Here is a 72,089-nt window from a genome sequence, read left to right as displayed (position 1 = left end):
AAATAATTTTATGAGGAAATACATAAATCCAGTAAAAAAATAATTTTAAAAAAAAGAAGGAATACAAATGTAACTCTTATCTGAGTCCAATCAGCTGAGAAAAGCATGATGATACAATAAGATTTAGCAGAAGCACAAATTGAAAACGGCGAATAATACTTTTTTAGAAGGGGCCTTCAGGAATAAGTAGGTCTCGGAGGTATTTGATTTGGAATATGTAATCTTCTCCTTTGAGGATATTTGTGAAAGTTATTCCTGAATGTTCAGAGTTTTCTCTGCTTTTCATTATCTTCCTCTTTTTTTTCCTAACAAGGGCCAGAACTGTATGCATGATTTTCTGTGATATATTCACATGGGAGGTATTCTTGAACTGGCCAAGGACACATCGTTTACAAGAAGGTCCTGTCAAGCATCCAAATGTCTTTGCCGAAGCTTCCATTTTAGATGACCCCACAGAATGTGAGAAAGATTTCTTTTAGGGGAATGGCATCTTCTGGCCAGAGTTATGTCCAGAAAGTCTGTGTGCTTAACCCGTCACTGAAATGCCCAGTGCAAATGAATTTAAGGGTGGAGGTAGGAATGACGTATTCGTGTTTTCTCAAGAAAGATGCCAGGAGAGGACTCAAGCCCTTGCTCTGATTTTTTCCGACACGCAGAACTACCTCTCTGGTAAATACGATTTCTGAGGAGGTCAGTTGGATGTTTGAGCCCTGCAAGCTGGAGAAAACAGAAGAATTTGGGTCATCTTCCTCTCTTAGCTTAAAAAATATCTCCTTTGGAAAGTGTATCTCTTCCAATGCAGTCTTCCAGTTGTGAAAGGGGCAAAGTTTATAATTTTGGGTGGAAACCGTGTGAAAGTTAGCTGTTTCATCAGGGGCTTGTTTTGACTTTTTTGGATTTGTTCAAACCCAAAAGTCAAAGTGAAACTCGGGGGATGTGAACCCGCTTGAATCAAAACCAAAAAAGCAACGTGCCAGATATCCCATGAACCAAAAACCTCTGGGTTCTCACAGTCCTCATCCAAACAAAAATGCACTAATATAAATCAAACACTGAACCAAATATCCTCTTTTGCTCCTTGTAGCTTTCATGGAAACAACGCAGAATATTAAAAAGATCTGCTCAGTTTTGCAGCAGCAACTACCAAAATATCCTGTGATCATTTGATAGCTGGCAGTTAATATCCTGATCTATTCTCTTTAGTCACTAATCCAATCCTTTCCAACTAACACTCTATGTTGGCATGCACAGCATAACCCCTTAACATCTTCCTCGGTTGTACAATTTCACAGAGAAGACTCTGTGTGCAATTCACAGCCCTTTACATTCTTGCTCGAAGAGCCAAGGAGGGAGATGGAGTTGCAATTATCTGAAAACTGCAAGCAGCGTGATCAGTACAAAGACAGGATGCTTAGCCAGTATATGACAGGCTGGAGTACTGAGAAAATATTTAATGATATTTTTCCCTGTGGTTTACCTTGTTTGAGAACATACCATGGCTCAGAAATGAGAGAAGGGTGGAAAAAAAGGGAAAAAAAAAAAAAAAAAGAAAATAAATGTTTTGCAGTACCATCACTCATCATGTACCAAACAGTTTCTAAAGCCATAAAAAAGTGCTAGTCATGGAAGAACAGCAAAGGTTTCATTTGTAACTAAGACACACTTGTTTGTAATAACATGTGTGCTTTCAAATGTTGCCAAGTTGCTGAGGCTATCTCTATTATATACAAGCTCTAAGTATGTAAGTGTTAAAAAAAACAAGGTAATGTTAAAGAAATGTTAAAAAAAGAAGAAAGTTTGATCAGATGGTTAAAATCCAGTTAAACCAAAGACAACCTGTTTATGACCTTTTTATGCTAAAAGCTAAAAATGTCATTTTTTTTCCACAAGATTAATTACCGTCACTCTGGGAGTAGTGAGCTGGACATTATTATATGATGTCAATTAATGATTAAAAAAAAGGTGGTTTGCAAATGTAGCACCATAGTCCCTGGTGCATTACATCATTTCTGAAAGATCTTAACACGTGATAAGCAAAGAACATTTTAACCTAAAAGTCTGAGTGTTACAACCTCCTTTTTGTCGTAACACCCTACGCACAACCTTTTGGCCTAGAAGTCACTTGCAATAAAATTGAGAAGTCAAAAAGAGAAGGAAAAATAACCTCTAAGAATGAGAAGACACCCTCCCGTTCTGCTGTCTTACTGTTAATGCAACAAAATGAGTCACTATATATGTCGGTAAACTTGGTGTTGATCTGAGCGTGTGCACCGTTCTCAGCAAGATCCATCATAAAAATCTCGTGCTTGGAGTCGTAAGGGTGCTGTGATTCAGGTATTATAAACTGTATAATGCAGTTATCTCTGTAAGAGTGCCTTGAAAATTTCATATGCTGAAGGAAATTACGACTGCACTTGCCCAGGCTCTGCTTTCCCAGATGGGGTGACAATGATCATTTATGTGCCTTACTGAATTCACTGAAATATTTAGAAGGGGTTTAACCTATATTTTTACATCTCCTTCTGTTATAACCATTTTTTTTTCATCAAGTTTGATTTCTTTGTCAATAACATATATGACCCGACGCGTTTTGCTAGGAGCTCTTCTCCACTTTTAATATCAAAACACTGAAGAGATTCCTTTGTAGATGAACGATACGCATTTAAAATACCTTTGTAATAATAAATACCACATGAACATATGTATCAAGCAAAGGATTTCAATTCCGATGACACTTGCTTCTCAAGAACAGACATTCTGGAAGAAAAAAACGTTGCCAGCCCCAAATTGATTGACATTTGTTTACTTAACTCTCTCTTCTTGAAAGTCTGCACACCTATTTCAACCTTGAACAGTTTCCAACTGTGGTATACTGGAACATTTTTTCATTTATTAAGTTCAGTGTTGCCAACCCAAACAAAGAGTAATCAGTGATGATCCAAGCAGACCAAGCTGTCTAGCACCATACAATGTATCTGCATGCTAATTTTCAAATTCCCTCACATTTCCAGAGAACTAATGTGATCATTTTCATTCTGTTACAGCAACTCAACAGTTACCAAATCACCATCTGTGTTTTCGTTAACCTGAATCAGATATGAATTCTGTTATTGCAAGGTAGAGCAGCTTGTTTAATGATTCTTAATCTTTTCTTTAATTAAATCATGCAGCCAACCTGAAAAATCTATCTTAATGCAAATTAGGAGCTTTTTTGGCATTCGCTTACAGTAATGCACTAATAAGGTTAATTTATGAAGGTTCTCTTCCAGTCTGTACAGATGATATTTGTTCACTGCATATTTTTAGCATATTGTCCCTTTTTGTAATATTTAAAAAAATAATAGTAAAAAAATGGTTATTTCCACTCGCACAAAAGATGGAGGCTGTGATCGGCTTATTGTTTATTAGAAATTAGAGCACAGAAAATGAAAATAAGTCTCTCCTTCCTGCAAGTATCAGGCTATGAGGATGCAAAGGCACAATTCAAGGGCCTATCAAATTAAAGGACCTCAGACGAACACCCTCCTGACTTTGGCTGCTGGAGAAAATCAGGCCTCTGTTCAGATAATCATCTTGATGATATCAGGGGAGATAGAGAGTTTTTATCAACTCTTTTTTTTTTTTTTTTTTTCTCATAGGTGTGAATTAATAGTTTAAAGAATAAATAATTCTTGTGAAATAAGCCTGAATACATTTCTCAGTTGCACAATTGCTTCAGCTCTGGGCTCTGATGATCTCAGTCAAGAAAATCTCTGTCTTTGTGAGCATTCCTCACAACTACAAAATGAGTTGAAATCCATTCAAGTTGCTGAGTAAAGAGCAAACTTTTTTTTTTTAGGTTATTTTTCAACACCCACAAGTAAATGGGGATGGAGACTGAATTTCGACACATGGTCTTTGCTATTTAATTAAAATCACAGAGACTGGCTGGAAGGTTTTCAGCAAAGCAATTTTTTTTTTTGCATTGGGAGACTGCAGATTCCTGAAATCAGGAGTTCTTTCTTTTCATAGAAATCAGCTTGTTCGGATCAGGAATGATTATTTTCGGTTCTAGGAAAGGACTCCTCCTCTTAGCTAGAAACTGCAAACCACCTTTCCTCTTTTGCAAGAGGATTGCCCAACCGCAGGAGCAGCAAGGCTGGGCTTGAGGGAAGGGGAGACCCAGCTCAGCCCTTTCCTTACCCAATCTTGGTGCCGGCCATGCCTTGCCCTACCTCTTTCTTTTCCCTTTCTGCCTTTCCAGTTGGCCTTGCTCCATGGCTGACTCTATTAACGATTTGCACGGCCCAAGACAGAAGTTTTTGCCCAAGGAACTTACCCGAGCTGTGAATCTCTGTGTTTAATTAAAGCGAATAGCGGGATGGAACGGCTTGGGGACGGATGATCGAGAGAATCTTTCATTCGAGTTCCCTGTAGCTGGGGACTGGAAACAATATCTCACACTATTTGTGCAATGATTCCTGGCTTGTTAAGCATTATGGAGTAGCTGTTTTTCTCTGGCTTTAGGAATTTTGCTTTGCCCACTTTCACATGGGTTTTTGCATCCATAGAAATGGCAATATGGGAGTTTTTCATCTTCCATTTTCACCCTTCAGTTTAGAAAACTGTTTTCCAGCCATTGGTAGTCCTTTCTGTGCAATATTAACACAGCGAGAATGAAAAGTAATTGTTTTCCTTCCCGTTTAATTGTACCTATGTGTTCTTAAGTATATTACATGCTTCGCTTCATGCTTCACCCACTCTTAAAATACACAGATAAATGAGTACCAGCATAAGACTATTTTAATTCGAACCTATTATCCTATACACAATCTTCTCTACTACTGATATAAAATTCTGGACATTTTCCTGGGGAAAAAAATGTAGACAGATCACTTTTTTCTTCTCCCTTCAGCAACACTTAAAGATACCTGATACACTCCTTGGTTCCTTTTGGCAGTGAAGGAGAATGAATATTTGACAGTTTCATCCTAGAAAACAATATTGGGGCAATCTTCGGTGTCTTTTTGTTGTCTGTTTTGTCTTCATTTTCGTTGTTTTGCCTCTATTTCACGGAAGGGTGACCGGTCTCTAGGGGATAGGGCAATACTTGACATTGACAGTGTTTCAGTTACATCACATTACTGCATTTTCTCAGGTATTAGAGCAGCACTGTGCTCAAGCAACAGGACTTACCAAACTACCTCTTAATGAAGGTGCTCCATAAGTAGCCTCAAGATTGGAAACTGAGCTTCTGATTCATGAAGACCTTTTCTATAAGGCCACTATGAGGAAAAAAAGGGATGAAAACTGTACTATCCAGTGGAGGCTTGTCCACCACAGGGGAGGAAATGGAAAGAATATGATCACATTTGACACTAAAAATCTTGCTGGGTTAATTACGACCCACAAAGCAGAGAAATTAAGGCAGGGAGGGCATTCTCATGATGACAACCTTTACCCAGCAGCAAGCTTTGCATTTTCCCAAGGCTGAAGACAATTTAGCCTTGACAAATCCAATCAGTGATATGCAGGCATAACCTCTGGAGATAAGCTCAATTTTTTTAGGATACACAGGGCAAAAGATGGACTGCAGTAGGTCACTGTTAAAATATTCACAATATAGCTTGGCCAGTGCTGAAATGGCACAGTTGGCCTCAAGTCGCATCAAGGTCTCCTGGCATTTGCGTGTTTCCCCAACGGCGTTGTGCAGTAAAGTGTTGAGTTCTCCTGAGCATTTTATGTATTTAAGGCAGTAACTTTAAAATAAAGAACTGCAACCTTAGAGGAAAGCTGCTATTTTGAGAATTTTAAAACATTATTGACTCCTGTCAGATCAGTTTCTAGACTTATTGACTCAATAAGTAAATATAGACTGAGAGAAACCGAGGTCAAGTCAATATTTATCTTGCAGATCAATACATTTTGATACTAACCAAAAATTAAGCTCAATAAATGCATATATTATATGCAGTAAGGTTAGGAGAGATCCATTCAGAAAATTTGTCAATTTGAAATTTCCCCATGGAATCCAGCCTTTCAGATTCAATTTCCATTAGAAGGTCTGTCCCTTTAAGGATGTTTAGGTGACAGCAATCACGATCGCCCATCACTCAACTGGGTTTTCATCCAGTGGCTGAGGACCAACGAAAGAAAAAGGGAAGAAAAGTGAAGTGAGAAGTTATGGAGGCTGTACGGGGACTAAAGCAAATACGTAATGTGATATACTTAATGTAATATTGTAATGCAAATCTGAAGAAAGGATGGAAGAATGTGGGGGTTGACTTGCAGGAAGATATGGTACCAACTTCTACTAATAAAAAGAGGTCTTGGGAGTTTTTGAATGTAACAAATGGGATGCAGCAGCAGTGCATGCTATCACACTTTGGTTCTCAAATACTGCAGCAGATGTTCTGGTGCTTGGTGGCCCCATGGCTGGGTTGGCCCATGCTGAGTGCATCATCTGGCCCTGTTGGGACAGCACAGCTCATCTTCATGGGCTTAGGCCAGTTTTGAAGATCTAGTATCAGAGAATAAATGAGGACAGAGAAGAGGCAATCATCTCTATAGGAGACCTAGGATGACCCTCCTTTGTCCCCCTTGTCCCAGGGCAGGGAGGGTGGCAGGGGAGCACGCTCTGTGCTACACATTGATCTATTCACCTGCCCAGAACCAGCTGCAATCTGTCCCTGCTCCATCCTTCCAACACACATTTTCCTGAAGATCTTTTAAGCTCTGAAACTACCCTTTGGAGACTACACATGCTCTAGTGAAATATGTGTCAGGATATATGTGAAATATTTTCAAGAGACCTTTTTTCTTCTTTTTTTTTTTTTTATTTTTTTTATTTTTTATCTTCTTGTTTTTATTTTTTTTTTTTCCTCCTTAGGCTTCTGAGCACGACACTGAATGCATTTGCACCCCAGATAACAGCGCTGACCTTACGTTTACATGGCACCTCTCACCCCAAAGGATCTCCCAACGCTTTGCAAATTTAGCACGAGCCTCTCTCCCCGCTTGGAATTCACTTCACCTTCCCCTGGAGTCCAGCACCTGATTGACACCACGCACAACCCTACACGGCGACCTGGGGAAAGGGAGAGAAGAATATCTTCTCCAGATGAAACTCCAGGAAGAGTTTTGGCTGAAAGTAATTACCCGAACTGGAATTTGGCCAGAGCACTGCAGGTACGGTGGATATTTTCCCTGGAAAAGCTGGGAGCGCGTGATCAGGAGGAAAAGGCATAAAAGTGATTGAGTGTTTCTTGCCTTTTCAGAAAACACTGTTCTTGTCTTGTTGCTCATCTGGAAAAAATACGTTGGTTTAAAAAAAAACCAACAACAACCTAGGCGGCTATGCAAAAGCCTTCCTTGCGGATAATTTTAAAGTGAATGAAGATGATAAAATGGTGTACTAATTGGTAAAATATTATTTCATTTGAAATAAAGTGGAGAATCTCACCAAATTTAGCTCCACAAATGTAGCAAAGTATATTTCTCATCCAGCATAAAAAGGTGCCATTTGTTTGATATCAGTTTGATGAATTATTAATTTTATCACAGCTAAGATGACAGCTAATATTAGAACATTGAATTATTAATTTTCAAATGTGGCAATAAAAAAGCAGAACAAACACAACTTGAGACACATTTTAGGTGTGAGTTGACTTGCTTACATAATCCGCTTGAGAAAACAAAGTGGTACAGACGGAGATTTAAATCCTGCCAAGCAACTGCTTTTACCTTCAAACCTCAGGTATGATTTTTAGCCTTACTTTAGAAATAGTATTCCTTGAGTGTTCTACTGAACTATGGTTATTGGATATTATACACCTCCTGCGCTTGTCAGCCAAAACAGGGTCTCTGTGTAATTTTCTTGGCTGTGGATATAATTTTTAGGGTACTCAGGCTAAGGAATAATAAGAAAGGATGTGTAACTTAGGTAAAGCAGTCAGCTTTTTTTTGGGGGGATGAGGGGATTATGGGGATGAGCAGGTTGAAAAATAGAAGTTATTTGTAGGGAATAATATTTGGTTTAGTCTTTTGCTCCTCTTCTTTCCTGCTGTTTTTTTTCACCACTGCTTGTCATGTGGCTGAGGGTAAATAAGCACTTCAGGGCTGGTTTCCTTAAAACTGTTTCTATGAGGTTTCAGCCTTAAGAGCCAGCACAGGATTTATCTGGCTCCGCTACTGCCCTACAGGCTAATACTGATTTTCCTGTCAAATGTCTCCTTTGCAAATATTCTTCCTTCCCAACTCTCCAAATGAAGATGGGAGTTTCAAAGTCTTATTCCATGGCAAAATAGTCAACAAAAGCTTTCCAAATGTCATACCTTTTCTACTTCTTTTTTTTTCTTTCCTTTTTTCCTTCTTGTTTGAGCAGCAGACACTAGTGCAACGCTGCCCCGAGTGCGAACAAGAGCTCAAAAATGAGCACAACTTGTGTATGTCAGGGATGCTGACTGGTAATAGGTGGATTTTTGAGGGCAATATTCCCAAGCAAAAGAAGAGAAACAGCTGTCTGTCCCCAAGGCTCATTGGGAATTAATCCAGCTCAAAGCTGGATTAACTTCTTTTTTAAAAAAAAAAAAATAAAAAAAAAAATAAAGAAATATAAAGGCTACAAACTTGTATTCCACTGCCACATATGGCGATTATTTAGACTACAAATATCAGGCAGGGCTAGCTGGTTGGGTACTAGAGAGAGACTCATTTAAATCACTTATTTTTATCCTGCTGACAAAATGGGATGGGGGAGAAAAAGCATCTGTCACCCATCTGAGTTTGGAGTGAGACCGTGTTACACTGAGAAGTGCAGGAGGGTGCAGGGAAGTTGCTAATGAGTTACACCCTTGTGCTGAGCCACTGGTTATTGCTGCAACTGGTTAAAGTGGGAGGTCAGGACTCCAAGCTGGATCACAGGTAACCCTAAAGCACAGCTTGAACAGGAGCAAAATGCCTAAAATAAGCCTCACTCGCACTGAGGGAACCCGTTCTGCACTTGGATGAATGTTGATTTACTGTGAGTTCATCTGCAAGTTGTTGCAGGGACGGGTACATTGTAAATATTCAGATGTTTTGCAGGTACAGTTATTACCTACGGTACGGGCGCGATGTGAGTTAAAGATAACGGCTGCTACAGATGTGTGAACACGCATGGTGAAATCCAAATCACTGGATGAAGCTTTTTCTGTAAGTACAGACTTGGATCAGGAGAGCAGTGTGGGGGAAAGGGGGTCCTGGGGACAGCAGGGTGACCATGAGCCAGCACTGTGCCCTTGTGGCCAATGGTACCTGGGGTGGATTAGAAGGGGGTGGTCAGTAGGTCAGAGAGGTTCTCCTGCCCCTCTGCTCTGCCCTGGGGAGACCACACCTGGAATATTGTGTCCAGTTCTGGGCCCCTCAGTTCCAGCAGGACAGGGAACTGCTGCAGAGAGTCCAGCGCAGCCACCAAGATGCTGAAGGGAGTGGAGCATCTCCCGTGTGAGGAAAGGCTGAGGGAGCTGGGGCTCTGGAGCTGGACAAGAGGAGACTGAGGGGTGACCTCATTCATGTTTACAGATATATAAAGGGTGAGTGTCAGGAGGATGGAGCCAGGCTCTTCTCGGTGACAACCAATGATAGGACAAAGGGTAATGGGTGCAAACTGGAACACAAAAGGTTCCTCTTAAATATGAGAAGAAACTTGTTCCTGGTGAGGGTGGCAGAGCCTGGCCCAGGCTGCCCAGGGGGGTTGTGGAGTGTCCTTCTCTGCAGACATTCAAACCTGCCTGGACACCTTCCTGTGTAACCTCATCTGGGTGTTCCTGCTCCATGGGGGGATTGCACTGGATGAGCTTTCCAGGTCCCTTCCAACCCCTCACATTCTGGGATTCTGTGAGGAGGAGAAGGAAGTTTTATTAATGCTCTCCCAAGGAACAGGGTGTATTTTCCAACATCCCTCCTTCATGGAGGTGGTAGAGATGCTCCTTTCTGGGGTTCACTTTTCCATCCATCTCTACTTCATTCTGTTAACTGTGGAAGAAAAAAAAATGCATGTTTCCTTTTCTTTTTTCTTTTCCCCTTTCAGCGGGGCATTCGGTGGTGATGTATTTGCCATAGGAAGAGAAGTCACGGTGGTGTTTCATTCATTCTTGGTTTACATGTTCACACACCGGAAATCCATTTCTTTTCCCCCATGCAAAATCAGTAGAGTGCGTAATAAGTAAAAAACATCCAGAACACAGTTGGTCATATCAGACTAATTTTCAAGCTCTACCTGCCTGTGCTCAGCCGAAACCCCAGGCAGCTCCGCTATGGGTTCGTACACTTTGGTGGGCATTATTTTTACTCAAAATACCAATATCTGCCATAGAGCAACTGTTTCCCTAATAGACCCCAGAATCTTTCTGAGGATTCTCCTCTTGCTGACCCATCCTAATAGAAAGAGCCAGAAAGAATTAAAAGATACCCCACTCTCGCCACCTTTTAAAGGTGATTCTTAGTATGCGGTTTTGAATTTCTCTGGTTTCACACATTGCTGGTTATGTTGCCTATTATAAAGGATTCAGTAAGACACACTTTCTCCCAGTGGTATTTTATTTTGACACATCTCAAATGAAAATACAGCTCATTATTTTATACAGAATTCAAATATGTTGTCACCTGGTTTTCATGCATTAAAATACGATTCATTTTTACTATAGGTATATGAAAAAGCAGAATGAGACTGTAATGAGTAATTTATTTATGTATTTTGGGTCATCCAAAAATGGGGCGAATGTCAGGCCTTGCCTATTTTTAAAATGTCTTTGTGTTTAGAATGCAAGTGCTCTCTTGTCTGGTCCTGTTGTAATCTTTATCTTCATGGTTTGGTTCTCAAGAGGCGTATTTAAATTGTCATAAATGTAGTAAAACTTTACAGGGAAAAACACTGAGAGACCTTGTTTATTTGAGTTTTTAAAATATTATTTATCATATCCTGTAAAATATCCTGTACCAACCCTCTAGGGACAGGCCAGCCTTTTCAAATCAGTTATAAGCTAAAACCTTGTACAGGATGCAAATTAGGAGCTTGATTAAAAGGGAACTAGTGTTAAGACTGTTTATGGTGAAGTTTCTGTAGGCATAGCAGCAATTAATGTGGGGCCAGCTAAGCAAATCTGTTGTGAACATTTTCGTCGTTTTACTTTCTGCAATACATACACATAAAGCAAGAAATGTGGGCCCAGGTGGGTGTGCCAGTCTGTTGACATTACCTGATTCAGAAGGTGTTTTAAATTATGGAAACCTCAAGCCATCAATACTTCTCAAAATGTCTCTGGCACATTGAAAAGATTTTTTTTTCCAAAGAATATATATTTTTTGCGAGGTTTCAACAGTATCCAATCCACATCTGAAAAGGAGTCCGTTTAAGCTTTTGATTAACCAGGACCAACACTGGAGAGGTGGCCTCTGATCTGCAAGCTTAAATTTCAGTCTTGGAACAGGCTGCAGAGGCTGGATTTAAAGTTCGATTTTTGTTTCATTTGCAGTAGAACGGAAGAGCTGGCAAGCTTAGACACTGCCAGTGCTTTGTGGAAGCCGACATATGAATTTGTTCTACAAATGTGCCAAGGACACACTGATCCAACAGTTAGATCACTTCCAGAAGACACAGAGTTAGATCTCTGAGCTTACTTCCAATTCTTTCTCACTACTACCCATTAAAGGAAAAATTCTGCATAAAGCAAACCAGGTTATTAATTACAGCACTGAGTGATATTCCAAGAAGAGCTCCCATATTCAAATGTATAAAAATAAATAAACAAATAGACTAAAATATCCCAATCCTTCAAACAAAGAAGGTCACACTCTTCTTTGGGGACTTGAAGTTGCAGATGGATTATGGGTTTGCAAATGAAGGTGGGACAGAAGTAACCGAGATGAAGTTTGGTTGCAGGAAAGCAGAGAAGGAGTGTCCGTGGGAAGGATGGAAGGGACAACCAGGGGACAGAGCTAAGTGAGCACCTTAACTTCATCTGAGAATAGGTGAGGTAGAAAACCTCTTGAGCATTGTGGTGGGTAACTCACGCAGATTTATTGCATGGAAGAACCATTTTAGCTCTTTTGTCTTGTTTGTATCTCTAAAAAAAAAAAGGCTTAATGCTTATGTACCACAACACTCAGTTCCTTTTCTGCACTTTTACTGAAGACACCAACTTTACGGTCTGGTTTCTTAACTCTGATTCTATTCCTGAATCTAACCTGTTGATAGCGAAATATGTTGGAAAAAAGAGATCCCGAGGAAAAACACCATAATAAAGGAAATCTATCAATAGTAATGAAATATACCAGTAACAGTGATGTGATATCGTTTGTTCTTTATTTCTGAATGGATCAGAGGATGCCTGCCTGTCACTGCAAAAGGAAAAGGGTATGAGAATGAACACTGCCAGAAAAAAATACATTGAAAAATTTCTCCTTCTCTGGGATGAATACAGCGGAGTAAAGTGTTCCTGCAAAAAATGAATGATGTGATGATTTTAAATACAGTGTGAGAATGAAAGAAATACGAGCTGTGGAGAGAAACAAAGAGGAAAGCTACAATGCGCTCAGCTGGGACGGTGCTTCACATGGCAACAGTTAGAGAGGTGGAGGAAAAGAGACCTGCTGTGTTCCAAGCCATTAACATCAGCCATGTCGTAAGTTTTCCTAAAGTGCCATTCATGTCCTGTCCTGTGAGGAACTGAATGAAAAGTATCCTTTAGACATGAAGGGATAACACTCTTGTCTTCATTCATCAGCTCCTTCCTTTTCCTGGTAATGCTTTTCCAGCCCAGTCCCTGTTGTATTTTTCCCTTCCTTCTTTATCATCCACATGACACTGCAAATTGTTGTAGTCTTCTTATTACGGATTGTTCTGTTGCACAATATAGACTTTTCATCAAATCCTATGGTGTTCCTCAAACCTACAATGATACATTCTTTGCTTTCACTCTTTTTGCCTCATACCATGGCAGGTCCAGCTTGCATTTGACATAGCCAGTCTGTGCAATCCTTGTTGCTGGAGAAAAGCTTTGAATTTATTGACTTGTAGTCCCTTGGTGTTTCGTAGCTAATTACACTTTCTTCTGGTTCCTGGTTACTCATAATGCGGTGGACATCCCACTTTGCATTGTCCCCCACAAACTGGAAAGCCATCTCTTCATGAATGACCAAAGTTTTAATATCACCATAACTAGAGAATAAATTTCCTTTCACTTAAGCACTTGTGGAGCAGGATGCTATGAGTTTTCAATTTCAACGTAAGGACAAATCCATGATAGGTTGAATAATGCCAATACCTACTGTTAAGCATTATTTTGCACTGTATGTCTTATTTGGATGTATAAGCAACATCTAAACTTATGTGGGTTTACGTCATCATTGTAAAATGGGTCTAGGAGTTCTTGGGTTCAGGATCCAGCGGATTAAAGGGGCCTGATGCCACCATAGCACCTACTGCATCCTTAGCCTATAGGGGATCCTATAGGGTCCTTCCTGGCCACCTCTGCGTAAGCTTTTGGGGTCATGTTTGCAGGATGGGGTGTTGGTTTTGTGAATAAATTGTTAAGTAGATGAGCTAGGCTCTGCTGAGCACCAGCTGAGTGAATTTTCTCCTATCTCATCTTTTTTTCAAGTAGGCATGGAGAAAGAATGGCTGGAAGCTGGCCTGCTGCTGGGAGCTCAGGGGACAAGGTAACCATTTTCTTACCATCACCTTATAGCCTCTCTTTCCAAGGACAACAGAAAGCAACAGAAGTGGTAGAGAAGATGAACAATTTTCCCTTTCCTTCATGTAAATTCATTCTCTTCCCCCCCCCCCCCCCCCCCCCTTTTTTTTACATTTGCAAATGTTTTGAAAATTCATCATCTTCCCAGGTTGATGGCAAGACCCTTGTGACCCAGCTGTGAGTCATGATTCCCAGCTGGGTGCCTCTGGAGAGAGACAAGAAGCTCGGATGTGCCCCTGATCTCCCAGCAGCACGGGCCAGGAACATCTGTCTGCTCCTTCTTTTTCTGCAGATGGTCCCAAGGAGGAGGGAAGCAGGCAAGTAGGAATATGAAAGGCAAAGAATCAACTGGCCGGGTTATAGTAGCCAACTTAAATAATTCTTCTTGGCTAATCCTTCTTGGCTGTGGAAACAGCCTTCCCATCCAACTTTGCTTTTTTTTTTTTTACTTTCGTTTATATATATATATCTCTATATATATATAAAAATTTTCTTTTCCCCCAAACAGGAAAAGTTTATTTCCATTTTTGTTTTGGGCAGATTCCTTGGCCAAGGGCCAGTTCTCCCCATTGCCTCTCACGTGCCACTTCCCAGCGCCCCACAACTGACCTTACAAAGTGCTTTAGGGGACCCAACTTTCCTAAATAACAAAATCATAATATGCAAATCAAGCTCGGCTTATTACATATATAATCATGAAAACATTATTCTTCCACTGTCTTCCTGTGCCCAGCTTCCTGCCCTACTGCTCTGAGTGCCTCAGCGCTGTCTATAGCTGTTGAGCTGAAGCACCTGAGGATGCTCTGAAGCAGGAATTGAATCTGCAGGATGGTTTTTCCAGACACTTTCTTTCTCGCCATCCACAAGATAGTTGATATTCTTCCGGATTTCACTGTTATTATTTGGGTTGCTCTACTTGAGAGCAAAGGGTAGATGAATACCTCCTTCAGCCTCTTCAGTCCACTCTAGTTCTATTTTAGGTTGAGAAGCCTGTGCTGCTTCGATGGATGGATGCAGTTCATGCCAACAGCTCTTTTTTTTGTAAAGTTAGAAATCTCAGGCTGAAAAAATAAATAGAAGTTAAAGCTGCATGATGGGGAGCTGAGTCCTGCAGTCAGGTTCAGGTGATAAAAAGTGGATATCTTGATGGGAACTTTCATTCAGAGGAGAAGTGATGAGGTTTACGTAAGCAAAGTAATAAAAAAAAGGATGCATAATGAGTCAGGAAATCCCACCCACTTTAACAGTTAAACAGACATTCAAAGTCTGAAGCCTGAACTCTGCAAAGCCAGTAAGGAAAAGTATGGGATCTTGTTAATGGGTGTGGGGGAACACTTTTTATTCTGATATAAAATTCATTTTTATTTATTTTTAATGCTCCATACAGTATTTTGAGACATACACAATTAGCAAAAATCTGAATTCTGTTATTCAGGACAAACCAATATTTTCCATAAAAAAGTTTCCATTTTAAATCTGTAAAGTAGAAAATACTCTGAACTCCAACAAATTTTGCAATTAATGTAATTTTGCACAATTTTTTACATAGCCTTGATGACTGACTGCAAGTCTTCCGTCCAAACCCATATAAACGTATTCGCTGCGCCATCCTGTTGCTGTGGAGCAAGTCAAGGGGAAGTGTAATCTACAAGATACGAACAATGAAGGGAGCACCTTGCCACAAAGTCAACTACCCATTTGGAGCGGTCATCGTACATGCTTAGGAGACAGATGTTGGATTTGTGATGTTGCGATAATCTAAGGGGAAGCTTGAAATTTAGTTATTTATTTGTTTGTTTGTTTGTTTATTCTTATTATCTTTTCATTGTTGTTGTTGGCTTTCTAAGGATTAAGTAGGGTATTTTCAATGTAGTTGAAAGAAGAGAGCTACATCCCCAAAATCCGAATGTTCCTGTTTCCTGTTTGGTTCAAACTCAACCATTTTACTGAGGATGAAACATGAAACAGAAAGCCCACTGCGAACTTCAGAATACTCGATTTCAGGTAAAGTACCACTTCAGCTGATCTATCACAAAATAGACATGCACCTTTTCATCTGTTTCAGCCATGAAGCCTATGATGTCTACTTTTTCTTGGCGTAGTAATAATTCAGTAATTCGATAAGTAAAAATCAGACAACCGCAGCGTAGAAAACGCATTATAGATTCTTTTTTAATATCTTATATCACATGTCTAAACCTGGTTCTGATGTCCAATGACCAAAACTCCTGCTGACTTCTCACTGGTCTATGTAGATTGAACATGCTCCTCCTGGTGTGTGTCCTTCTCCCCAGTGCCAAAACAAACCCTTCCCCTCTGTATTTTCCTGGTAGTGCAGAGGCCAAGGACTGACAGCCTTTCTGTCAACCCTAAAATCCTCTGTTCTGGTAGGGGAAAATGAAAATAATTGAGAAAACTTCTCATTCGGTTGGGTTGCCAAGCTGGCATCCCAGCAGCCCAAATTCTCTGGGTAAACATGGGCTGAAATGGAGGACAGGAAGAGCTTTGCAAAATTAGTATTATTACAGAATATCTTTATAATACATGTGTTTTACTTGAAGTAATATTTTATAACTGTATCAGCCACTGTACTCACCCAGCAACGTTTGTTATTTATCTGGTTAGACATACTAATTTACTTTTATCATAATACTTGAGAAGTAATTGTCTTACCTCTCTCAGGACATGCTACAGGGTTTATTCTCCCCTTGCTATCTCAGTAGTTTTACTCATAAATCCTCATGCATTGAGAGCAGAATAGACTTTATATGCCTAGCTATTTCTTATGGTTTCTAAGCTATTATCCCCAAATCCTAATTAACCATTATTAAAAATAATGTGGTCTTTCTAGAGTGTGAGATATAGCAACATGATAAGATACGATGTGAAAGTACCAAGAATCATATAATGTAATTTTGCAGCTTTACTTTTTCTCTTTTATTAGAGATTTCTAACATAATGCTGCATTTTCATTCAAAGTGACAAGATTCAGTGGTATATGTTTTACAAACTGCCAGAACAGAGTCATTGGATTTAGTTTTCTAATAATCAAACCACTATATAACATGCCTGTACATGTCAGAAACTGAAGAAAGCAAATTTATACACAACAACGTGTATTTTGTGGATAGTGATAACCCACCCAAATCTAATTTAATCAAATATTTAAAGAGGTAATAATTAATTTTTAAAGAATTGAAGTGAACCGTAACTAGGAAGAAATGTTATTGTTTATTTTTAATGCCAGAACAGTATTCCTGATGCATTTTTAATATTTCATTAAGGCAGGAACTTTCATACTGTGTTTTCTGAAGTTTTTCTCTCTCACTGCTACTTTTTTTGCTCCTGAACAAAGGTGAAGTATAGTAGGAAAACGTAAAGCTTGAGCTGAGACATTCTTTGAGGATCTTTTATCATAACTAATTAAACACAACCAGAAGTATTTTTAAACAAGCTAAGACTCAGCACCTGGTTGGGAGCTAAGCAAGTGCTTCTTTAAGTCTGTGAATGTGTCCTTCGCATCAAATACTACTTTCCATCCTCTCTTTTGAGCTATTATTCATCATTCCTACTTTTTTTTAAGGTGAGGTATTTGCAAGAAAGGGTTTTAAAGCCCACCGCTCCCTGTGCCTTTCAAACCTGCCTACCGCTCTGTCTTGGTCTTTTGTTTTTTTGATGAAGTGTCTCTCACATTTTGAGCCTTTTTATACTCCAAACTGTGGAAGGCTGTTTATTGCACTCTGGCTCCAGCCCTAGTTAAAGGTGTGAACTACCAAAGTGGAAGGGGGCACATGCACATTAACACCGCTGCGGAAAACATCGCTTGACAGATGGATGCATGTTAAATGGATGTTTGAAGAAAGGTGTTTGCAATAAGAAAAAAAATATCTCGGGTATGGCATCAGAGGAAGACCACACACAATTTTCCAGCTTTATTTTTGTAATATACAAGGGTCAAGCTTGTTATAGTCCCTGTGCTTTTTATTGTCATGTAGTTCTCTCTGTTACTTTAAACTTTGAAGTATCAGGGTTCAAACGCCGTCTATAAATAGGTTTATACGAATGCATGCATACACACGTACCTACTTGATATTTCATGTTAATATTTAATATATTGAGATTTGCAATTGACTGTTGCCAGGGGTTTACACTGGAGTGTGAGGATCTCAGAAACGGTGGTATATACTGTCAGTTCATTCAGTGAATGGATATCAACACGGTCCAAGGAGAAGTTGAGTTTCTCCAGTTCCAGTTGGCAGTTCTGGACCTTGAGGGGGATAACAGACGTGCTCTGAACATCACCCACCTAGACAGCTGGGAACTTGATGTGCAGATCTTCCTTTGCTCGTGAAAAATCTGCCTCTGCACAACTTTAGGTGCTGAAGTGTTTAAATCTGGGTTGAGAATACGTGTCCAAGATTAGGTACAGCCAAGTTCAATGGAAATAACCATCTGGGGTTTCCTTGGCACTCTGTCGCTTTTTTCATTTATTTCTGATTTTGTTTTTTGTTGTAAAACACTTGCTACCTGTAGATTTTTCTTTCCCATTTCTAGACTTCACCTAGTCCAGCGTGCAAGGAGCCAAATGGGGTGTGTGGTGTGGCAGGGAAGGAATCTCTCCTTATTTGATAGAACACATAGCTGTTCCCTGGAGAGATAATAGACCTTCCCAGGCAGAACATTGTCTTGTCCATATTTTTGAACTTTTCCCAAAATATTTCTGGCTCAACCATGTCTAGCCTAGGCAGGGAAATAGTGCATCCCCTGCCTTAGCTGAAATGTTCTTTATGTGTTTTTGTTTGTTTGTGGGGTTTTGTTGTTCTTGAGCTCATAATTGCTATTTCTATTTGCTTCTTTGCATTTTCAGATATCTGGTCCAGAAATCCTTCTACCTGAGATTATCAAGAGAAAAAAAAAAAAGAAATACATGAATAAGAGCTATGTACGGTTTACAATTTATAGATTCAAATTTGTTTATAGGAATTTGCAGATTTAAAAGGATATGTGAGAAGACCTTGGAGGCAAAGAATGCACCGAAACTGTCAGGTAATTTATACGCTGTAACTTGTTTGCTCAGCTTTATGGAGACCTCCTTAAAAGTGGTTCTTGTGGTAGACAATAGGTTGTTTATAGCTTCTTAAAATGTCCTGACTCGATGGAAAAGAGGGCAAATTCCTCCTTCACAAATAACATTTGACTTTGAAAGGAGTATTTAGAGCCACAAAACTGGAGTATGAACATTCACACCCACTGTACAAATGGTTTAAAAATCCCGTCTTCTCCCTCAGGCCCAGCTCCAGTAAGCACTTACACACATGCTTAACTTTATGCACACGAGTAATCCCATTGATTTAATGGGATTATTCCCATATGTGTAGTTACACACACATAAGTGTTTGCAGGATTGGGGTCTATTTCTCTCGCAATGATTTGAAACCTATGGAAGAAAATACTGTATGCAAGTTAGATATTATTTAATGGCCACACATTAAGCCTGAATATTTCTGCTGAAATCAATGGGGCTGTGCCAGTTAGTACTGGCTGAGAAACTGTCCTCTTTTGCGTAGAGTGTGCATTCTCCAGACGCAACGCATTTGAGGATATAACAGCGTAAAAAAGGGAATGGAGAGATAATTAGTAGTAAAAATATCAAGAAAGAAAATTTGCCATGTCTAGAGGATGCTGTATTCCAAATCTTAATTTATGACTTGACTTGCATGTAGAAATTATTCAGCTATGTTCAAGATATGCTCCTCAGTATCATAATCTGTAGCTATTTCAGTGATGTAGAAAATGTTTACCTTTTAAATGTGTGAATACAGAAATCTATCTATGCAAATATATAGGAGAAAACTATTTCCAAGCATCAGAAAACTAATAATATATAAAAATATGGATGCTTGCATGCATGCAAACTTGCATGCACAGGATGAGCACTCATATAAAATCCAATACTTTGGTAAAAATAACTGAACTTAGAGTTGCCTCTGACTTGGATAGTTTTAATTTGCAATTCTGCAGCCAAGATATTTTTTAAAAATTTAAGGCAAGTAACCATCTGCCATAAATGATAGAAATGGCATATAAATAAAATAGTACTTGTAGTATTCTGACGGAAATTTCATGCCAAATGTATCCACAGCCATGGAAGCAGGAACGCTTTCAGATGTCAGGAACAAAAGCAGACAAAAGGAGTTGGTTTGGCCAGGATGTGTTTTGCTGTGTATGGTGTATCTTGTTGGCTGCCCTGAATAACAACATTATTAAGCAATTTGGGCTGGAACATCATTAGGCCCCATGAAGAATTTAAGGAAGATCTTGACTTGAGCGTGTTGCAAGAGGAGTCATGCTGTGCCATTTGGTACAAAACTATCATCATTCTTATGCCACTGGCACACTCGAACACCAAGTGGGATATGCTGGGCATCAATGTTCAAGTTTTTATATAAGGTAACAGCTGCTTTGGTCAGGCAGTTAATTAAATGTGTTAATTTTCCATATAACCAGCAGTAGTGACAAGAGATCAGAGTGGGATTTTTTTATGACATTTCAGGGTTCCCTTATGTGATCACGACAGTTGAGTGCTCCCCACATCATCTTTCACATCCCTTCGCTGAGTGATGCTGCCTTTCCCCTTTGGAAACGGCTTCAGGTTTTGATTCTACAAACAGCGCAATGGTTAATGCTTCGGTACCATGTACCGGATGTTGCCAGTTGACCCAACTCCAGTCTTGGAAAGCTGTTTGGAAAGCATCCTGCACTGATGTTGGTTTAGTCAGAAGATGCAGCAATTAATTTACAAGGTAAAAGTATTCCTTATTTTCTCTCTCCTATCTTATATTCCTTACTAGAAATGTTTAACGAGCAGATCTGTAGAGTGGAAACAGAATTGGATGATAATTTTTAATAGATAACGGATTCTTCAGATAAAGAATTACAGAAAATTATTTCCTTGTTCTTGATAGTTTGGTTTGTTGTACAACATTGCATGATGACAAATTCAGCCTTTTCTGTACATTGTCACTTTCATAACATGAAAATAACTCAAATGCGTCCAGAAAGAGAAGGTAAATGGGGAAGATTCATGAAAAGGACTAGAAGAACATATTTAGAAATAATGGACTGATGAATGTGCTGATTGAATAATAGAAATGAACTAGTTTTCTCCCCACCAAAAGGATAATACAGTGTGAAGAAATGTGGAAGAAATGTAAAACGCCAAGTTAGGCATGTACGAGCTGACCAAAAATGAGTCACACTCCCACACATTTGGCTCACAATTTGGAATATCTGGTTTTAGTTGATTGGGTAGCCATTAAAAGTATATGGTAAGCTTTGTCTGAATTTGATCTGTCACTTTTTTTTGATGGTTGACAATGATTTTATGACATATGTCACATTGTGTCACATCATTCAAAACACATTAAGTCGTGCTCCATCCCATCATATCTGAAGGCAACAATGCTATTCAACATGACGTGACATGACGAGATATAACACAACTCAACAGCTGAAAAAAAATACAAGAAAAGTTTTGTAGGTGTGACACAGAACCTGGAAATTACATTGTAATGAATATTAGGAAGATCCCAAGAGCAAAGTTTCCAAAACGAGTCAGTTGACTTACTTAGGTCTTCATGAAGATAGGCTCTGAGTTACTCAGTGTAGAGAGGCAGTCAGTAAATACTGTAATAGTGATAGCGATAGTAGTCTGTCATTAGGCTTGGTGACAAAAGTGAGTTCTTCAAGAGAAACTTGCTGGAACAATGAGTCTTATGCCTGAAACGACAAGACTGGAACTGTCTCTGACCTTATGTGTCTTAGAGTATTTAAGATTTCTGAAACCTCAGGAGATGTCTCAAGCAGAAACCATTGTGTGTGGTCTTCTAACACATTTAAAGATGACTGCAATCCTTATGAGCTCTGCTTTTATTTATTCTTATCCATTGCAGTGAAGCCATGCCTATTCGTACTCACAAAGGAACTTCCACTAGATTGTCGATGGGATTATCTATATTTAAACGCAGCACCTAAGCACAAAACTGTGAAGTCCCTGGAGCAGCTGAAGCTTTCACTGGAAGATCCCAAATTCCTTCACCATCAGGACAGCACCATACATGTTTTTCAGGTAAATTAAAGTTCTCTAGTCAGATGCTTAATCAAATACCATGTGCTTGCTAATGATGATACTGAAATCCTTCCTTACCTGCCTGACCAATAGAACTGATGTGAATTTAAGTCTCCCACCTGAACTGAAGGCACCACCTTTTAGCTGTGTTTCTAACCGCTGGACATTGGGGCCACCAGAATGACATTCTTTTATTAGCAAGTCCTGATACGATGTTCAAAAGACTGCTTGTAACTCTGAAGCCAGACAGATGAAATAAGTTTTCTGAACTTACGCACCACCTTCTTTTCAGAATTTCCTTTTAATTAGCTTATTTGCTGTTATTCTTAAGGCCCAATTTTCTCTGTTAATTGTCTTGGAAGACATTCTTGATATCTGGAGTTTCCATTATATGCTAGGGCAGCTGAGAAATGAGCTGAGTAACACCCACCCACCCCACTTTCATTGGGGCCATTTTCCCACCAAAAAAAACCCACAACCAAAAAACCCACTGCAGTTCTCTTTCTTTTCCAAAACATCATTAGGTAATTTACAGACTGACTATCTTGAGATTCTTCCACCTTTCCTGCATAAACTGAAGAGAAACTTTTGTAAATTCTCATTTTATTGCCACACCTGTTAGAAATCACTGTTACAACTTAAGGTGTGAAAAATGTGGCTGCACTACACCTAGTAAGAAATATATACGTACCAACTTCAATGTAAGTGCATCACCACTGCTATAAAACAGACACAACTACTTTGGTGACATTCACTCTTACTGTACGTTGACAAGTTCCCATTTAATTTACTACATATGGTTCTACGTCTCCATAGCTACTCTTGTGAATTCATTATTCATTAAATAAGTGATGAATTTACTCAAATATTGCAGCCACATGGCCGACACAAATGCATTCTAATATTATTAACACGTTGCCAACTTGCAACTCTTCGAAGTCTGAGTAAATGTTTTGACAAGAAGAGGCAGCAAGAACAAATAAGTAGTAGCAGCCTAGATGAAGTTCAGCCATAGTTCTAACAGCTTTAAAGTCTTAACAGTGTTTTCACTGGGGCAGTACCAGATAAATTGCTCTTATGTGTGCATACAAGAGACTAAAATTCCTTTGGAAGTTTATAATTTCTCATGGGAAAACACAACATAAAAGTTACTTTTACTCATAGAAAAACAACACCATATTTTCCTGTCAACCTTTGCTGTTGGGAATTTCAAACTTTTTGCATTTTTTCCCTGTGATTCTTTGGCGACCCAAGGGACAGGCGTTTACAACATAATTTACTTTTGGCGTGTCTCTGTAAATCATTGTAATACTTTCTAGGGCTAGTGAAAGAAAAAGCGGCACTCTCAAGCTGGACTGACAAACCACTTCTCCAAGCCTTCAATAGTGAAGCAAAAAATGCCCCGTTTCAGAAGGGCAACACTGACACGGAAAGATACGCAAAAGAAATGTATTTTACATCGGCTTAAATAGAATGTTTGTATTTAGAGGTCGTAAGATTTATTGGAAAATATTTCTTGAACTGTATTTATTTACTTGCAGTAAAATATGCAGAACATGTGGAGCTTAAAGCGTGTCTTGGTGTCAGGCGTATGGGTGCAAAGTGAAAACCACTGACATTTCATTTTTGGAGAAGGCAGTATTTTCTTTCTTACTGTTTTTAAGGCCTGTTGTTTTCACTGTTGTTGTAAGGCTTAACGGTGTTGTCTTGGATTAGGTTCTTTAAGCCTAGCCTGCCATAAAAAGGCTGGAAACCTGTAGAGTCTTTCAGCCTCACTTTTTGAGACTGCTGCTAATATCAAGGCTCATTCAGTTTTACATTAGAACTTGATGACTTGCACATTGGTTGAACCTTCACCTTTTACAACCTTAATGGGGATTTATTAGCTATTTCACAGTGTGTAAATTTGAATCTAGGTCAGATGAGGAAGAAAAATAGGGCAAATCTGGGACTTAAGTATAACCTGCATATAATATATCAGGACAAAAAAAAAAGGTGCAAAATTAAACAGATGATTAAAAGTGTCTAGAGCAGTCAGAGTCTGAAAAAAGAGCTTGATAAATTAGGGGTGCATGTAGAATTTTTTTTGAGTTCATTCTCAGGTGACCGGTGAAAGTCTGGTTTCCACACAAATTCAGCAGATTAAGGAGTTAAAATAGCTTGTTAACCTGTTTCTGCTAACTGCTCGCGAGAGGAAATGTAACACAGGTGTGTTTGATATTCACAAGATTAAAGCTTTTGTCTACCATCAAATGTTCACCACATTAAAGCTGTTTTAATGAGGTATTGGAAGATAATGAATGTAAGCCTCTAATTCACTGCAGAAGAGACAGCCTGACCCTGTGGTGACCCTGCTGCAGCCAGGTATCTAAACCAACATATTAGTCACACTTGGACCATAAGACGTGTGTGTAATGAAATAGCCACTACCTGCTGCCGCCCTCATCCGCTAAAAATATATCTGGTTCAGGTGTCTGAACTTTTTTCGCTCAGTACTCTGGAAGTTTGATGTCAGATATTCCCTGGGTGATCGAACCCAACCCTTCCCAACTCTTTCAGAGGGTCAAGAAACCCAACTGCCATGAGAGGGAAGGATTTTTACGGTGTGTGTGCATAGGGAATGGGTAGCAGGAAAAAAAAAAAGGGTACAAATTAATGTTACAGCTCGGTTATCATTCATCCTGATACTCAGCGATGTTCAGAAAGTCAATAGCTGGAGTGAATAAAGGTTGGAAAGGTCGTTCTGGTTCATCTAGTTTTGTAGCTGCTTTTCCATAGATCCACCCTCCCCCCTAAGATAAGGTACACTGCCTGTTTAGTTATTCTTAATAGAATAAGCTCCAAATAAAAATAAAATAAAGATCTTGAAAGGTTCTCCAAACCAGATTTATTTTGGCATGCATATGCAGGAAACTATGTACTGTAGCAAGTTTTAAATACTGTATTTGGACACTAATTCTCAACTGCCGTCATCAGTTTGCTGACAGCCATCTGCTTGGACCCTGCTCCTTCCTCCCGTTCAGCACCGTTAAAGTAAAATATTGACAGAAACAACTTCTGCAGCAAAAGTGGAAAAGTTAATAACATAACTGAAGTCATACAGGATTTTTCTCTAATGTTCTGGCGCTCTCCTACAATTTTGTTTTACTCACGCCTTAATTTAGAAGTGTCCCACCCGGCTTAAAAATAGGAGGTTGTGTAGCCGGCTATCTTTAAATGACACAGGTTACGGAGGAGAAATCTATAGCCGTAAGCACCTACCGGATAGCTCATCAGACTTAGCACTAATGAGCAGCACGTGTGCTCCTGGAGAAGCTGACACATCAAGGTGTGTTGTCAGTCAGAGCTGGGAGAAGAAGCCAGCACAGTTAGGCTGTCACTGTGGCAGAGTGATGTAATTCAGATTTACCTGCAGAAACATTTTGGACAGTGAAACAGCCCGTGCAACCCCTCGCTCAGTGCTCTCAGGGCTGCCTTGGCACTTCCAGAAAGCCCCTGAGCTTTCAGTACATGGCTTGTGATGTTCCCCACCTTAATGAGTCTGAGCTGCTCCGGTTCAGCACAGAGCAAGCGCTACCTTCAGCTCTTTGCATGGAATGTCATTAAAGCTCTTGCACAGGTCACAGGGCAATGCACAATAGAAGACCTTCCCACTAATTATTTCAAAAAGAAAAGCGAAGTTGTGCTCATGTACACACACACAACCAGATATACATTAATATAAATAATTTATTTATCATACCCATTTATAATACATGAATCTTTTCTATTTTATGGTGATATCATTGCTGTTGGTAGATTTACATCTCTTATTAAATTCCCCACACAACAAAACACAATACTACGGAAATATATAGCCCTGCAAACTGATTCAAGACTTCTAATCCAAGTGGTCTTACTGTCTGCAATATTCTTTTCTAAATTGTGCCATTACGTCCCACAAATTGACTTGCAATGAAAGGTAATTTCTTTTTATTCTCTCACAGCTTTGTGGGAGAAAGGAAGAAAGAATGTATCCCATAAAGAACAACACAACAGTTTTCAGGCTGAACTCTCTAACATACACATCAAACCTGCAGTCAGCCCTGTGAGAAGATGGGTATGTTTACTAGGTTGAAGAGATCAGCCGTGGATTTAGTGCAGAAAGCAAAGCCTTTGGGCAAATGAAAAAAAATTCTAAAAATTCTAATTTCCAAGCAGAAAATTTCACTAGCCATGCAGAGAGCACAGCAGAGGCTAAAAACTGCGTGCGAAGACAACGCCTCATTGTCAAACCCAACGATTGAAAATAGGCACATCATGACAATTCTTTTTTTGAGAAATTATTTCAATATTTTACCTCTTTTCTTTTCTTCCCAAATCAATCCGTTCTGTCACTCTGAGAGAGTACACTAACTCCCACATGTCACCCCGTGCACAGGTGCGAGTGGGGGTGCGGGAGGTGAGCACTGAGCACCCTCCGTTTGTCCCCATGTGCTGAAGTCTCCAAGTCCCCACTCTGCACTGCCTTAAGCACAAAACAATTGTTTTCTTCCTTGAGTCGTTCTTGGACTCAAAGCTACGGGTTCACCGAAGTAACAAAACGTATTTTAAACCTCCTGCCGCACGTGTGGTGAGGATGGCTTACCAGTCTACCTTGCAGGTTCTCTTTTATGGGCTGCAGCTGGCGGGGTTGAGGCACCCTCAGAAAGCCACAGGCAGAAACCACATAAAGAGATTAAAGATGCGATGGAGAGAGGCAGGAGGAAGCGCTCCTGTTCATTTTCTCACCCATGTTCCTCTGGAGGTACATCCAGCAGCATCTCCTGTGCAGTTCCATGAGTTTCCAGAAGGATCTTTAGAAGTTCATGGGTATTTTTCAAAAGCCAAAAAAAAAAAACACACCAGCAAACCCAAAGCCTGGAAAAAAAAAAGAAACAAAATCAAGTGTGACACAAAAACTATGCAAAAAGTCATTGCCTACTCTTCATTTATAAGGGAGGAGTACAAGAGATGCAACACAGCTTTGCTGCCTCTTTGCATTCTGGTGGAAGACCAAAGTCTTTTCTCAATTAAAATCCTTGCTAAATGTTGTAACATTTAGCTCCACATATTAAAGATGTTACTTTCTTCTCTAGCTATCGTTCTCGCCAGCTTTGCCTGTTCCAGTTCCATGTGACTACGGAGCCAAGAGACAATTTTTTTCAAAGAAGTCCAGCGATTTAGAACATTTAGACATTTTAGAAACCACAAAGACTTTTGAGACACTTTGGAATGGAGATGGCATTTTTCGGTTCGAATTAAACACTCTATTTGAACTTACAAAGAAAAGTATAAACAGGATTATAGTGATCAAATAGTCACAGGAGGGATGAATGCCACACTGCAAATTATTTTGCTTTTGCAACACCTTTTAATGCAAATAATGAACTATAAGGCTCCCTAATTCTTGACCTAAGAGAATGTCTTCACTAAAGTATTTAATAGGACATAAACAGGGTTTCAGAATGGGCTTAGAAGCCTGATTTAAGTACTGTGAGTAAATAATACAACAGAGAAATAAAATTTCATACATTTTGGATATTAAAAGAAGAAAATCTGTTGAGCATCTTATAAGAAAGTCCAACTATGGAAAACTTTGTTGCGTGTTGTTGAGATGTGGTGACACCAGAGAGGTTTGGACACATCTCCATCATGGAGAGCCAGTCATATATTTTCCCAGCAAACCAACTTCTCCCTGACAAGCAGGTGATGTAAAGGTATTCTGCTCTGCAGAACTGTAGCTAATTGTAAGGCCACACCTTTCTTTAATGAGTTTTCTAAAAGTTTATAGCAAGTTTCCTTAGCGACACAGGTAGGGTTTCATTCACCTCCAGCCGAGGCTGTCATTATGAGAGGATGGGGTTCCAATTTCTGATTAATGAAATAGATAATTATGTACAGATAACGGCGAGAGAGATGTTTCCATGTTACTTTAAACAAAGAAGAGTTAAGGCCTTATCTTAACTATGCGTTGGCACCGCAATGCGAAATGGTCATGCAAAATTAATTTTTAATGTGTTCAATTTATATTAAAAATTTCTGCAAGTGTGTGAATTTTTTTTCTAAGGCTGGAGTGCTACTTCATTTACAATATTCCCTCAAGGTTTTCTTTTTTTTTTTAAAGAGACTCTTAAACTGAAGCCATTTTAAGGGTTTTATGAGACATTATGTGAGCTTTCATATGCAAGTTAGTTGTTAAGTACCAGATATTATATTCTGTAATATGTTTAAGTGATATTAGAGGCTGTATATAGCCTGCAGTAATGGCTATTGCTGCTTTTTTAATTTATCAAGAAAATGTTGCTTAAATAAGGAGCAAATCAGTGCTTGGGTGTAGAAAAAATAAATGTAAAGGAAGTAACAATATTGTTGCGACTTACTTTACACTTTTTACAATGGGGAGCAAAACCAGGGTCTACTTCTTCTTCCTCCTATTGACACACACGGTAAGTCCCGTATTTGAGATGCGGAGATCTGTAAAAAGAGAAATTTCACTGAGTCTCACCCAACAGTTTATGGTCATTGCTCCTCAGGACTTCAAGAGAATTAATATTATGTTCCTGGTAAGTGGATTATTTCGTATGATTCCTGGCATTCAAATGAAGTAGCAGCTAACATTTGGACTTAAATGAGTGAAGTCTTTGAATATTCAGCCTACAAAGGGAAATGTTTTTATTCAGCTGGATGTACTGGTCAAGCTATAAAAAGGATAGAAAAATCAAATAAATAAAAAAATGAAACAACAACAAAAAACCCAAACCAAACACATCAAAACAACAAAAAATAAACCATGACCAAACCAACCTTCATATGGTGAACAAACTTGATGTTTTTTTTCTCATCCCACCCTTCAGAGTCAGAGGAAATAATGATAATAATAATGATAATAATATTAATAATAAAGAAACCTTTAACCTGACAAGCTTGTAGAAACGTAAAAGTCACTTGACTTTCCTTTCAAATGTGCCACTGGCTCCAAGTCCTGACCCAGAAATGAAGCACTTGTGTAGCTGAGCTGCAGAGAAGCGGGACCCAGGCGTGTTTCACGCTGACAGCCCTGAGCAATGACACTGTATTTTAGCCACAGGGTCCCCCCACCTGCCCTCACCTCTTTGTGGAGCCCCAGCTGAGGGCACAGCTCGTTTTGGGTAAAACCTTCCTCCTCTAACCAGGGACCACTCTGCTGTGCCCAGCTGCAAAGTCCCACTTCCCTGCAGAGTTATGACTGAAGAAACGTTTTTTGAATGGAAAATAATCTTTTCCATTTTCTTTCCCTCTCCCAGCTGCCGATTCCCACTCTGATTCCCGTTCTGGAGCTGTGATTAATTTTTTTAAATCACATCATCTTTCTCTTCCCATCCCTGCCTCTCCTCCCCCTCCTCTTCCCCGTCCTCCTCACAGCTGTGGATCCTCACTCCTCCTTCCATCGCTGTCATCCCCGCTCTCCTCCCTCCCCTCAACTCACTTAAATATTGCAGAGAAAAATAATCCAGCTTCATCCAGGCTTTGTGTTATTGCCTCTCCTCTTGTCTGCACTTATCCTCACTTTCTGCCTTTGGCAGGAATGATGCTCGGCACTCTGGAACCCCCCTCTTTAATAACCTGCTTGCAAAAGAGCACAAAATTAGGCACCAAATCGGCAATACGGACCTCAGCAAGCCCTAGCAGAGGGATCTGAGGACGCTCCGTTGAAGAGCAATTTTGCAGGGACCACATGGGCTCCACCAAAGCGACGAAGCGAAAGGCCCGAGATAAACATCTCCAGGCTCCCTCCGCCTGGTCTCGGCCTGCTCCATGACCTCACGCAAAGCGCCTGAAATCTGGTGAATGCAAAAAAATAATCAGTGGCCCAGAGGGACCTTCCTGGCAAGGAGGAGTTGGCCAGTGAGCAGCAGGTCTGTGCTCCAGGGGAGAGGAGGTCAGGACAGGGTTAGCTGCTTTCTCTTACAGGATAAAGCCTCCCTTGGCCTTTTTTATTTTTTCCACAGTTTATGACTATTATGAATTCTCTTCATGGACCAGGAAACTTGGCCCCAGCCTCCCAAGTCTCCAGTAGCTACCAGGAGAACTATATCTTCACCAGATGACAAAATATTCCTCCTTTCATCACAAAATTCTCACTGATGGTTCCCAAGTCTATGGATGACAAAAAGGCAGTAGTCTCCGAGGGAAATATGGCAGTTTTTTGGTGTCTACACCCCATGCATGGTGACTTCTTGTGGTCAGAGGACATCTGCTGCTGTGATCTGCCCATCACTCCTTCACTGTGCTTTTGCATTCCCACCTGTCCGACCCAACAAGTCACAGTGCTGCTGGGTCTATCCAATTCAACCCTTTCTGTGGCAAATTTGCAGGGAGCTTGCACTGAAGACTAGCCAAGAAAATGAAAAAAAAAAAAAAAAAAAAAAAAATACAAAGCAGTAATAAATATAATAAATCTATCAACACCTGAATGACCTCCTGTCCCCCTTCTGTGCCTCGGTCCCTCCTTGTGGTGACCCCCAAGCATCATCCCAACCTTCTGCAGCTCTTCTCCAGCCACGCCTGGGCTCCAGTCTCGGGAGCCAACTTTTATCCACTTTAAAGCTCTTTCACATGGTCTGAACCATTTTTACCTTTTCTCCAAGGACGTCCGTGGAAGTCTCCGTATGGGGGTTTCCTGTAAGTGTCCATGTGGTCAAAGGGCAATTAGGCTTTTCCACGGTCACCAGCTCCAGTCCTGCGATTTAGAGCTTGAGTTGGCTCAATCCTTGATAGGCAACACAGCATCTGCTTCTCTTCACATGCACACACAAAGCCTCACTATATTAATAAAATACTTTCCCACTCTTCACCTGATTAGTCTGTGTGTATGTGCCTTGGAGTCTATTTTATACGTACTACCTATGTGCGTGTACGTATGTACGTGCATAAGTGCTGTTCGTGTGTGCAAATGCACCCTCCCCTGATTATATACAAACAGATGTTTACATATAGAATGCGTATTACAAATTTAAATTGATACAGGAACATAAATCTGAATAAATCACAGCTAAGCTGCAGCTTAAAATAAACATTCTGGAAAAAATAAGCAAATAAATGTGGTTTTTTTTCTTTTTTTTTGGCAGAATGTTTATTTATTTAACAACAGCGATGCAGTTGCTTACACTTTCTACAAATGTTTTATCTCTTCTTCCTCCGCACCTGTCCCTGAGTGAATAGAGCCACATCTGTCTCATCTTGGCATAACAAGTACACATCTACATCTGTGAAAGATGATTCCATTTTTGAAGGAAACACTGTCTACTTTTACACTCCTGCAGTCTGCTAGAAATTATTACACAATGGATTTTGTGTCTTGCAGGAAGGCTGCTAAATAGTGAATAGCGAGTTTGGAAATGATACAACAAAAGTAATGCCCTACTTTAACAAACAGATAGCTAGACAGAGTTATAAATATATGTTTTGTCTAAACTTTACAGATAAGATAGATTCACTGATTACTGCTATCTTCAATTTACTGTTTCTAGCATAGGAGATTCTCACTTGAAAAGCTGAGGAAATGGGAATTGTAGGGTACGGGGATAGTAATGGGATGTAGATGTTTTCACCCACAGCTGCTGAGTCAAAGCCTAGAATGAAGTTGGTAGTGACTGAAAAAATACCTGATGGTTGTTTAGTAGCATATATGAAATAATCATTCCTGGCCTCCCATGGTGTCACCATGGCCAGTGAGCTCTTGGCTTTGGGTCCACTATTGACAGAGGGTTCTTGGTTGAGAGCAGCCACACGCTCATTAATAAACTATGAGGTGAGCTTTGGCTGATATAGTTAAGGGTTTAATGACGTAAAATAGCAAAATGGTCAAAAGCCCCTTGCTAACTGCATCACCGGTGACACCAAACTGGTGAGCAGCAGTTGTTCTGCACTTCTTTTATGGGCTCAGCTATCAAAGCTGAAGTAAAAATAAAGGAAATGTGAAGTGTCCTGAAGTTCCTCTTTCACTGTCATGTTTTCCTCACCATTGCTTCATTAACAGCTCTTGTATTAATGTTATGAAAGCTGTAGAAGAAGCACAGGAGGGGGATTCACCCAGGTGAGGATACTCAGCTTCTCACCTGGAGGGATCAGCCCAGGGAGAGCATTAACCCAGCACACCTGTGGGTGTATTGTCAATCCCTATTGGCAGAAATTTCACAGAAAAATGAGGTCTGGCCAAGAAATAGAAACTTAATCTATGGAAAAAAAAAACCCTGCTGGTAGTAAAATTTCCACTCACCACTTTCCATTGATTCCTGGCCTTTTTTGAATCCTTTGCCAGCCTGGAGATCTGTGCAAAGCATGAGAAGTCTTCCTTGCTTCTCCACCACTGAGAGCTTTCAAACTTAAAAAAAACCCCTAAATACAGAAGAGACAGCATTGCTTTCAAAGATTAATGTCATTTCTCAGACTTTGTGGCTTGTCCTTCGCTATGTTGCAGGGCAGAGTGAGAGCAAGACATTCATTCCTCTGTGATTTCTAAACAGTCCAAAGCACGTTAAAATCAAAAAGAAATCAATTAGTGTTCATGAATCTGATTTCAGAATTGGATTATTTTACAAGGGAAAAGAATCCAAATCAGAATGCATTATCAATTATAATTAATGCAATGCTTTAAAACATATGTGAACATTTAATGAAAAATCATTCTGGTCTCTGTATCATTCTAAGACTCTTTGCCTTGTAGAAAAGGTTGGTTCTTAATACTTGAACAAATAGAAAGGAAGGTTTTCTTTTAAGGCAAGTATGGAGGAGACAGCACAATCTGTACTCAGCTGAGCAGCTTTTCCATATAGGATATTGAAGTATTGATACCCAGGTTTCAGAGGCCATGATGCCAACCCTCTTTCCTCTTTTTTTTTTTCATCATGTCATGTACTATCTTTAGGCTTACTCAAGATTAACTGCTTGATTTACCCATCCTTCCTGGGAATCTATGATTCATATCTTCCCTTTCCCCCCCCTCTCTTCTGCCAGACCTTTCCAACTCCCAACTGCTGTTCTGTCTTCTATATTAAGCACCCCAGGCTCTGATGTACTTGACAATGCCCCTGTACGTTAAACACACACACACATATTAGTGATCTGAGATATTTTCTACAATGTGACACGCATACACCAACTTCAAATTCCAGACCTTTCATAATCGTAATAAATACCTAACATTCAATTTTTATCTGGTTTGTCTATATTATTTTTTAAAAGGAATGAAAAAAAAAAAATCATTGACAGTTATATAATGTGTATTATTTACTTAATAGCTGTTCTGGTCTATTGGGTAAATATATAGTCAGGCAGTTTTTAAAAACACGTATTACGTACCCAAGAGACCAGAGAGACTCTGAAGGAGCTGTTCCAGTCTATTGGAGAAATATGTATTTAGGCAATTTTTCAAAATATGTTAAAACTCCTTCAGTGCCATTCTGGTCAATTGGTTAAATATGTATTTAGGCTTCTTTTTTAAATGCCTTTTATGTAGCCGATAGACTGAAGAAACTGTAACTGCTGAATACGTTTTCATAATCTTTACCTTTGGGTATTGCTTATAGTTTCTTCCTATATTTCAGCTCTGTCCCCTGCTGTTGCATCTATCGCATCGCCAAAGAAGAGATACGTGTGTCACAAGCATCGTCACTGAGAGCAGTGACACAAGTGAGGGCTTATACAAATAGTTTTATATGCGAACAACGTTATGAATGACATTAGTCCTTCTGATCATCATCCTCGCTCACGGAAAGTGATGCTCTACATACATTTTCCCTGCGTTTGGCTCGCTGTCAGTGGACTGACATACTTTGCATTGTGCTGTACTGGTAAGACTGATGGATATTTTTAAACCAGCCACATTTTTCAATATTCAGAGGCACAAAATGGCATTCTGAAGCCCTGCTGTCAGTTCTGGGGTTGTTTATATGAGTGAAGTTTAGCACATGCTTGAAAGTATGAGCTAGATCAGGGCTCAACCAACAGCACTTATATCACTTTAAATCTAAATACATCATTTTCTTTTACATATATATACAGGCCTCCAAAATCTTTTTAGGTGTTCAAGGTGATAGGAAAATCAAATCTGATGGCTGAGCTGTAACACGAGTTTCTGAAAATCATAATGTAAAGTAGCTGTGACAGATGTTAGCATGCTGGGGTTTGTACAACTTCTGCTGTATTTCAGCTCAAGATATATATTTACATCTAGTTCTTTCTGAGTGAGCTCTGGTGAGAGTTTTATACAGCGGTAGAAGCAAGGGCTGGGTTTAACACAGCAGCTCAAGGAAGGCAGATGAGGAAACTTGTTTGTATTAATCCACACTTTTCAAGACAATTATATTTGCCCCACGGTTCCCTCTTTGCTTTCCCCCCCTTTATGGATCAGGTACCTCCACTGAACTACTGTTGTAAATTACTCCAATTTTTTTTGTTGTATAAACAGGACTAAACAAATATTTCCTCCTTTTATCCCCACTGCATGAACTAAATTCCTTCTCAGTTTATTCCTTAATGATAAATTATTAACTCCCCACACATAGAATCGATCCTGTTCAGCCTGCCACAGTCTGTTCGTCCCCACACTATCTTCATTTGCCTGCGCTGATAATTATTTCACAGAGGAAAAGTCTTTACCTGCCTTTTTCAGGTGGGTCCTCAGCTTTCCTTGCAGTCTCAGTTGCTATTGCTGGGGGGTGGCTGGTTCTGATCCACGACTGAGCAAATCTGGTGTTTGAAAACCAATCACTCACCCATCCAAGCGTCAGAGAGCTTGTTCTACCTTGATTTTTTTTTCCCTTCTGCAGAAATTTTGAGATAGGTCACTACAATCCTTAATAATTTTCATTCTCCTCGAATCACACTCTTTTTCATCTGTGGAGGTGGAAAAGACAAAGAGGCCAAAATGAGCATGGAAAAATGAGGATTACACAGGTATGCTCACACCAAGGACAGGTAAAAGTACATGTGCGGATGGACATAAAAAATGTGATGGCCTATACATACTTTAAACAGGCACATGCTAAGCTAGAAATATTCCTGTTGAAGTCAGTGGGGACTCTTCCATTCAAGCAAAGTGTAAACCTTTACAGATTGGAGTAAAATTATGTCACCATTTCAAATAAATCAACTACTTCGTTTTGCATTAAGGCGAGTGTAATAAAAACTTAAGTCAGAGGATTTTTTTAAAGACAAACAAATGTGGAAAAATATTGATAAGAATTCTGACAAGGAATATTAAAAAATGAAAATGTTGATAAGAATTCTGGATAAATTTGATGAGTTACTGCCAAAATAAGTAACTTTATTATCCAAATTATTAGACCAGCTGTAATGCTAGTATAAAAATAACAGTGCATTTCAAGTGATGCTATGTCACTCACATAATTTCATAAACAATGATCAAATCCCATCAGAATAAGAAACATCTTGTCTGTCAAACATTACGAGACGCTTTCCAGATCCACCGGTATACCCAGGCCTTTCCATTAATCAGCACTATGTAGGCTTTTGTTTTCTCTTTTTGACTCATTGAGCTGGATGCTGGGAGATGCTCTCGACAGGAACTGTTGCTGTGTAACATACTCAAGCCTGAAATGTGATTTCTATTTTTATAATACAAGGATCCCTGCTGGCTTAGGGGAGTGCTGGTAGGTGCTGTGTCCAGATCTGGATGTTGAGCTTATTCTGTACAAAGGGTAAAATTCCATTTTTATTAATATTCCAGTTTGTTTGGGTTGGCAGGGGCAAGGAGATAGATATATATATATTTATCTTTTTCACCAGCTTACTTCATAAGTTATTGGGGAGGTTTTCCTTTTCAAAGGATACTCACACGTCACCAGGCGAAATGCGGGTAAAGTGTAACCGGAGCTTCTGAAACAGCTCTGCCAAACTGCCTCACTTCTGCCTGTTTAACCGTGTTCAGGGTCCTCTCCTGGATGAAAAATGAACTTATCAATTTTTGTACCAAAAACATTACTGCACCAAAGTGCTTTAGAGGATTAAATTGCATTAAAAAAAAAAAAAAAAAAAAAAAAAAAAGGAAGAAAAAAGATTAAACTCTTGTATGTATATTAACCATCTTTAAAATACACAAAATTATATATAAAGGAGAAATTGTCACTGCTGCTCCACAACCAGGAGGTTTCTCTGCTTGTATATGGCAGTAACTGTAATAGAGAGCAGGATCCTGGCTTAATGTACCATCAACATAATTTAAATTGGCAATTTCAGTGATCCTAAGAATATTTTTATTGTATCAAAATGTGTGACAGCCTTGTGATGAGCACAAATGGGGGATGAGATCAGACCCAGTTGCATTTGATTAAATGGAAATGTGATGTTTTCAACAGTCAAAAAACGCTGGAGACACCATCAAAGTTATCAGTGCCCATCTCTTCACAATCTCTACTATGATCATTATGTTCCTGTACCATTGATCTACTACAAACCAAAAATTAATTTAAAGGAGGAAAGATCTTCAAATATTTATATCTGAATATATGTGTGGGCAAAATGCAGACTGGGAGCCAACAGCTTATTACAATAACCCAGATGAACACTAAGGCTAAATCTCAGAAGAAGGACTGATATTAAGATTTAGCCCAGATTTTGAGTCCTCCTTCCAGATCTGTGCCTGCACACGTTTTCTTCTTGTTAATTTCTTTTTCCTGTTGTAAAACTTGTTGCTTCTATCACCAGAAAAGATTCCACGTGCAGCCATTTGATTTGTGAGTGTGTGCCCTCTGGTCAAAGCACCTGGAGTCAAGAAGTGAAAAATGCCCATTGATGCGGAGGTGCATCCATCAGTGACTCCATCAGCTTAGCAGTAACTCAGCCTTTTCTAACAGGAATTTCCATTTTTCATGAGATACTAAGTAAACTCAATATCATAAAAATGATAAAATAATTATCTATTAAAGCTCTATTGAAGCTGGCTGGGCTCAGGCCACTTCTATACTCCGTCATCCCCTGCAAGAGAAAATAAAGTTGCTACAAAATACCCGAGTCTACTAGTCCTGACATCCTGATTTTTCCCCTGAAGAGCAAATATCACCGTATCCAAGGTTTCCTTTGACTTTGAAATATGAATCTTTGTTTTGTTTTGTTTTTCCTTAAACTGCTCTGGACACCACTCACAAACAGAAATGTATATTCTCCGTTACCATCAAATTGCAGAGTTTTAATGTTTCTTCTCTGAACTTTGCAATGCAGCAGTGAAAGCAGAGAACCCACCTGATTTCTCTCCCTAAGAAAAAAAATTATCTTAGTCATGAATAAGTATGGATGTGCACACCATCAGTGCTTCTGGGAAGACCAAGAGAAGACGACTTGTCCCCTGGATACGGAGATGGGTTTTAAGTTATGAGCAGATCCTGGTGAAAATCATGCAGATCCACCATAGCCAGTGGGAGCAATTCCAAAGGGGATTGAAAGAGGAAATAAAAGCCCTCCTGGTGTCAGAACCTCCTCTCACCCTCCTATCTGTGAAACACATGGATGGATGGAGCTCCAGCACATCTTGAGCTCAAGGCTTCTGCCTTCAGGAGCCCAGGACTGGGGTAACAACTCAGCACGTCCCCATCAGGGAGCAGAGAAATAATCTGGATTTATTACATGCTCTTATGCATATCTGAGAATGCAGATGTGGGGTTTTTTGCAGGATTTTTCTTTTTCTTATTTTAGTAAAATATTTAGAAAAGGGAGGTACTTCCTTACAGTACATCATGCGTTATAAACTAGTAAGAGGTAAACATAAACCCTGTGTTTTTTTTTTTCATCTTACACCATATTATTCTGAAATCAGCTTAATAAGCAATGAGAATGATACCTTATGATATCAAACTTGAAAAAAAAAAAAACCAACAAACAGCTTGTAAAATTGTTAATGAGAATCCATTTATGGGAACCAGGTGATCAAAGTCATCATGTTGATTGGCCTAAAACTAAGTGACATTGTTATAAAATATATTCAAGGTCCTTCATTTTTTTTTTTAGCTACAGTCGCAGCACCTGAAAAGCCTATGATAGGCATATTTGTATGATATATAAAAACTTAAGTATTTATCTCTCTAAAAGGCGAGACTCCTTGCTTGTCAGAAATTTTCTTACTGGGAAGGTTTCCAAAACCCCTCTCCTGTAGCTTCATGGAATTTTCTCAGCTCTTGTGTTTTTGCTCCTTCTCCACACCTCTTCCCCAGTGCAGGGAGGCACATCTGTCTGTTTTCTGCCTTATCAAGCAGACATCTACATCTGTGAGGAAAACTCTACTTCCTTAGCAAAAAAACCTGTATCTGATTGTGGTAATAAAGCACGACTTCCTCAGTTCAAAACATACATCAGACAGGACCAATTACTTCAAATGACTCATAGCAACAGGCAAAGCAATAGTCGTCTTTTCAAAGCCTTTGAACTTCTACCGCTTCAAAGGTGTACTAAAAAGTGGTTATGAGGCGATTGTCTAAAATTGCCAAATTACCAATTTCCAAGCTTTTGACGTTTGTTATTTCGAGCAATGAAATAAAGGAAAGCGGTTTGCTCACTCGCTGAGAAACAGAGAGCAAAACAAAAAGACATTTCCTAGGTGAAGAGAGCTCTTAATGTGATACATTCTTGAATGCAAAACAGAAAAATACTTACCCTTTAATCAAATAACATAATTAGATTACCAAACAATACACAATAATAATGCAAAATGCAAACAATATGATCCAAAGCTACTGAGTGAACTTAACAGGCTTTTAATCACATCCTGGAGGTCAGACAGGCTCCAAGTGTTATTAATGGGAATCAAAGCTCTTCACTTTTAGGTCACCAAGTTGGATGTGGCACCAGTTGGTTCTGACTGAATGTCATAACCATCTGTGAATTACCGGCGAGGCTGACATGGGCTCGCGGTCTCAGCAGACCCGAAGGACAGGTGTTTGCAGAATACAGAATTAAATACACTTACGAAGTTACTGTCTACAACTGCCAAATGAATTGTTTCAGACATACCAGCTTCCACTTTTCTTATGGTGGACGGAGCATTGTCCTTTGTGGTGGTGGCTTTCTCCTGACAAGAACCACACACACTGACCAAGAGATGCAATAGAACTTTTCTTAATCTAGTTGGTTAAGAGCTATTCTTTGGTTGGACTGATCTGCTCTCTGTAACTGTCATCATCATGAAATGAACTTTAAAAAATTGAGAAGAATCCTATATACTAAACATCATAAAGCATACTATTGCTACCTACTGTGTCAGAGACCTTTTGGTCTTCATGATGCGACTGTTATTTTAGTTTTATCAGGAATCTTCCAGTATTAAGACTACATTTAAATAAATATAGCTCTAGTTCAATTACGTGCTTCTGATTGCTTCACTGTCTTATTGAAACACTGAGTTTTGGCTCGTCATTTATTTTATTGACTTTTTACCAGTTTTCTTAAGGATGAAGGTGACCAAGCATGTGTTTAAACAGCACTTAATACAACTTACCATGCTCCATGTCGAGTGACAAGGAAGCTCTGGCTCATTGACACTGTGGTACCACTACAAGAAGACCAGGAAACAGGAAAGCCGAATTTATCCATGCAGGTGGATACTTTTCACAAGCCCCTAAAAAAACAAGGGAGAGTTTCCACCCTCATGTGTTTATGTCAGAAAGTATGGTAATATATCCTCCAAACTTCTTTTGTAGAGCTCTAAATCTCTGCAGATTTATGTTCAACTTCCATCACAGCACTTTCTAGCTCCACTAGGTCACATTTATTAATACATATCATTGAGCACTGGTCCTCAATATCAGAAGAGCCATAACATTTTTGTTCAGGAGAATGTGGATCTCCTCTGAGCCCATTAGGAAAAAACACTAGAGAAAAGGACTCAAACATTCCTAATTTTTTTTCCTAGAAGTCTGGGTAGGAAGAGTATGGGCAAATGCAGGTGAATAACTGCTGAATAAATTATTGTCCTTTTCATTGGACCAGGCATATTTATTCATTATTTCACTTTTAATAAATAATTGGGGTTTGTTCTCAAGAGAGTTTCTTGTCACAAATCAACACTAAGACTGAAGTTACCTCACTCCGATGTTACTGAACAGGGCAAACACGATGCGGTGCCATTCCCTAACTGGTGTAACTGTTCAAATCTGTCTTTTCATGCAAATAGTTATCTATATGGAATCAAGGAAATTAAGGTTCCATTATCTATATATATATATATCTATATATCTATAATATCTATATTAAAACTATTTTTTCTCTACAAATCTTGCCAGAAATATGTTCACACAACTATTCAAATAGAGAAATCCAACAAAAGAGAGGTAGAGAAAATTCATTTAAAAATCCCAGTAGTCACAGTGGAGATCTGTTCAGGGCTAGAAGTCACTTCTGGCTTTGGTAGGAAGAAAGCCTACAGGCACTTCTTTTTATGAGTAAGTTACATCTGTTCAGGCACTGTACTTTCCTAACACCATACTTTTGTTTTTTAGACTGAAGATCCTTCAAGTCTAGCAGCTCAGATGCTTGCATCCGTCTGCACCCTTTTGGGTAAATACCTGTCACTTTAGGCTGTATTCTTTGATTATCTCCTCCACAGTGTGATTCCAATCACCCCACTATCACACCGCTTCTCTCCTCCAGCACATGGTCAAGTGCCACCAACCCAAGACCTCGGGCTTCACTCCAGTTAAGGAAATAACAGTTTGCGTCCAACAGTTTCTGCCTTCTCTTGCCAATAACACTCAAAGCATCTCCGAGATTGATTGATGGAGCAAAGGAACATGGACTACCCAGTCGGTGTCTAATCAACTCGTTTCTTTGCCTGTCTCTTTGCTGGGAAGGAGTCAAACAGCAGGTACTTTTGTACGAAGCCACAGCTTCAGCTTAGCCTTGTGTCAACAGAAATACACCGATCTCTCCAGGGAAAGGAATTTTAGAAAGCATATTTTCTTCAGCAGCTATTGGTCACTAATCTGGAAGGACTAAGGAAACCTAGTCTTGGTCTGTGCCAGAGGTTTTGAATTGTCACTGAAATCTAAACCAATACCAAGAAATTTCTCCCATGCACCATTTTCTGTATCAGGGTCCAGTCTGTATTTTCCCATTCTCCCACAGCACACTCACCCATGCCCATAGAGACTTCACCGGCGACACCCTCGTTGCTCCCGAAACATGTTCTAATGCCGCTTTCCTAGAAAAATAAGGTATTATCACTGTTCTTAAGCATTGGTAGAATCTCTGAAAAAGGATCATCAGCCCGGAAAAGACAAGAAGCACCATCAGAGAGCATAAATTGCCCATTAATTTCCTTTCATCACAGGACGATAAATGCAAAGAACCAGAGTATAAACATTTGGAGGAACTACTTATGGTCCCTACACTTTGGTACAACTCCAAATGATGTTTTCTGTCATCCACTGAGGATCTGAATTATGAGCACATCAGCATGTACATTTAAACTGAGGATGCCCAGATGGGGAAACCTTCTCACCAGAGTTACGAAATACCCATCTGCCGCATATTAATACTCTTCAAGGGATTATTGTTTCACGCTGCCTGGCTGTTGCGGTTGGCGTTTGGAGACTGGGATGTAGGAGAGCAAACCAGTGTGGTTCTGGAGTGAGGATTAGGTTGAGCCACCATGGGACACCATCAAATCAGGGACAGTCTTTAAAGCTCTGACATGGCCCATTCTGAGCAGAAAGGGTTTTGGTAAGCAGAGCATCGCCTTACGGTATCAATTTGGTCAAATAATATGTTTATGGCACTATTATGAGATCAAGAGAAACGGTTAACTGAAACATGACATGTAACTGTTAAAGATTATACACTATCAAACACCAGCCAGGGACATCGAAAGGAAGAGTTGGTGCTTATAAATAAAAAATGATGTGGAAATTAAACAAACAACCCATGGAGACTATTTCAGGTTTTTTCTTTCCCCCCATTTCTTACATTAAACCACACAATAAATGTTCTTTGAGTTGGAGAGGTTTAATCTATGTGCAGAAAGGGAATTGGAGGCCGATTCAGGGTTTTTTTTTTCCTTTCCTTTCCTAGAGGCCTCGTTTTTATTTTCTTTTCAGGTATTGATTGTGAAAGTGATATCACACCAGAAGGTGCATTGATATGGTGTTGAGTAACAGAAAACTGCAAAGACTCCTTACAGTATAATCAAAGCTTCTGTCCAAGCCCCACACTCTGATGAAATCCAATCAATAGGGACGATTAAATGACACATACAGAGCCATCAATATTAAATACAGCCCATTTCCTGTACAAGAGCAGGGCAATGTAAAGTGGACAAGATAAAACTTGAATAGGCAGGTTATTTACAATGCCTGTACAGCATTTAAGCAGTGATGAAAGTTGGAAGCATGGATCATTTACATATTAATCAAAAAAGCAAATAAGCTTTTGAATGCACATAAAATATAGTTTGTTGGGTTTGCCATGTTTCCAAACAATAAATGGTTTTAAGTCATAGTTTGGAGGAGCAAAGTCAGAAGGGAACTGATTCCAAACTGAAAAATCGTTGATTCTGCAATCTGTAATTTTAACAAGTCATTTGGTTCTTACAGGGCTTATTTAGAAGTCCATATCATCTCCCTTTTGCCTGTGCAGTGAAAGATAGGATTTATGATTATTCACAGAATGGTTTGAGTTGAAGGGCCCTTCCCATCTCCCCCAGTGCCCCCCCTGCCATGAGCAGGGACATCTTCACCAGATCAGGTTGCTCAGAGCCCCGTCCAGCCTGGCCTGGGATGTCTCCAGGGATGGTTCATCCACCACCTCTCTGGCCAACCTGGGAGGCTGTCCATTTCAACTTCAGTCTACGTTCTGCCTCTAGAGTTGGCCAAGAGCCTTCCAGGTAGTGCTGCAATTTTCCACCACAAGCAAACGTGCAATATTTGGATGGTTTTGTTCAGAAACGTGCTCAGGCACATCCACACTGAAAAGTGGGACAATCTAGCCAAGAGCCAGTGCAGCACTGTGCCATGCAGGATTGGCGGCTTGGGTCCAAATGTGGGACAGTTACGTTGGGTTGGCACTGCCCTTGGCAGGACCTCATCAGTCCCAGCCCCAGGCTGCCATAGCCTCAGCTGGACCTGAACAAGCACTTCTAAGCTGAGGGATGTGGTGGCAGAGCAAACCCCGCATGATTTGAGTATACCAGTTCACAGCCACTGACATCCAACCAGTTCTATTTTTATGCTGAGCGAAGAAAATGTTCACCTTCTGCAGTGATTCCAGAGAAGGGAATGGAGCTGGGGAAGGAGCTGGAGCACAAGTGTGATGGGAACAGTTGAAGGACTTGGGGAGTTCAGCTGGAGAAGAAGGAGCTGAGGGGAGACAGGGACACAAAGAAACAGCCTCAAGCTGCACCAGGGGTGGTTGAGGTTGGATCTTAGGAACAGTTTCTTCCCCAAAGGGTTGTGGCGCATTGGAACAGGCTGTCCAGGGCAGTGCTGGAGTCACCATCCCTGGAGGGGTTTAAAAGACATGAAGATGAGGTTCTCAGGGACAGGAGGTAGTGCCAGGGTTGGGTTAATGGTTGGACTCGACAATCTTAAAGGTCTTTTCCAGCCAAAATGATTCTGTGCTGTTCCTGACATTACCTTTTCTGTCAGAAAACTGATCTGAGGAAGATAGAAATGCAAAGGTAACTATAGATATGAAACAAAGATCTCAGAGAAAAAACCAACTTCCAACAGTCACTCCCAAAGAGGACAGTGGGTGGTCCAAGCAGAGGCCAAGCACACATGACATTTGCCATTTTCATATCTCTCAGTGGTTGTCAGGGTTACCAGAGGGTCCATCAAAGGAAGGTTTTCCTTCACTGAATTCCCTCATGAGCATGTCTTCAGAGACGCACTGTGGTGCTCTCCTTGGGCTACGGAGAGTCCATCACCCAAACCCATCAGTTGACATCAATGTTTTTTGATAAATTCTCTCTATTTCTCTCCTGTGCCACTCAAACTGCTTTCACCAGTTCATAGAGGGTCCTTGTATTGCAACCACTGAAAAACACATCTAATGAGCTGGTTTCCTTCTGACATTTTTCTTCACACCATGACTTCATGACGTGCAGATGGGACACCAAGAGAAAATCAGAGATCTACTAGCGAAACCAAAAAACTGATAGATGCAGAGAAATAGGTTAAAAATATGGATCTCCAGCAAAACAGGCACTGATACCACATTGCCTTTTGTTCTTGAAAGAGAAGATAAAGGATGGATGAATTCCCTGCAGAGGGAAGGCAGACAAAAGCAGCAGAAGATTGGTAAGAAAGGTGCTGCTGTGCTACCTCTTCATTCCACATTCTTCACTGCTTTTCACACATGAATCCTCATCCTATTGATTGATAAATGCGTCTTCCTTTCTCCTTTTTTTTAAACATTAATTCATTCTTTTTCAACATGAAGCTTTCACAGTCCCTTTGAAGCTAATAGATAAAATTATTTATCACCAAAACCTGCGCTGGTTTTAGTGGAAGCCTAGTAGGACTGTTGAGAAGTTTAAAGTTAATCATATATTTATGTCCTTTGTTGTACTGGGCCATAAATATTTGGTATCTCCAGGATGAAAACCCTTCATCTTAACACAATTTTCTGGGATTTTTTAAAAAAACTCCTCAATAAAAGTTTTGCCGAGAAAGTGAGCCTGAAAAATGTTCTTGGAGGTGACACTACTCTCTGCCAGGACACTTTCACAAATAGTGTGGGGACAGCAGGTTGTTTGCCAATGAAAAGCTACTTTATCTTGACAAAATTGAAAATTGATGACAAAGTGATTGGGTATTTCTCAAATTGCTGTCAAATGTAATGACATTGGGTGTGTTCCAATTAGTTTTGTAGGCTTTCAAGATACAAGCTCTCTGTCCTTGCCTTATGTGTAAAAACTTTGTGTTGCGAGTCTATTCTGCTAAAAGACAGTTATAGCTGCTACAGCTCTCAAAAATGTCCTAGGGAATAAGACTGAGCTGACATATTTAGTCTTGACTAAACAAGCAACTTTCACTTTGCAAAACCTGAGCTTTCTTCTCTGGTTTGATGTGACATTATTGACGCACAGTGTAGGCTTGTAGGTCACTTTGCAGGCAAGACAGTATGGCACAGGTTGCTGACAGGATAATGAAGTTCATTTTGATGGACCGGTAATTAATTATACCCTTATGAGAGGTATCACAAGTCCTGGGACATACTGAGAATCCCACCACCAAGAGCAGAGGGGAGAAGAAAGACAAAAGCTACAGCAACTTCAACATCTCCCTTCTTCACGCTGATGAGCTGGTAACCAAGATCTCTCTCTCTCCCTCGCTATCTAAAGTACAACCAACATAAAGCTTGGATTGGATTGATACGGAATGCTACATAAAATGTTTGCTTATAATTATTTCTAGCACCCTTTTGAAGCTTAGGGATAAAACATTTCTAATTATTCAGCAGGCCGTTGGAACTCCTAGGCCTCTGTAATAGGGATTTAGCAGAACAACAAATAACGTACAGGGATCCAGATGAAAGGAGTGAATTTGAAGGGATTATTACCATAAAAAAGCAAATGAGTACTTGATGGAGTTACAACAATACAGAGAGTCAGACAGGGATAGAGAAATAATGCTAATTGATAAATACCTCGCTGCTTAAGCTTTCATTTGAGCTATGGAATAGTTGTAAAATGAGAGATACCTGTAATTTCCTTTTCAAAAAGATCACTCTGTTTGAAATACATATAGAAGGAAAAACTCTCAAATGCATCTTTTCTTCACTCCTCCCACGTTCACCACTTGCCATTGGTCATTACTGTCACAATAAGTAATTCTTAAAAAGGAAGGACCAGACTTTTTAATGGCCTTGCAGCTACAGGAAGGTTTGCACCCCAGTTCAGGATGAGAGCCCAAAAATCTTCTGACAGATCCTATGATCTGCACATACAGGAATACCATGGGCCATAGGAATCAAGGGACATGCAAGGAATGAAAACCAGATTTTCTGCTCATTACAATATACCACCAAATTCCTATGTTATCTTGATCAGATTCAAAGCAGAGCAAAGCAAAACACCATCCCTGGAGGTGTCACCATCACTGGAGGGGTTTAAAAGGCATTTAGGCGAGGTTCTTAGGGACATGATTTAGTGCTAGACTTAGGTTAGGTTATGGTTGGATTCGATGGTCCTATGATTCTATAAGGCAACCACAACAACAACCCCCTCCGCCATGAAACATAACCTAAGTCAGTGAATCATGATTTGTGAATAGTTTGAGGTGCCAGACCAGCTCTCCTCCCTAATTTTTTCAATAAGACAGACAACCTTTAGGAACTTTGCCTTAAATAAGGATCCATAAAAGTTACAAGTGGCACTTAAAGCACAAAATAAATGTTTCATATTCAGTTCTGTTATAAGCAACGTCACTACAACCACACTAGTCATTTCCCATACAGACAGTTTTTTGAGGATACAGAAGCTGTCTTGCCTAAAGGAGGGAAGGAAATAAATCTGACTTTGTACATACATGAAGAAAGAAAACATTAATAGGCAACTTAGCAGCTACTCTGCAAGCTGTATGCTTCATTATGTGACAAATATTGTTTTAAAGGGCAAAGATATGCGAAGCAGATGTATTGTAACTATCTCTAAAGCAGAGTTTCAATATAAGACGTTCTTCAACAGCTCAATACAGTCAGTTAGAAGCTTTCTTCCCCTCCGTAATGAAGGTAAAATGTTAGCATTATAAATTGCAGCTTAGAGAAATTATATTCAGACTTAAAAAAAAGAAAAGAGAGAAACCCTATGCACTAGATTAGCAGGGGTGGATCGTCTTGTTGAGGGTTGTGCTGCCAAAGCCTATTAAAGTAATTCACGTTTTACACATAGACATTACCATTTTCTCTGAACTATAACGTCCTTGGAGTATTACTGCACAGAGACATCCAAAACCCACTTTAGATGGGGCACAAAGGCACAGTTTGAGATTTACCTGTGCGACTTGTCTCGCAGGTGACAAGCATTAAGGCGGAAAATCTACACTTCTGTCAGATAAGCAGGAATTCTTAGTTTCTTAATTCACTTGGAAAGAAAGGATAATTACCTGAACTTAATTTCTGTGCCCATCTCAAATGGACTCTAGGGACAATCCTACAGATTAATGCGCTAAGAACGTAAGATTCAGAAAGAGAACGTAGGGATGTATGAAATAGGATCTCTTTTAAAAACCTGGATCAGAAACTGTATCCTGAACAGGGGAGGGGGAATCAGAGGAAGGGGAAAATCCAGCGCAGCATTAACACCTTTTGCTGCCTCAGCAGATTCAGATTTTGACAGTAATACTGATGATTTTTAAAGGTTGACTTTTTTCCTTGCGTTCTGGTGGATTTGTGAGATTTCTGTGACCTGAATGCTTCAGTCCTCAGGTGATGTTCATCAGGATTGCTTCTCTGAAATACAGACGGATTCACCCCTTCCCATCCACTAAAGATTTTCTGCTCATCTACACTATCATAATAATCTAGTGACGTTAATTAATTTTTTCTGTGTTTTATGCAATACTGCGTCTGCCTCTTCCCCGCCTCAAACTGTTTCGGTTTTGTTCTTTCTTGTCGTTGTTATTGCCCTGTGCCTGCTAAGTAAATCTGCAGCGTGTTACTTTAAAAGAAAAAATGAAATAAAGCTCATGTTCATAGTGCCAGTCAATAACACTACAGCATTATAATCAATTGCTATTTGTAGCAGCAGGACGAGCAATGGGGGCAGATCAGTGCAAATTACTGTCACCGTGTGCTGGCGTGTCGTGCAACCAGCCTGGATCACGTAAGACAAATGACACCGCGTTCAAGGGAGGAGACAGGACTTAGTCATACCTGTACCACGGCAGAGAGGCCCACGCCGGCTCCAAACAGGACGAGAACACGGTTAGAAAAACCCGCAGAATTGATAAGGTTAGAGAAATAAATTAATCCAGCAACGAGTAGTGCTGCTGAGATGCGAGGCTAAATGCTTCTGCTTTTGCAATGGGTTGAAGAATGGAGGATTACAAGTATCTGGGGATCTACAAAAAGGTTAGATAGCTTTTTAGTGAGCACCGGTGACGTCTCCGTTGTAGTTTAAACTGATGGTTTGTACAGGCGCCTGTAAGCCGTGGGGGTCTTCAGTTCAAAACACCTGTTATGATCAACAATAATGCCAAAATGAAATATAATAGCACCCACCCCCTTTCTATAGAAACAGGACTGTTTGTTACTGCTATAGATCACAGTAATGTAATTTTTTTGTCTGCGTTTCATTTGAGAAAAGAAATGCAGGCTCTGATCTCGGTGGGGGAGCAAGCTGTTATCTCAGAGCTCTGCTCTGGAAGCAGCAGGTCAAACAGGTAATTTTAAAGATCGAACTACTCAGTACTTTTTGTTTCAACGCCTTTGTGTCCATGAATTAGGCAGTTTATTTGGAACCCCCACAACTGCGGGGAAATGCAAATGGTGATTACCGGGGAGAGAAAGAACTCGCTGTGGACTAAGACCACGTCCTCTGGAAAACAAAGCCTTGGCTTGCAGAGCAATGTATGCTTATGAAATTACATCTGATTACCTGGCCGAAGGACTTCTTATTGATTTGGGGAGGTGCTCGACAGACTGCACTGTGACTTGTAGTCCTCCGTTCAGCCTTCAAGCAGAGAGTGAAAGAAGAGGAGAGGAAAAACCACCTCCAGGACCCCCCACCAACCTCATGTCGTCCAGCCCAGAAGAAACCCATCTCCTGGCAAAAAGGGGGATTCAGCAGCAACGCCAACGCAAACACTGAGCTCACTTCTGGGACTGCTGCAAAGGATGACAATTTATTGCCCGTTTTAATGATACAGTTTGCGATATGCATACTTGCCAACTGGGAACTGGAGTGAGATCAATGAGTTATTTTACATTGGTCCCTGTATTCTGGGCCAGAATGAAACTGTTGACCTGGAGGTGAAAGTCTCTCATTTTATTTCTGGTCCCTCTGAGTCATGTAGTCACCAGAAATAACACTGAGAGCAATAAAACCCAGCAAACAAACAAAACTAAGCAAACATCAAATATTAAGGAAAAAAGGTTTTGCCAAAGAGGCTCAGCACATGTTTTGTGAAGCTGCATAATCACTGACAGCGAAATCTGGAGCATAAAAAAACCTTCTCTCTTGGAGCTCAGGATTCTTCTCTGAAGACAAATGTTTTATAATAAATATTTTTGCGTCTGTGGAGCTTTGTGCAAAGTTGGACATGATATTTTTTGGCAATATCTGAACATCAGGAGGAATCTGAGAAAGTGTCACGTACTGTACTGGAGCCGGTCGCTCGGTGAAAGCCCCGGCCGTGAATTTACACGTCACATACGTGATGGGCTGAGCAGAGCAGGTCGAGGGAAACCGGAGAACTTCCTACGTTCGGCCTTTTGCGCAAAGAATCTGTCTTTGTATCTGCTTTTATCCGGGAGCTGAACTACCGAGGTCTTCACCTTTCTATTGCCAATTCGCTCTGAAACAGAGAGGAGATGTCCTTGTAGATTTTTAGATCCAATATTTGTCCTGTTTAGCAAGACCAGAATTACAGTTTCTTATTATTACTATTATTAATATTATGAATCATTATAATGATCATAATGGATTTTTTGCTACCCTTGTAGAGTGTAGTTTCCAAAGGAAATTTCTGTCTATTCCTGGCTAGCAAGCGTACTAGTTTGGGAAAAATAATCTTCCACTCAGATGTAGTTTAACTTCAAGTAAGAACTTGTTGGCTCAGAGATTACTAAGGAAAATTGTTTCGTTTTGCAACTGCAATTCCTATATTTAAACAAATGGGATTTTCCTTCAGAAATGTTTGAACTATGGAATTTTCCTTTGTTGGACAAGAATCAACCAAGTGTTTGCTACTAATTAAACCAAATCAGTTAGCTGAAAAGGAAAATCAGTGAATTTTCAAGGACCTTCCTACTAAAATTACAGTTTTGAATATAAGAAGAGGATTTAATCTGATTTTTTTTTTCCTACATTTCAGGTTTTATGCATTTCTATTATTTTGAAGACTATTAGGGATTCAGTCCCTCCTGGCATGTCAGCTTTACGTGATCTGCATCCAGGATCTGATTCAATTCCTTGTTGTCTGAGACCTTACAAACTACAAGGTTTAAACCTTTACAGTAAGTGCTTCTTAAGATCTCAGACAACAAAGATTCAGCTCTGTAACACCCTGAGATCAACCACGGATTTCAGAAAAGCAGCACACGTGCAATGAAATCGCCACATTCTGCAGTGTTGGGATGCAGGGTTGGGATGCTCTGAGTGGCTTGTTTGACCTCATTTTACTTTACACAAGCATAAGACGTAAATGGGAGACACGACAGTGGATTTCATAGCTTTGCAATTCATTGTTATTATGTTTTTTAAAGCACGGGACAAAAATGCATAACATTAAATGAATGCACTACCTTTTTCTTGACTTTTCCAGGAACTGCATTTAGGTTATGATTGCAATATTGAAATATTCTACTGCAGAGTAGAAACACTGAATTCCTAATGTTGCTATACAATGTATACCCCTAAACGCATATAAATTGATAATTATCTAAAAAAAACCCCTAAACTTTTCTGTTTGAGAAAGACTTTGGTTTTACTTTTCTGGTTTTCTGGCATTTAGGGAGTTTTAGTTGAGAGACTGGAGCTGCACAGTTAACAAAAATCAATATGCACTTTGCTGCAGTGGATAGCATCTTTTTTACCTGTTCTGAGGAGCCAAACCACTTGGACATACAGCATGATATTATTCCTAACACCATAAAAAAATAAACTATGTATTTTAATTAGCATAACAGGGTCAAATGGCAGAAAAAAATATCACCTGTGATACAAAACCTCTTGCTATTATAATGATACAGTGTGTAATTCAATATATCTGTTGAGATATTGACCTTCTGCATTATTAATGGCTTTGAAAAGGGTACTGCTGTCTTGCAACTCCTTAACAGGTGGAAACCAAACATTTATTGGTTTCTATATGCCAGATTACTTTCAAACTAAAAGTCAATGCAAATATGTTTGCAGCCTGAATTTTTGGGGCTTGTTTGTCGGGATTTTTTTTTTTGCTTAAAGCTTCTTCTTTACTCCCTTCTCCCCCAGAATACCTCAGTCATCTGAATCCCTAATTTCAGAGCAGTAATCACAACAAAAATATTACATTTTCTATATGTTCACCTTTAAACAATATTTTTGAGTCAGATACTCCGCTATCGAGCTATCCCAAAGCGGAGCCCAGTGCCTCCCACACTTAAACACACCACAAATTCTACAAAAGGACATCTTAGCATTGCTCTTATTTACCTTGTTTTGCCTTCCACCGATAACTGTCTGCTGTTGACAACATAAAAACCATTCAGACAGCAAAAGGTGTATCTGGTAGGACATAAAGTTGATGGTTTTGTTTGTTTGTTTTTAAAGTTCTAAACGCTGTTTTGAATAATTTATACATAAGTTATGAAATGCATTTCACGTCTTCCATTATTTTTAAAAACGTTTACCACTCAAAATGAGTTATATTTGAAGATCTCATTTCCACCCCCCCCATTTATCAGTTATGCAATAGAGAGAAAATATGACCATAAAAACATGATATTTTTTCTGCTTGGAAAAATCAGTTAAATATAAACCAATATTTTACCAAATATCTTGTGAATATTCCCCCTAAGGGTCAGATCTCGTGTGACTTTCAACATAGCAGAAAGAATTTATGTGCAAATCAACCATCAAGCATAAAACAACAATAGAGACAGAAGAAAAAGAACCAGAATAAATGAAGAAAAAGAACAAATTTTAAATTATTAAATCTAAAAATTCCAAAAATACTGTAAGAAAGGCTGAAATATAAAGCTTTTTCTATATTCCTTTCACTGAAATTTTAAAAAGGCAAATATACTACACTTCTATTAGGAGAAACCATTAAAAATAGCCACGACCTCATTTGTAACATCACCAAATATTAGCATTTCTTTTTATTCTAATTGTCAAACTATTTACATATATTATGCTATATTCAATGTACAGTGATGTTTAACTGATTTGGAAGCACTGACCTATAATCACAAAACAGATAAAAGGAAGTTTTAATTTCTTTTAAAATATGTTCTAATTTTAAAAGTCTGTTTGTAATTACTTTTGTTTCCTTAGGAAGTGAATTTATATATTATATGTATTGGGGTGTTTTTGCTAGTCCTGGGACGGTTAAAGCACACTGTGGAAATTTCAAATTTAAGTCAACTTTCATTAATACCACTATATCATGATATCATTACTATTTCATTCTCTGACATTCACCTGCTACAAGTGACACTAGAAAATGCATCAGTCAAATTTGTAACTTGTCGGCTCTAAATCTTTTCTTCATCACAGATTTCATCTGTTAATTGATCCAGGTCCCAGCATTATGTACCATACCCGGTATGAAGGAGGCCTTGCTGGTGACGGAATCTTTTCATGGATCTGACCTGTTTCTATTGACTGGGTCAACTGGAAATAGGGGACATTCTGTCTTCTGATGTGCCATAGGGGAGATCTTTCTCCTTCTTGGGTTGGAGACAGTGAAGGAAATCTGAGCTTGGATCTACACAGTCAGGGCTTTCCTCCCCAAGAATTCAACATGATACAATGCATTCATCTATTTTCCTCCTCTAACCCATAGCAAAATGCTGACAAAGCCAGAAGAAAGCTGACTCTGATGGGCTTTCAGATTCAGAAGCTCTAGATAATCATGCAGATTTCTAAATGTTTCTTCAAAATAAATCTGAACGCTGATCTTGCGTAGGGTTTCACAGATGTGTTTTCTTTCTTTTTCTTCTTTGTTTTGTTTTGTGTCTCGGAGACCCAAACTATAGCATCGTAGTTCTAGGTTGATTGAGACATAGGTTACAATTTGCATATTACACGGAATTGGCACTTGCTCTCAATTCCAAGAGGGGTGACTGAAAACAAGTATCAGAATTTGACTCAACAAAAATATTTTCACTTGTGTTAAAATGGTGGTTCTCATTTTCTTGCAGTGCCATAAGTTACAACACAACGTTGAAGGGTGAATTACTGTTGCTGAGAGAAGCACCATCTTCCTGGTGACTCACTGAAGCCTCAAGCCTGGACTTCAACACAGACGTTTTGTCAGCGGATTAGGAAGAAATTTTGTTTCACTTGAAACATGCTGACTGGACTGAAACTCCACGAAAAATGCATGTAAATATACCCAAAGATAGATGCTACATTATATCGAAGATGAACAGTTTGTGAAACAGCTTTAGGAAGAACGCCGATGCCACGGGGGAAGGCAGGGAGTCAGAGGTCTGGGTTGATCTCCCAGCTTTGTTGGCTTTTGTGTCATGTTAGGCAAGAGCTCTCAAAGTCGCTATAACAACTTGCATATTACACAGAATTGTAAGCTTCATCTAAGCTCAGATGAAAATCTGCCCCCAAATCTTATTGGCACTTTTAATGTGAAATATAATTGTAGAAACACAGATGGTTTGGGTGGGAAGGGATCTCAAAGCTCCCCCAGTGCCCCCCTGCCATGAGCAGGGACATCTTCACCAGCTCAGGTTGCTCAGAGCCCCGTCCAGCCTGGCCTGGGATGTCTCCAGGGATGGTTCATCCACCACCTCTCTGGCCAACCTGGGCCAGGCTCTCACCACCCTCAGGGCCAACAATTCCTTCCTCATATCCGACCTGAATCTCCCATTTTAGTTTAAAACCATCATCCTTTGTCCCATCGCAACAGTCCCTGCTAAAAAGTCTGCCCCCATCTTTCTTACAGTCCTATTTTAAGTACTGAGAGGCTGCAATAAAGCTGCAATAATATTTCACTGCTTTACAAGTAGGTTCAAACTACTGATGCTGCATTTCTGGCATCCCTTATACACACACATGCATGTGGGTGGTGTTTAAAGCAACTAAATTTTCACCTTTGTCTGCAACCAGGTGCAGTCACCAGCATCAAGAGTTGAGAAAGGAAAGCAGGACCACCGAATAGACATGGCTGCAGTCCTAATTCAGCAAACCTACATGAATTTACCAGTGGAGGTTATGGCCTTGATACCGAGGATCAGATATGATGGTTTTTATTCAAAACAAGAGATGACGGAAGCAAAATATTCTGACTTTATGAATCCATGCAGTCAGGATGTTCTTCCTGCACTTGGGTTCGACAGGAGGTGATAGAGATGGACAGCTTTCATCACTTTTGGGATCACGGCTGGCAAGAGCAGGGGCAGGAGCCTGTTCTTGTGTCTCCTGATGTCGAGAGATGGCAAGGAATATTCTATACTTTTATAAAAAGCAGTAGTAACGCCTGACATTTCAACCCCCTCCTCCCGCCCCGGGCAATAAGCAAACGATGACATACTCAGGGTCAAATCCTGCCAGCACTATCCAGTGCCAGTAAGGTGGTGCTCAGCAGGAGTATCTTTTCCAGCATCTCTTTGTGAGGACGATGCTGCTCCTGAGTGCATCTCCCAGCCTCCCGGGGGATCTCCGGCCACCTCGGCGCTTCGCAGGGCCCGGTCGTGCATCGCACCTCTCCGTGCCCCAGGAGGCCGCCGCTGCAAAAGCCATAATTCAGCCTCTAATATTTTGATACTTTAACGTGACGGATTTCCCTTTTAGTGCACGCACTGATTTGCTCTGATCGAGGGAGAAAGCTGCGCAGGTTTCCTGCATTTCAGATGATTTTAGTCTAAAACATGCAAATCCCCGCAGTGCATCCCCCCCTGTTTCTTTGGCATTATGTCTGCAGAACAGCGTCAGGAACGATGACACCTCTTCACAGAAAAACAGAGAAATATCTTTTGCAGGATGTGAGATTTCTAACGAAAGCTTCCCCGTGACACGAGCTGATGAACTGTCTCCATAGAGTTCTGATTTAATTTGAACTATTCTCGCCACTCCGTCATAAACAACACCATCCAAAATGCTAGGCAATAATTAAATTTCACTGGGAAATAATAATTAATAAGGGCACAAGTGAGCTGCCTCTTCATTTAAAAAATATTTCTTTGCCATTTATGTTTGGTTCATCTGAAAAGCCCATGAGTTGTGAAGATTAACAAATTATATTGAAGTCTCCCACTTCAGAGGTATTATCAGTGAAAGGACACTCACACAGTTCTACAATTGTGTAAAATACATCATGGAAATGTTATCTTCCTATCTAAAATATTCTCTTTGAACTAGATATCTTTCAAATTTGTTAATAAAATGGTGCTATTTTGAAGTATAACTCCAGCCAGCCTACATCTCAAACCTATATTGTATGTGTATTTTTAAATATTAAGAAAACAATAATCAAAGACAAAAAAGGGTAGAGAGGAGGATTTACCTTCAACTCGAGGAAACACAATAATATATTTTCAAAATCTGTGTGGTTTGGATTTACACTGGACCATTTTATGGTAGGATAAATATATGATCCTATTTTTCAAAATACATTCTGATAGCTAAAATATATTTAAGTTGCCCTCTGTCCTTCTCTCTTGCAGGAGAATATGGGCTATACGCATGCATATTTATTCAGATTTCTTTTTCTTTTAGACATTCCTGCAGCTCTTTTGTTGGCCAACTGTAAACTGATCACTTACAATTGTACTTGAGTGTTTAGTGACCAGAAAATGTACAAATGCTGCTGCTGCCAGAGTAACTGAAAGTGCACAAGCAGATTGAGGGAAATACTACAGGCAAAAATTAGCCATCATTAGTTACCCCTGCTAATATTGCAGAAAATTGAAATGCTTGCCTCACTGAGAATTGAAGAGCATTTCTGAAGTTTATCCAGAACAGAATATCTGACTTTTAAATACAAATAAGATATAAAGTGTGGCAATGCATTGTTGTGCTGCACGTTAGCGGTTTGTAGGAAAATCTGCTAAAGCCCCTTCATGGCAATCAATCCCAGATAAACGCAGGCCTGTTGATTATAATTTTAACAGCTTCAGATGCCATTTTAGGGTGGGGGTGGGTGGGGAGAGGAGAGGGAGCAAACTGGGTCTCTGCTTATAATGATAAACATAAGACCATAAATGTCAGACAAAGGCCAAGAACATTGCAGAGGACAGATTGCCAGAGACCCAGCCTAAACGTAACGAATGTTTGTTGGGTTTTGGTTTGTGTTTATTTGTTTTCCCCCTGAAAACACTGTAGTAAATGTAAAATGCAATAATAATCATATGAAATACCTCTGCCCTCACAAAAGAGCTTAAGCTCTATGGCCTGTACTCTCAGGCTGTGATCTCTGTATTTTACGTTTCTAACTCTGTTATAATGGAAAAAACACATTTTCATGCACGAAGATGCAGAGCAGCAGCCTAAATCTATGTACATCTGGTTAAATTTACAGAGATGCCATTCTGAAGGTGTCCCGTCTCTTTTACCGCTTTTTAGCTTTCCGAGCTCTCCTTTGCACGTCTTCATCCTCAACCTTATTCCCCGATTTCTCCCAGGAAAAATTAATACAGGACCTTTGTTTTTGGTGCTGTAGCACCCTGGACATGCTAAGGTAACCTTCTGCTGATATTCTGCGTATTGGGTTTCACAGATGACCTTACTGTCGATATCTCTGTCGAGCGCGTTGCGGCAGCACCTGTTAGAAGCGCTACGGGCTCCCATGCACATGTGGGACCATATTGGAATGATGCAGTTCATTTGACATGATGCAAGGAGGTAGGGTACGTGTTGCCCAACATATTTAAGCGGCATTATTGTTTGATCAAGGAAAGCTTTTGAAATATTTTTGCACAATGGAGAGGTTTAGGCACGATAACATATAAATTGCAAAGGTTCATTTTGGATCCTCATTACCAAAACCAACCAACCAAGGAGATAACATAGAAAAAAATGCCATTCCCTTTTCTTTCCTTTTTTTTAAAAGATAATGCCATTATACACAAGGAAAGATTAATAATTAACCACAGTGAAGACACATCTTTTGCAGTCATAAGAAATAGAAAATACACAGCAATTCTAATATTTCTGAAGCTGTTATACTTCTTGTGAAAGATTAAAATGCATGGAACAAAGTACCTCCCCAAATGCCAAGCTTTCAAAACAGGTACAAGAAATTGCTAAAATAATTTCCTGAACAAACAAAATGCTCAACTCCTGTATCAAAGCTCATGCATCTTACATGTTCTCTTGTCTCTTCTTATTTACATTAGGATTTCAGCACCTGACTGTACAACCAGTGCATTTCTTGTGTATCTCTCACGTTACAAAGATTTTTGTTATTTCTTGTAGCACTAGCACAGAAGTCTGATTATTATTTCTATTAAACTTTGATTTGGAAGTGCAGGAAAAAGAAGTATTAAATAAGACAAGCCACTTTAATCTTGCCTCCAAAGGTAATTAGAGTCTCCAATTTGATAACCTTTCGCAAATACACAATACCCACTGCCACTGAGCCGAGTAAACAGATGATGTTGCGCAAATTGTATGGAGTTATTTGTATGTAATCCTAAGGCGCCAGGTCAATTGGATCCAAAGACAAACTAGGAAACCACAAAAAAATAAACAACCCAACCAACCTACCTCATGCTAAAATAAAGCAGCAAGGTTTCCAGGCAAACATAGTGCTGTTTACCCCTGTTAACTGTGTCTGTCATACACTCTTAGACCTACACAGCGACAACAATACAGTCGATAAAAGGAAAGAAACACTGTGCAATTTGGTAGTTAGTATTCATACCTGGAAACCACTGAGTAACAAATATGAGATTTTCAGAAAAAATACTATATTGTGAAAAACACTTCTATAGCAATTTCATCCCAGGGTTTCCTTATAAAACTAGCAACACAATGAGCAGAATAACCCTGTGTTGCTGTTGCTCCAGACTCACCTCTGTGGCCACTCAGACTCTGCTTTACATCTTTATACTTAGTTTGTCTCTGACCTGAAACAACAAAGCTATGAACTGTTAACCAGAGGGGGAAATCTCAGGCATTCAACTTTTAATCTTCCAGCATGGTCGTTCTTATTCTGTCAATAATAAACACATTTGTTAGCTTGTGCAATCTTGTATATGCATCTATCCGTTCCTAAAAAATACACGGGCACTGGGCTACTAATGACCAATAACTTTACATGAGCTCTATGTTGTTATTAAAGAGGAGAAGAAATAATAAAAAAACAACAAACAAACAGGAAAAAAAAAAACACAAAAAATAAAACAACCCAAACTTCACATAGATAGAGCTGAGAGTCAGAGATGTATTCACCAGTTGAAAAAGGAAAAAGTGAAGAAATGCAGAGCGGGTGGCACTCTTTCCAGTGTGGTTTTATCATTGTGGTATTAAATCTACTCCCCAAGGTTAATTTTTTCATGTTTCCTCTGTATATTTGTTGTCTCCAGTGTGATTTCCCCCCCAGGAGAAGAGCGTAAGAACTGACGGGTTTTTTTTTCTGCACAGCTCTCTACAGGGTTGGATTCATCTGCCACATCCCAGAAGCAGCTGAAATGAAGGGGCTGAGACTAAAAACCCTTTTCTCAACCCATTCCTTTGGAAACGTGATGGCTTGGGAAACTAAGTCCGTGTTTTGTAGAAAAAATACAGGGAGAAAAATGGCCAAGGGCCCTTGAATCTACATTAACAGTCTTATTGAAGCCAACTGGCTGAAGGATGCCAAGTCAGATTGTGTTACTGTCCACAGACCCTACTTCAACCAGCCTTTTTTGATGATATACTTTCCACATTTCAAAACAAGCAACAATTAGACTAAATCAACTTAATCTCACAGATCCACACAGCTTTGTTCTAAACTACAGATAAAAATGAGGTGATAGGTGTTAAGGATGTATCGTAATATTAATATGTGGCGCTAGACTATCTGGCTTCACAGCAAAGTTCCCGTAATTGGGATTTTTATCCCCTGGAAGTCAGAAAAAATTATTGACAGTTTCTGGGTCCTAAATGCATCACCGTTTCAAGTAAAATAACAAGCTTTGCCTCGGGCTGTAGTTCATGCTATGTGATCACTTGATACTTTGTGTGGCTTCCCATGGCAAGAGAAAGGGAGGGAGACAGAGAGGAGCCTCCCGCCAAAGAGGAGCAGCCAGCACATCCCTTCACGAGCAATTATTATTTTCATTCTATTATTTCAACATCGCCATAATTAACGAACATCCCAACGTGTTTGTGTGAATCCAGGGTACTTATACGAAGGGCTGCGTGGCGGGTGATTTTATTTTTGGTTCTGATCTTTATTTTTGGTTCTTTTTTTTTTTTGCCTGGGTGCTTTGCAGCAGATTGCCGTTCTCTAACTGCATTATTGTGGGGTAACTGGAAATGTTTTACAGGCAAGTTCTGCCATTTAGCATACAACTGTAATATGGTTCTATTATCCATTTTCAATCAATATTTAACCTTTTCAATAAACAACTTAAGTGTACTAAGCCAGAAGGAGGAAAGCTAATTGCGACATGATATATTTGGTTTCCAGGTATACTCAGCTGGCTAAAGTAAAGTTAATTAGGTTATAGGTAGCACAGCAGCATTTAGAAAAATATATCTTCTGCCTCATAAACCTTTTGTTCAGTCAATAGCATCAGCAAATACTTGCGGATGAAGCCTGTAATATGATGACCACTACTCGAAAACCCAGATTGTGCATTGTGCCCTTGCAAATGGCAGATGTTACCAAATGGTACTGTGGTAAATGATGGAAGGTGGTGGGTGGACACCACGGATCTCCACATCCAGCTTTGTGTTTATGCTCAGGAGCACATTGGAGAGCCCAGTGATAGGAAAACCAGCTCCTCGGAAGAGGTGACAACACAATGTGTTTCAGTAGCTTTTTTTTTTAGAAGATAGAAAACAAAAAGTAAGAGGCTTTATTGTTACACTATAAAAAGCTCATTGTTTATGGTAACTTCACTGAAGCAGTATAAGCTTGGAAATACTGTTGTTGATAATTAAAGGATGCTATTGTCCACTGTTTATTTATGATTTCAGTTCCATTACACCCTTTAGAAACCTTTCTGCTTTGCTACTGCAATGCACAAACCAACAAATAACTTTACTTGCAGACTCTCTTGAAAAGTCCTTGTTTCACTGGTAATCATAATTGACTTTTAGATAGGTGTAAGTAGCCATTTTTAAAGGAGAAAAATAGCATTTAGAATTCACAATGTCAGTGTTAATGAAAAAAAAATGAAAACAAAAAATTAAAAACAAAGAGAAGTCTGCTTAGAAATTCTTTCTGTTGAGTTATTTTAATATTTCATGTATTGTAGATATATATTTTGTATCTGTTCACCTGATATGGTTCTCACTACAACATGATACAGATGATTATCTATTTTTTTAAAGAAAAACTTACTGCTAATAAACCCAGGTAAAAAGTATCATTCTATGGATCAGTTATGTAATCTTGATATGAACACCCATCTATACTCAGCCAAGCAGTCCTGTTCAGCAAAAAATGAATAATTCCTGCCCATTTAACTGATGGGAGTTTTTCCCTGGATCAAGCTTTAGATCCCTTGCTTATTTGCCATAGTGAATACTGTATAATAAGGATTCCAGGAAAGTCAAATGGCAAGGCATGCAGTGATTTCAATGAGACCAAAACTAGGCCCTGAATGATCAACACTGATCTTTATTATTTGAGGGTAATAATGTGCCGCTCTCGTTTACTAAAAGTAACTGCTCTGAATGTGCTATAGTTTCGAGAAGACTGAACGAATGCATCTGTCTTCGTGAATGGTGATTAAAAAAAAATGCAAATCCTCTTACATCTTTTCTTCCTGACATTAGGTCATTGCTTTATGGCCTTCTTTTCATTTGCACATCCATAGTAATTTCTATTTTGGGCCACTATTGAAAATATGAGATTCGCTGGATCCAAATAGACATTCTTATAATAAGCAGATTGTACTGAGCTACAAAAGCTGCAGTATAATAAAATAAATTGTATGAATGTGAGAAGAATGTGTAAGAAGTTTCATCATAAAAAAATGACCAGTAACATTAAGATGTTTTGTATGAGGAAAACACTCCAAGCACTGTTCTTTGTTACTGTATAAAAAGCCTTTTTGCAATGGCTGTTCCCTGACACAGAGTCTTTATATGTGAAATAATTTATTGCCATACCTGTAACTGAAATAATGACTAAATCATTTAAAAAAAAAGTCTCATAGCTCCAACAGAGTAAATCTTCTACAACTTGCTGCAGTGTTAATCGTAAGCATGTTATACAGTAAGTTTGCCTGAAGCTAAGTTAAGCAGGCAGATTAGGACTGTAATATAGTATCAGGGCTCATAAATCAAGTGTGCTTGCAGATTTTCTTTCACTTACTGCTCCTTCTTACAGTTCAGACAAGTCATAATTACACATCAGTAGGCATTGTGAACAGAGGAATGAGCTACAACATAACGCACAATAAACCCTGTCATATAAAAGCAAACTGGATAAAATAACAGAAGCAATACTCCATTTTACAACATCACACTAAAGAATTACACCATGCCATTGTGTAATATTCTGATCAATCAAGAGCCCATCCACAATTGACAGTCCCAGTAGGCTAAAATTTACTATTCAAAGATATTTTCCATTTGTATTTATTATTATGATGATTATGATTATTATTATTAGAATATATGGTGAATGAGAACTGTAAAAAGCCGGAGGTTCAAAATAAAAAGTGCTCAGTGCAAAATACAATTAAAGACATTTTCCTAAAGCTTTACTATGCATGCAATCTTTTGGCAAATAATAATGGGGAAGGCGTAAATGATTTTTCATTCATAGTTTGTTAGCATTATGGCACAGAGCACAGGTACTGTTCACCATCTCTTCTAAACCAAAGCTATGCTGACTGATGTCTCTTAGTTATTTCAAGGCTTAGGATGAGATCAAAGGTGCTATAGCTTTAGCGTATGACATTAGCGGAACACTGAAAATGGGATTTGACAAAATGAGAAAACATTGGTTATTTTAAGTCTAATAAAATAATTTCAAAAGAGTCACTAGACAGCAGGTAAACTGCCAGCACTGCATAGAAGCACAAGGGTTGATGAGGTTCCTGCTTTCTCCCCTAGAAATTTATCCTACATTTCCACTTTTAGTACAAAGAGAGCAGAGAGCTGCTCCTACTTTCATTCATGCAACGGTACAGCTCTTTTACTGCCAGTTAACCTGTGTTGCAGCCCTATGGTTTGTCCTTTGCTGCATTCCTCCTTCTGATAATTTTTCCACATGTGATTATAAACAATTCCCCATGTTTGCATGTTGATAGAAGAGCATCACAGATACATGCATGTGGAGGTACATGGAGAAGACGAGGACAATGCTGCTTCCAGAGAGGCAAACTCTTAGACTGGTCTTTTAGCCATTCAGCTTGGATGGTCCAGATAAGAAAAATTCACCCTGGTACTTACCCATGAGCAGGCTTGGCAACATAGTATCAGTAGAATCTGATTTTTTCTTTTTCCAAATTAGGTTGAATTTTAATAGCATGTACCTGTTTAGCTTTACTGATATGTTATTTTCTGTTTGCATTGGGCCTTACGATCCTAAATCATTTAAGCGCTATTAAAAATGCCCATGTATATGTTTTAAATTTTCTCCTTTGTACCAAACGCTCTAGGTGCGGATCTGGGGAAAGGGAGTGCTACGGTCTTTCTCTGGAAAGGAGAAAAAGAACCCAAAACCCAATAGTAAATTGAAACTGGAAGATACACCAAATCTGGTGTTTCAGTCAGACAGAACTTCCCATCACAACTTGTCCTTATCTTTGCTGAAATGGGATCCAGTGCAGAAAAACACGTGTTTTTAAGACTTGGCCTGTAGAGATCAACGTCTCAGACTTTGAGTCAAGCATGGCCAAAGGCAGGGGGTGGAAACAGAAACTGCAGTGCCACACAGAATATGTAATGTCCATATTCACCATCTCTTGTAATATGATAAAAATTATTACTGTTTCACCTCTTTTCTATGCACCATCTTGGCCTCGTCCTGGCTTTTGCCATTTTTCACAGATGAGAGTGTTTTTCTAACGCTGGCCTTGAGGTCTGCCTCCCTCAACCTATCCAGTATCTCTCCTCATATTGCTTTTGATTCTCATTTATGTCTCCAGCATCAGAGAATTCGCCTAACATCAGCCTGAGCTATCCCTGCTGCTATTCTCGGTCACTGCCGATGGCATGGCCATTTGTGATCAAGTTTTCATGACCCTACTGCTCTGTCTCCATCAGCCCCTGGCTGGAGCTTGTTGCCTCTCCAAAACTGCAAAGTTGGGAATCCCAAGGCAGTTACAAGGTTTTACATTATTTCACCTTTTCTAGCTCTCCACGTTAAAGTATATTGCTTACTTTTTACAGATTTTTGTGGAGTACAGTGCTTTCACATGGCAAACCCACCCTGTGTGCACCTAATGGGAACCTCCTGAGACACGCAGCACATCAAAACAAGTTACTGATAGAGAGTAGGAGACCTTCTCCATTACTATGAGGTCATATTTGCAGAAAAAAAATGAAAAATAATAATAATTATATTTTAAAAAGCTTAAATTTGCATCAGCTGTCCATCCCAGCTTCCTTGGAGCTGCACAATCCAGCAACTGCAGGAAAAATTGCAGTATCCCCCTCTGGTTGCCATTTGCTTACGTGGGTTCCTTTCCAGCATCCACCTCACTGGGAAAGCCTTGATTTTCTTTCAGAGGAGCAAAGGTAAAACATTTCAACTAAATTTTAAGAGTAAAGTGAGGAAATACAGCCTCAGAGAAATTAACTTATGCATACTCATTTTCCTTTCAAGAAATGCAAACGAGTATTTAGTTAATTTATAGAAAACAGATTTCTGAATATACTGCCCTTCTGTGTTCTCTCCATTCTTCTAAGGTCTGGCCTGGCTCTGCATCTTATCCAAGCAATGCTTTCATCCTGTTATCCTCCTCAGTTCTCTGGAAGTGTAACAGTAATGCTTTTATTACTGGTCATTTCTTAACAAATGGTCCCTTCCACTGCTCTCTTGCTGCACATCCAGCTTATGGTCAGAGGGCTCCTGTAGGACAATGGCCACACTGGTGGCAAGTCCATCTTCTGCATTAGAGGCTTTTTATAGGCTGATCTGTCAAAGCTTCCCACGCATCCCCCTCCATCAGATGTCAAAATCGTGACGGACAGCAAATTAATGGTCTCACACAGCGGGAAGACTGAAGAGCACTGTGATATTTATAAGCTGAAGTCATATATTAATTATCAAATCACCTCAAAACATCAGGTTGTTTTTCCCTCTAATAGCTTCCTCATTTGTAAGATGTAGGTACAACATCCTACTCAATCAACATTATTAAACACTATTCATTATTTTTGTAATTATCTGGGAAAAAAATGGCAGGTTTGAAGTCGTATATGCAGCAAGTCATTGCGGGAGCAGATTTCCTACACACGTATGATCTCTCCACAAAATAAATAGCTACTGGGCCTTCAGATAGTTACTAGCTCTACATAAAGAAAGAGTCCGGTTGCTGGGGTTTATATTTTCCTCTTTCTTTAGGGAAAAGTGGCAATCTGCCTGCTATAACCCTTCCCTTTGGGTTGACATTCATGTTTTCTGTCCATAGCTCTGACATAATTTTCAGCGTGGCTTGAGATGACACCAAGGGATGGAGGTTTTGCTTGAGTGTGGGGAATCTGATTCACTTTGTCACTTTCTGTTTCTGAATCAGTATTAGGATCTGAAAGGTGTTGGGCTGAAAAAAACACCCAAAACAATCCAACATTGAAGACCTGCATGATATTCCACACAATTAAATTTAGAGATAATATTGCCGTACATCTAGACACCGTGGTAGAGGACAATTCAAGTCACCATTTCATTCCTGGACTAAGTCTGTGAGTTTTTTGTGCTGACAGAATTGATATTCCCTGATGAAGGGAGAAGTGTTTGTAAAGCACATAAAGGCTTTAAAAGTCTAAAAAGCAGAAATTAAGTCATTTGGTGTTTAATGCTCCTGCTTCAGAGTAAGACAAAAGGAGGGCAACTTTGCCATCCACGTAGGAATAAATGTGAGGTGCTAACCTGGTCAAGCATTATGATCCTGTCTTTATGAATTTTAGTATACTTTTTAAGGGCAGATGTTACAGTAGGACGAAGTACAATGAGTTTTATCCAGGGTGGGGAGGTCACACAAGCAGCTATTTATGTACATTTGCCAACGAATAGGGTCTGGTTGAGTTTTAGAATAAAGACAAATACATTAGCATGCCTACGAATCAATATTGTTTAAATAGTGTACCAGAAGGTTCACTGTCAATCACTAGTTTCTGAAAGTTGTTCATCCCAACTGTTAGGTGAATACTGAATATATTCACAGAAGTTTGGATCTGTTCATGAATAATTCATAAAAAAGAAAGCAACCGATCAATTTGCAATTAATAATGATTCAGCTTCTCCCACCCATATTCACACAAAATAGCACAATTATGGGGCTTACCCCACCATTGAATAAATTCCTTAAAGGGGACAGAAAACAATTCTGGTCCTACCTCTGCAATGAATAACTGACTCATCTTCTGTCCTAACCAATGCTCTGTGGACTCTGAGCTATACAAGAAACCAACCAAAAAAACCCTAAACCTATTGAAATGACTTCCTGAGATAATGATAACTTATTCCTCTTAGCACAGTACTTTAGGAACTCAGATAGTTCCCCTATATGCAACACAAAACCTTTCAAATCCCCCTTTTTCCTCTGCAGCACAAAGAACTTCAACCCTGACAACATTCTTACCAATGTTTCTTCTCGAAATTCGAGGAAAATGAATCAGCTAACTTCATCAGGTTCTTTTGCTCAGGTTCTAAGCTCACACTTTTCAGTTCAGCTTTTCTAAAGTAAATTCTATAAAGCCCCTTAAAACTTTAAATCAGTAATACCATATAGTAATCCCACTGGGAAAGGGAAAACAATGACTTGCATGAATTTGAGTATTCTGCTTGTTTAGTCACCCTTGAAGGAAGAGAACTGAAGAAACCAAATCAAAATACATGGGAATTTCAGAACTTAGAGAAAAACCTGCTAAATTGCAGCTTTACTCACCAGTGAGTATCGGTTATTACCCAGGTTGAAAGAAGAGGTAAGATGTTTAAAAAGCTTATTTTGTCCTTGTGTAAGATAATAGCAGAACCTAATTGTTCTGAGAGTCCTATTCAAATAAAATAGCAAAGTCAAACTTAAAATCTGCATGTAAAGATTACCGTTTCAATAGCATTTTCAGATGCCCCAAATTTCTTTTCCTTAAGTGAAAGGTAATTTCCTAATTTTTACACACTCGGCTTCACCGAATTTGAAGAGAAGGTGGATTTTCCTAGGTAAAAATAATGAGAAGTCAGATGATTTCTAAGTTCAGTGCTCTTAAATAATGCTTGGTGAGATCTATTGTTTTTTTCCACACACCTAAATCATTTGGGCTCCAGACCTTTTATTTCTGCAAGGCAACATAATTCCCTTGCAGTCAGTAGATGTAAGCCTACTACCCAACCTGCAAAGAAATAAATCCAAAATGAGGTAAGTTTAAGTTAGTAAGCCCAGAAATGGTAAAACTGAACTGAGAAATGCTCCGCCTGTGTGGGTTTTGATTGCACAAAACAGGTCGGGGCCAAATTTGTCAGTGACACCACACATTTCCATCACATTTCTGGATTCCCAGACACAAATATTAGTGCCTTTTTCTTTTCAAAAGATGAATTCAGACCCCACATGTTTGACTGGGCTGAGCTGAACACCCAGTTGCTGCTGAGATTAACGACACAAGTATCTTCCCTCATCCCTCTGGATGACGTCTCTATGAAATATTGTCACCTGGAAGGACGTAAACCACTGCTTTGTACTGAGAGATGTTGTGGTTTGAGAGCAGATCCATCACACGGGAGTTCCTCCTGAGTGAAATTCAGCATTTTCAATGCTTTCCACCAGGACTTTTCAAATGTGGGTTGCTAGATCACTACAACACAGCTGAATTTCACTACGCAAGGAGGATGCAGTAATATCTCAACTGCCTTTTTGTATTGCGGTATCCTAAATATTCCATCTATTATCAGGGCAGAAGGGCACGCGTTGCCGCAACAGGTGGTTCTCCGGGGTGATGTTTACTCAAACTGCAGCAGAAATCATTAGCAAACTGAAACGAAGCTTTCAGAAGTGAGAAACGACGCAAAGTTTCAGTAATGAAGTACACTAACACGCGATCTCCTCATTCATCAGGAGCCAGAAGTCTGTATCGTGTTTTTCTGTGTGCCTATTTTTCATCAAACAACACACAATCTTTACTTGACTATACTGTATATCTTCCCTGCCTAGTGGGAACCCTAATTTGCTTTAAATTGCCAAAGTGCTCATTATGGAATGCTTAGTAGCTAGAGTTTGTACATAATATTTGAAAAATCAGCCTTAATTTTTCTGCCTGAGATGAACACTTGGATTTCAGAGTAAACATAATCAGAGATTTACACAAACTGAGTGAACCCTGTTTATTATATTTGCCTGGAATAGCTACAAAAGAGGTCAGAGGTCCAATGTCTTCCTGCAGAGACAGATCATGTTCTAGCTGGTACTGAGGAGGAAAAAAACAGTAGGTGATGCTTTAATGAATGGCTTATCATGTGGAACACACCATGTGATAATAGCAGTGCTGGTAAGGAAAGAGGGAAGTAAAAAAAACACATAAAGGCTTTTGCCAGGTTTACATTGCTTGAAAGCTCACATTTCAACAGTAGCAGATGAAGAGCGTTTATTAAGAATATGTAGTAAAATCTGCAGTGAGTTGAAAGGAGCTTTGAACTTTTTGTTTAAACGTTGTTTTGGAATTGCCTGTGAGGTGGCATCGCCCTGGCTAAATAGAAACACATACTGGAATATTTTGATTTTGTTTGTCAGTTTTTATTCTCATTTTTACTGAAGTAACCTTATCTAAGGACTCAGCTAAGGAAAAAAAAAATGAAGGTCAAAGACAGATTGTTCCAAACATTGAAGGAACAGTCAATAAAATAAGTTACAATTTAATCTTTGTTTATAAAAGTTGTCAATTAGGAGCTGTGAAAATGCGTGTTCTTTGAGACTAAAAAATTATGGGGATAGAGTAGCCCAGCTCTTCCAATAAAGCATTTCTATTACATGGCATGGGCCACTTCCACAACTCAAAACTAGACTGCATAAAGTACTTATTTCTGAATTACTCTTCTTCTCGTCTTTTGAGAAAGACGAAACAGGCTCAATATTGAATCAAAAATGTGCCTATCCTCAGTTGTGGCTCTCCATTTGTCATTGTGAAGCAATTGTTGTGAGCTCCTCTTTAAAGCAGGAGTCATAAAATGTTCTTTCCAACATTTATCCAGAAAACAGAGCCTTGAAAAATACCTTGCCAGCATGAAAAATGCCAAGACACGATTGCTCTCATTAATGATGGCTTTGACAAGTCTGGCCCTGGGATCTCACTGTAAAGAAGACATCAAGACACCCAATCCCCTTGAAAGCCTCAGCCTCTAGTAGGATATTCAAAAATATTGAGGTAGGATGGACTTCTAACCCCTTTAAAACTAGGGGATATCAGGTGTCTAAGCGGATATAGGCTTGTATTTATTAAAGGGGGAAAAAAACCCCCAAACCAGACAAAAAACCAAAAACAAAACAAAACCACAAAGTGCATCAATTTTAGCATTCATTTTGAGAGGTCAACCCTTGGGAAACCAGAACATTCAAACCTAAATTTCCATGTCCACCTGAACCCCGTCTGCTTGGGCTCAGGCTGAAGCGCCAGTCCTTCTGATCTTGCCTTTCAGAATCATGAATAAGAACAACTAAATGCCTGAGCTAATAGAGTAATTAATTGTCATTTATGTGGGATAATTCTCCTGCAGTTAAAATCTCCAGCTGAAGACTGAGCGGTGTGGAAGGAGATTGTCCATGGTGAGCAGGGGGGAGAGGGGGATCTCTGTGAATCTCGGCATCGCACACAGCAAACATACTTTCCCTTGTGTATGGGTATCATATAGGTGGCCACGTCTTCCTAGGCTTGTGTTAACAGAAGACAGCAAATCCTCTCCCTGGGGGTGTAAAGGCTGATGGGGAAGCCTCCTCTTTTCCTGTTCTCTTGCAAAGACCTGGGAAAAGCCGCAATCTGCTCCTACGTGCTTCTTGTTCACATGTCCTCTGGGTATGGACAACGTAATATCCATAGCTTGTCCCTGCTGAGGCTGGGGAGCCTGCAGAAGGGGCTCATCCTGACTTAGATCCTGGTTGCCCAAAAACATAAGGTGCATTTCTTGTCCCGATGCAACCCTGAGAAAGCAAAAGAAACCCTCAGGGAATGCCAAGGATCAGCCAAACCCTGAGTTGCGGCGCAGTGCTGGGTGAGCACAGGCTTGCAAAGTCAGATAAAACACATAACTGAAAGGTAAAACTCACATCCCTGTTTAAGCTGGGGTTTGATCTGAAATACTCTTTGCGGCTTTGATTTCTGGGACTTTCATCTCTCCCTCAGCAACAAGTTCTACATGAAAGTCTGGTGTCTTCTGTTGTTTTAGAAAGTTACCTGCCAGGATAAATTACGGTAACAACGGCTATGGAGCCTCTGGAATCTGTTCCCTGCCGGCTGCTGCTCTCGACGGGCAACGTGTTATTGCGGGGCAGACAACCTCAGCTCCCTTTTCTGAATGACCCCAAAACCCAGAAGTCTTTGGGGTTCACTGTTGTAAAAGCAAAGATTTAATGCTCTGTGTTTAAGCATAATATAACTCCAGCGAAAATAAAAGAAGAATTAATCTGGCCTTTTCTCCTTGCAGAATTCAGTGATACAAGTTATGCTACCATCAAACTTCTCTTACAGGAGGGTGTACAGGAATTTAACCTCATTAATGAGTGTAATTAAGACAAATATTTAAAATTCTAGCCTCCTCTTGATTTCTACAGGGCAACAGAAATTTACATTTGGATATTGCAGATCAATTAAGAGCTCTTACAACGTGGCGTTCAGGTGTGCAGGTGGCATCCCAGGTCATCATTCGCCTCCAGCCTGTGCTAGACCTGCACACGTTCCACATGGCAGGAGCTGCAGAGGAGCCAAATCCCTCCTGAACTGGCCTCCAGGTCTCAGAGAAACCATCCAGGAGTTTGCTGTAATTATTTTCCTTTTTTATTTTTTTTAATGGATGGATTTTTGCAACCAAGTCCTTATTTTTCTATAAGCACCAAGACACACATTCAGTCCAGCAGGAGTTACACAGCCGAGCGCTGTACACACGAAGGGAAACACCGAAGCCCACAAACTTGTGGCCACCGCTCCTGCTGCCCATCCACTCACTAGATTTGACAGTGTGAGACCTATAGAAGCGCACTGAGCTTTGAAAACATATCTGAAGCAAGTTTACCAAAACAGGAAATAATTTCTGCATGTGTAAGCTGGAGAGTTCTTAATTCGCAACATACTTCTTGTCAGCTGGAGTGAATATTTGCAGCTCTCCTTGGAGAGATTCTGTGCCCACGGCTGTCTCAGCCAGCCTCAAGGGGTAGCACGGGGACATTTACAATGGCAAAAAAGAAGCTACACTCTTCTATCCAATTCCTTTTATCACAGAATGGTTTGGGTTGGAAGGGACCTCAAAGCTTCCCCAGCGCCACCCCTGCCATGAGCAGGGACATCTTCACCAGCTCCAGGGATGGTTCATCCACCACCTCTCTGGCCAACCTGGGACAGTCTCACCACCCTCACTGTCATAAACTTTTTGTACTACATACACATCCACGCTGATGCCAGTAATAAACCAACCAAATATTTTACCAAGATGCTAAATATTCCTGAATGCCAACACAATCATTCCCTAATTTCTTCTCCATGTTCTTCTGAACCACAGCACCCACCCCATGCTGCTCCCACCCAGATAAAGCATTTTGCGTAAAAGCCAGTCCCAACCAAACTGGAACCACCAACTCCTACCAAAGCTTCTCAAGGCCCTATGTACCCTGTCCTTGACGGTGGTCTTCCTTGTGTCTATCCATGATCCTGATGCCTTGTTCTCCAAGAATGCATTTCTAAGCACAGCACTTTTCTCTGTGGCCCATCAACACCCAATTTATATGTTCTTGTCTTGTATTTCAGAGTGAGCGCTTTGGGACAGGGACCATCTTTTTATTACTGTGCCCAGGGCAGCGATGTCCACGTTTGCAAACATGCTTCTGACAGCATGTTCATATAAAAAAGAACTGCAAATATGACAATATATCATACGACTGCTCAGACATGGAGTTCTGCCACATCACAGCCAAGTTTTTTTCAGAAACTTGAAATGGTATAGAGGAATCACAGTGCTGAAAAGCAAAAAACTTAGTGTTGGTAACACCACCCACAACCCGTAAAACTTTTCAGTGAGATTCCTATGATATCGGGTAGTTTTTTTTCTTTCTCTTCAACAAATGATAAAGTGTCTGGCAGCAATAAATAAATAAAATTCCTCCTGTTATTTACAATGGAATCTTCTAATTTGCTTATTACTTTGCTTATCTGTTCATTGAGATAATTATCTGACACCTGCCAACAGCAGATTGTTCTGACAGATTTTTATTGGCTGAGATCAATTTGTTACTTACCATCTGTCCAGCTAAAGGTGGTTTACAGGTCAACAAGCTGGTGAGCTTTGGAAAATCTTAAAATGATCTTGAGCAGTATCCTTCCTGAACTAATTTCATTTTAATCTCTGGCAAAGCACATGAAAGGATGGACTTGAAAATGAGCTTTCAAGCAGAGTGTGCAAGAGAAAATAATTTGCCTTTCTTTGCTGTGATGTTGTATAATCGATTTTCTATGAGGTTTCCTAAAAAGCCCGGTCAAACCCAGTAGCTGATAAGTTGCTGTATGACACTAAAGCCTCTGAAGAATGCAAAGAAAAAGGAGGCCATCCATGGCCTAACCATCAAGGATGTTGGGAGGAATGTATTTCAAAATTTTGAACCATAAATGGTCCAGCCATTGTTTCTCACTGTGGCCTTAACTGGTGGGTAAGGATGCTTCCCTCCTGCAGGCTGAAATATGCTGTCAGAATCACAGAATAGTTTGTGTTGAAGGGACATTCAAAGTTCCCCAAGTGTCCCCCCTGCCATGAGCAGGGACATCTTCACCAGCTCAGGTTGCTCAGAGCCCCGTCCAGCCTGGCCTGGGATGTCTCCAGGGATGGTTCATCCGCCACCTCTCTGGC

The 72,089-nt window shown here is 39.7% G+C and overlaps 1 long non-coding RNA gene across 3 annotated transcripts; it reads right to left on the bottom strand.

Annotated features, from left to right (window-relative positions):
* Positions 1 to 25,551: 25,551 nt before the first annotated feature.
* Positions 25,552 to 51,617, bottom strand: LOC110360152 (uncharacterized). Of its 3 annotated transcripts, XR_010473954.1 has the most exons (11): positions 51,200 to 51,617; positions 47,719 to 49,361; positions 40,981 to 41,047; positions 39,347 to 39,466; positions 35,699 to 35,800; positions 34,501 to 34,737; positions 32,120 to 32,238; positions 30,477 to 30,580; positions 29,327 to 29,463; positions 28,242 to 28,918; positions 25,552 to 26,739 (listed from the first exon to the last, which is right to left on the bottom strand). It is a non-coding gene; the product is annotated as an uncharacterized LOC110360152 (long non-coding RNA). The 3 variants fall into 3 exon arrangements; XR_010473953.1 differs by having other exon boundaries at positions 28,242 to 28,335; positions 32,120 to 34,737; XR_010473955.1 differs by lacking the exon at positions 29,327 to 29,463 and having other exon boundaries at positions 28,242 to 28,335; positions 32,120 to 34,737.
* Positions 51,618 to 72,089: the final 20,472 nt, after the last annotated feature.

Source organism: Columba livia, chromosome 7 (assembly GCF_036013475.1).
Source record: "Columba livia isolate bColLiv1 breed racing homer chromosome 7, bColLiv1.pat.W.v2, whole genome shotgun sequence".
NCBI lineage: Eukaryota > Metazoa > Chordata > Aves > Columbiformes > Columbidae > Columba > Columba livia.
Note: the sequence above shows the minus strand (reverse complement) of the source record. Positions and strands in the feature narration are given on the sequence as shown.